Source organism: Solanum dulcamara, chromosome 6, assembly GCF_947179165.1.
Source record: "Solanum dulcamara chromosome 6, daSolDulc1.2, whole genome shotgun sequence".
NCBI classification, from domain to species: domain Eukaryota; kingdom Viridiplantae; phylum Streptophyta; class Magnoliopsida; order Solanales; family Solanaceae; genus Solanum; species Solanum dulcamara.
This window is the reverse complement of record NC_077242.1, coordinates 67,725,169-67,797,257: the sequence shown is the minus strand read 5'-3', so window position 1 is coordinate 67,797,257 and position 72,089 is coordinate 67,725,169. Positions and strand designations below refer to the sequence as shown.

At 32.6% G+C, this 72,089-nt stretch overlaps 2 protein-coding genes and 1 long non-coding RNA gene across 4 annotated transcripts; 1 reads left to right on the top strand and 2 right to left on the bottom strand.

The window, feature by feature from the left end:
* Nucleotides 1-8,810: 8,810 nt before the first annotated feature.
* Nucleotides 8,811-11,403, bottom strand: LOC129893363 (uncharacterized). Its single transcript, XR_008767421.1, has 3 exons — nt 11,296-11,403; nt 9,435-9,521; nt 8,811-8,848 (listed from the first exon to the last, which is right to left on the bottom strand). It is a non-coding gene; the product is annotated as an uncharacterized LOC129893363 (long non-coding RNA).
* Nucleotides 11,404-31,757: 20,354 nt separating this feature from the next.
* On the top strand, nt 31,758-46,591 carry LOC129891296 (oxysterol-binding protein-related protein 4B-like). Of its 2 annotated transcripts, none has more exons than XR_008767164.1 (7): nt 31,758-31,917; nt 36,454-36,609; nt 42,081-42,326; nt 43,486-43,582; nt 44,713-45,001; nt 45,871-45,944; nt 46,207-46,345. XR_008767164.1 is itself a non-coding variant. In XM_055966603.1 (7 exons), exons 1-7 carry the CDS (start codon nt 31,915-31,917, stop codon nt 46,459-46,461), a joined length of 1,149 nt encoding a protein of 382 aa, XP_055822578.1. In that variant the 5' UTR covers nt 31,758-31,914; the 3' UTR covers nt 46,462-46,591. The 2 variants fall into 2 exon arrangements, 1 of the variants encoding a protein (XP_055822578.1); XM_055966603.1 differs by having other exon boundaries at nt 45,842-45,944; nt 46,207-46,591.
* Nucleotides 46,592-48,404: 1,813 nt separating this feature from the next.
* Nucleotides 48,405-48,989, bottom strand: LOC129892927 (uncharacterized). Its single transcript, XM_055968439.1, has one exon. It carries the CDS (start codon nt 48,987-48,989, stop codon nt 48,405-48,407), a length of 585 nt encoding a protein of 194 aa, XP_055824414.1.
* Nucleotides 48,990-72,089: the final 23,100 nt, after the last annotated feature.

The window sequence follows — 72,089 nt, the reverse complement described above, 5'->3', positions numbered from 1 at the left end:
GAAGAAGAAGAAAGAGAGAGAGAGGAGCTCCTAGGGATTTTCTAGAGAGATAGTAGGGGCTGAAAATATGATCTCAAAATAGTCTAGGGTGATACATATATAATTTGGGAAGATTCCCAAATTACCCCTTCTCAAAAGTTCTGAAAAATAGGCAAAAATGCCCCTGGCGCGATAGTGGCGCGTCGCGCCATTGCAGCGCCAGGCTGATTACACCTAAAACCTGCACACCTCGTAGTGGCGCGCCGCGCCAAAGAATAAACTACTAAGGCACATTCTTGGCGCGATAGTGGCGCGTCGCGCCCTTACAACGCCAAGGCCAATATTTTCTGGGTTCTGGAAATTGGCTTGAAAAACCCTGCACACCTTTTAGTGGCGCGCCGCGCCAGAGACAAAACTACTGAGGCATGTTTCTGGCGCGATAATGGCGCATCGCGCCACTGCGGCGCCAAGCCCAGTTTTCCAGCAATTGCAACCCAGGCCTGAAAATCTCTGTTGTGCTAGTTCATCTTAGGATAGTCATATCTTTCGACTCCGAACTCCAAAAATTACATTCTTGGTGGCGTTGGAAAGAAGACTCGACGACCTTTAATTTGATGGGTCGTGGGCCACCCAGATTGTCGTCTTTCAAAATATAGGATCGTTAGAAGTCGACCCCTTATATGAACTCATCCTAAAACTTAGCCATGACGAATCTTTTGGACTTAGCTTGGTCCTAGGGGTCCTTCGTGACCCCACATCACCTCTAACACTTCTCAATTTCTCAAGGACTCGTCTTAACTCATGGAAATGCTCCACAATACTCGAGTTCGACCCTACCCGAATACAAAAAGGGTCCGAATCTTAGGAAAAAATTTTGAGGGGTGTTACAGTTTGGCATCGGTTCTACTGCCAACGTGAACCTACTGGAAATATCATGTTCTTGTAGGGAATATGACTTGGTCAATGTAACGATCCATTAGGTCGTTTTGAGTATTTAAGCTTCTTATTTTATAAAAGAGTCATTCCATAAATTTTTAATGAGTATTTTGAACTATTCGATAACTATGGTTATTTAGTTGAGAGGTAGCTTTAAATAACTAATTTAATTAGTGGGCTAAATTGATAATTTATTTAACATTCGATACTACTTATTCCATTTTTATCAAAATAAGTTAGTAGGGTTTATCAGCTTTGCTACACAATTATTTTAGAAGAAAAATAAAAGAAGAGCAGAAACCCTCTTGCGGCTGAACGTGGAAAAGAAGTTTGTGGAGAAATTGTGCTCCATCAATGTGGGAAGCACAAAGTATTCAGTTAAAAAAAAATAATAAATCAAATAGAATATACCTAACTAAGCTTCCATCTTTGGATATAGATGATTTGGATATAGGATCACTTATTAAGATTGTTGGCAAGGCGGATGGAAAAGTAGGGCAACAAGTTGATTTTCTTTGATTTGAAATTAGGGGTGTACATGGACCGGGTTGGTTCGGATTCTTTACAAATTAAATCAAACCATTTGTGTCGGATTATTAAATCTATAAACCAAATCAAACCAATAAAGTCGGGTTTTTCGATATCAATTTTTCTCGGGTTTTTTCGGGTTTTTCAGATTTTTTAGGGTTTCTCGGGTTTTTCATAGTATCTAATAAAAAGCACAGAGCAGTGTTTCTTAAAAAGAATTCTAGTATAAAATATCAACGTATAAGATGGAGGCAAAACACTGTTTGAAGTTTTAACTTTATAATATAACTTTATAAGATGGGCTTTTTTTGTATATTATTTAGATGAGTTTCTCAAGTCCAAATCTAAATGTAAGAAAGAAAATAAAAATTATGAAAAATTTTAAAAATATATTTATAAATTACATTTTAATAAATATTTTTATGTATAACATAATTTAAAAGTAGTCTATCTATAATCGGGTCGGTTTGGTTTGGTCTGACTTTTTTTAGTTAAAACCAAACCAACCCTATAATGGTCGGGTTTTTTTTCCAAGCACCAAACAAAGTCAAACCAAACCACTAGTCGGGTTTTTTTTCGATTTGGTTTGGTTTGTCGGTTTGGTGCGGTTTATCGATTTGCCCTGTACAGCCCTATTTGGAACATTAAATCTTAAAGATTTAAGGGACAATCTTAGTGGGCAATTATGGCGTAATAATTGGCCAAGTAATTGGGAGCTAATGATTGTATAAAGATGAGAAATTATTAGATAGATTAGATGATAAATGTTTGGGGCCTATAACTTTCTATCCTATTGGATTAAAGGTTCTGTTTTTATATTTATTTTTCTTTCATGGCAGGTTGTGTGTTTAGATTCAGTTTCAGTTGTTTTTCTCTTAGGACAATTAAATTATGATTCAAGTTATGATATATTGATATACCTAATTAAATATTAGGTGTATTGTATTATATAAAATATCATTAGAGTTATATTAATTGGAGGAATTAAGACTTAATTCTACGCTTGAGATTTAAGAAATTAATTATAAATTTGGTAAGTTTTTGGGGTATAAGCTAGACATATAGTAATATGGGTGTCTATGAACTCGTTTACTTATGAATATTATATATTTGATAGATTGAAACGTTCTGAGCCATCGAAGAAAGGAAAGACATTAGTGGATTAGCTTGCTTGACTTCGGTTCTTCGATTGAGGTAGGTTATGATTTATTCTATATCATAGAGAGACTCTTAATAGTGATTGATAGTCGTTGAGTAATGTTGTAAAGTTCCCTATGCATTTAATTATTGTGGTTTGGATGGTTGATATGTTGTTGTGATTGGTCTGCAATCTCAAGATCATGAAATCCATAATCTTGAAATTGTCCTATCAAAAGTGATGTCTTGAATGGAGAAGGTTTGGTGAAATATTGTTAATGAAGTGAAATATGATAATACAGAATGAGATATTCCAGAATTACTACAAGCTACTCAATTCCAAAAACGGGTTTGAACATTCACAATCTTCATACACATTTTTCCTCCAAATTCAAGAACAACAACTCATCAACAACATCAAAACAATATCAACTATTATTATACATCATCACTAAGATAATTCCATCTATTTAATCTACCTAAAACAGCCCTTTAACCCATAACTCTCAACAAATCACCAAACTAGTTTATAACACTATTTTCTCCGTTCTAATCCGTTAAAACTCTAACTAAACTTGTTAACAATGAAAAGGAAACTTTAATATTACCTTAAATTTGCAGCACCACATAAAATCTTCTCCTTATTGGCTGATTTCTAGCTCAAATTGAAGCCAACGCGACATACAACAATTTTCTCTTCATGAGCTTCGGATTTCGGGACTCGAATTTTGGTCGGATTTGGTTTTTCTCTCAAGAACTTCCCCTCTCTCTCTCTCTCTGGAAATTTTTCTGGATATTTCTTAGTCTAAACTATGAAGGAAGACATAGAAATTAGATTAATTTCGTGGGTATTGGGCCTGACCCGAATTAGAATTGGGTTGGCTGAATTCACTATTTAGTTTAGCCTGTCAGACTTAAAACATCTATATCTTATTACTTTGATATCCCATTTCATCCCACGACCTATGGTTGGAAAGATATTTCAATTATCTACAACTTTCATGTTGAGAGTTTTCCCAAATTCTCAAATTATAAAGAGGTTATGGCCTCCCGAAGTCAGCTTACCCGAAACGTGACTTTAAGAAAAACATATTTGATGGCTTCTATTTTGATTTGGCTTAAGGGTCCTTCTTGAGATGTATTTTACTACACATAAATTATTCATATAACTTGGCATCTACAACAAATCATGTCCTTTTAAAATTTAAAATTAAAAGTCCTTGAATTTATAATCGTTAGCTTACGAATAATCCAAAATGCAAAAATACGGAATGTAACATTCTTCCCCCCTTTAGAACATTCGTCCTCGAATGTTAAACCCGCCTCATAAAGTCTTATAAGAGATTTGGGGGAATAGTCTTTTTTTTTGCAACAACAAATAGTTTCATATGTCAATCAATATAATTAATCGAGAGGTTTAGATTACCTGTAGGCGTAGAAAACAAGTGAGGATACTTATCCTTCATCTCTTCCTCGGCTTCCTAGGTCATCTCTTCTCTATTGTTATTTCGCCATAATACTTTGACGGAAGCCACATCCTTAGTACGTAACCTTCTGACTTGGCGATCAAGTATAGCTATAGGGTTTTCCTCGTAAGAAAGCTCCTCCATCACCTGGATATCATCCATGGGGAATACTTTAGAAGGATCACCAATGCATTTGCGAAGCATCGACACGTGAAAAATAGGGTGCACTGCTTCCAAATCAGATAGTAGGTCCAACTCATATGCAACTTTGCCTATTCTACGAGTAACCTGATAAGGGCCAATGTAGCGCGGGCTAAGCTTTCCTTTCTTACCGAATCTCATTACCCCCTTCATGGGTGACACCTTCAAAAACACCCAATCACTAACCTGAAACTCTAAGGGTCGACGTCGATTATCTGCATATGATTTCTGTCGACTCTGGGCTGCTAATAACCTTTCCCGAATAAGCTTGACCTTATCAACAGCTTGTTGAATCATATCGGGTCCGATTAACTTAGCCTCACCAACATCAAACCAACCAATAGGTGACCTGCACTTCCTGCCATATAAAGCCTCATACGGTGCCATCTGAATGCTAGAATGGTAGCTGTTATTATAGGCAAACTCAATAAGTGGCAGATGGTCATCCCAACTACCTCTAAAGTCAATAATACAGGCCCGTAACATATCTTCTAGCGTCTGAATAGTGCGTTCAGCCTGCCCATCAATCTGAGGGTGAAATGCTGTACTAAGATTTATTTGTGTTCCCAATCCCTTCTGAAATGATCTCCAGAAGCTAGCTGTAAACTGAGCCCCTCTGTCTGAGATAATAGATATGGGAATCCCATGAAGTCTTACTATCTCTTTGATATATAACCTTGCATAGTCCTCCGCTTAATATGTAGTTCTAACCGGAAGAAAGTGGGCTGATTTTGTCAGCCTATCTACAATCACCCATATGGAATCATACTTCTGTGGAGTGCGAGGTAAGCCTGTAATAAAATCCATATTGATTTCTTCTCACTTCCAAGTCGGGATTTCCATCTCTTGTAATAGTCCGCCAGGCTTCTGATGCTCAATTTTAACTTGTTGGCAGTTTGGGCACTGAGCTACAAACTTTGCTATATCCTTCTTCATGCCATTCCACCAGTATAAACATCTAAGGTCATGATACATCTTTGTCGACCCTAGATGCACAGAATACCGGGCATAGTGTGCCTCTCCCAAAACTTGTTGTCGTAGCCCTATAATCTCAGGTACGCATAATCTGCCTCTATATCTTAGCACACCGTCAGGTGTGACCTCGAATGGGGTCCTTTCCTTTTGAAGGGTTTCATCCCGGTACTGTGCCAGAATAGGGTCTTCATACTGGCGTTGCTTTACCGCTTCCATGATAGAGGATTCAGCAACTCCTCGAATAGAAACTCCACCATCACTAGAATCAGCCAAACGGACTCCAAGGTTAGCTAACTGGAAAATATCACGGACTATCTTTTCTCATTCTGGTTGTACATCTGCCAGGCTACCCATGGATTTACGGCTAAGTGCATATGCTACAACATTTGCTTTCCCTGGGTGGTATAGAATATTAACATCATAATCTTTCAGCAACTCAAGCCACCTTCTCTGTCGCAAATTCAGGTCCTTCTGTTTAAAGATGTATTGGAGACTTTTGTGGTCCGTATAGATATCAATATGTACACCATATAAATAATGCCTCCATAGTTTCAAAGTATGAATTACTGCTGCTAATTCCAGATCATGAGTTGGATAATTTCTTTCGTGCTTCCTTAACTGTCGGGAGGCATAAGCTATGACTCTACCATGTTGCATCAATACACAACCTAACCCAACACCAGAAGCATCACAATAAATAACATAGCCATCTGGTCCTTCAGCAAGGGTTAGAACTGGGGCCGTAGTCAACTTGTCTTTCAGCAACTGAAAGCTTTGTTCACAGGCATCGGTCCATTAGAACTTAACGGCCTTCTGAGTTAGCCTTGTTAAAGGTGCTGAAATTGAAGCAAATTTCTCAACGAATCTCCTGTAATATCCTGCTAGCCCAAGAAAACTATGTACCTCAGTAGGTGTCGTAGGTCTAGGCCAAGTCTTTACGGCCTCGATTTTCTGAGTATCTACTCGAATACCATCAGCTCCAATAATGTGCCCCAAGAATGCTACTAAAGTCAACCAGAATTCACATTTAGAAAACTTAGCATACAACTTCTGGTGCTGGAGCACCCCAAGTACCTTCCTCAAATGATCTACGTGCTCCCCTTCCGATCGTGAGTAGACCAGAATATCATCAATAAATACAATCACGAACAGGTCTAGGAATGGCTTGAACACTCGGTTCATAAGATCCATAAACACTGCTGGGGCATTGGTTAGCCCAAAAGACATTACCCGAAACTCATAATGCCCGTATCGGGTCCTAAACGCAGTTTTTGGAATATTTGCCTCCTTTACCCGTACCTGGTGATAGCCTGACCGCAAGTCTATTTTTGAAAAACACTTAGCACCCTGCAATTGGTCAAATAAATCATCAATCCTGGGGAGAGGATATCTATTCTTTATTGTCACCTTGTTCAACTGCCTATAATCAATACACATTCGTAGTGACCCATCTTTCTTTCTCACGAATAATACCGGTGCTCCCCAAGGTGATATACTGGGCCTAATGAAGCCTTTTTCTAATAGGTCTCGCAGTTGCTCCTTCAACTCCTTCAGTTCTGCGGGTGCCATTCTGTAGGGAGGAATAGATATAGGCTGGATATCTGGCAATATATCTATATTGAACTCTATCTCCCGCTCAGGAGGAAGACCTGGAAGTTCATCTGGGAATACATCTGTAAATTCGTTAACTACCGGAACTGACTGAAGAGTCGATTCCTCTGCTTCCAAGTTATGGACACGAACCAGATGATAAATATAACCCTTTCTAACAATTTTTCTTGCCTTGAGGTATGAAATAAACTTACCCCTCGGTGATGCTGTATTGCCCATCCATTCTATGACTGGTTCTCCTGGGAATTGGAATCGAACTACTTTTTCTTTATAATCAACATTAGCATAACAAGAAGCTAGCCAATCCATGCCTATAATAACATCAAATTCTGTCATAGCTAACTCTACCAAATCTGCCTTGGTGTGTCGACTATATATAATCACCGAACAATCTCTATATACTTGGTTGGCTATAACAGAATCTCCTACCGGTGTAGCTACCTCAAATGGTTCTATTGATTCAAATTTTATTCCAATTCTACTAGCAACAAAGGGAGATATATATGATAAGGTGGAACCTGGATCTATCAATGTATATACATCCTGCGAGAAAATCGATAATATACCTGTAACCACATTTGGCGACGCCTCCTGGTCCTGTCTACTAGCCAAGGCATATATGCGGTTCGAAGGACCACTAGAACTGAAATATCCACCACGGCCTATACCACGGCCTACTGTTATCTGAATACCCTACCCCACAGAGCGCATAGCTACAGAAGAAGATGAGCCAACAACTGACCCAGTAGGCTGAGCTGCACCACTTAAATTACCCCTAAATGGACACTCCCTCATAATATGGCCTTGACAGCCGCAAGTAAAGCATGCACCTGTAGCAAAACGACATTCTCCAAAATATGACCTACCACAACGAGGACACCGAGGCAAAGGTGGTCTCGACTGACGCGAACCCCTGTTTATCTGTGAACTTGAAACCCTGGAGCTCTGACCGGATCCTGAATACCCTGTGCTATCGAATCTACTACCTTTGAATTGTGGGGGTGCACTCCGGGCTGGCTGAGAAGGATATCTACTGTACTGCTGAGGCTGCCCGCCTTGAAATTCCCCAGAATAACTAGCCGATCTAGCTCTTTTACGCTGGCCTCTATCATGATCTTTATCGGGCTGACGCCCTCTGTGCCGATCTTCTACCCCCTGTGCATATGCCTGTACCCGAGCAATATCCATACCTGGCTGAGAAGCCATTGCCATACAGCTATCAATCAAATAACGATCCAGCCCCATCACATACCGATGCACTCTATCAGCCATGTCAGCTACAATAGTTGGCGCATGTCTCGCCAACGAGTCAAACTCAAGTCTATAATCTCTGATGCTCCTGCTATTCTGCCTCAATTGTAAAAACCTGTCTACTCTGGCTCGTCTCATCTCTGGAGGTAGAAAGTGGCCAAGGAAGGCCTCCACAAATTCACCCCACACCGCTGGAGGAGCACCCTCGCCCCTAGATAACTCCCATGACTCATACCAATTAACAGCTATATCACGCAGCCGATAGGAAGCTAACTCAACAGACTCTGTCTCAGAAGCCTTAATTATCCTCAACGTACGCTGCACCTGTCGGATAAACTCCTGCGGGTCATCCCCGGGCCTTGACCCATAGAACTCTGGGGGATTACAAGTCAAGAAATCACGAGCCCTTAAAGTATCATGTCTATCAGCATAGTCAACCCCTAACCCATGCCTGCGAGCCTGCCCTGTCGCTATTCTGGTCAGCAACTGAACTGCATCTCTCATAGCCCTATCCTCTGTCCCTGGCTGAGGAGCTGTAGGCTCAGGTACTAGAGTCTCTAGAGCTGGCGGTGAAGCAATCCCCCGATCCATAGTTGCAGTTGTTGCTGCTCTTTCCTCATATGGCGGCGTAGTAGAGCTCGCCGACTGGAGCACAACCTCAAGCATAGACTGGGCACGGGCCCTAGTAATCCTCGGGGTCCAGCTAGTCTCTCCTGCTACTGATTTTCCCTTTTGGGCAGCTGTCGCTTTTCTTGGAGGCATCGCTGTAAATATAATAGTATGTTAGGGAGAAATTATCCTGATAATACAGCTCTATCGCACGATTTAAAGTAAAAGAAATGATAACATCATAAATGTCCTGTAGCCTCCTATTTATAGATGTGGTGCACAACACACCGATAAACAAGACTCTACTAGACACGGTTTGTAGACACTCCGAGGATGAACTGCTCTGATACCACTTTTGTCACGACCTAGCCCCGTGGGCCGTGAATAGTGTCCGAATTGGACACTCATATACACACATATTATCTATTGTCAATCGACAATTAAACACGATATAGAATTTATATGGGTAGCACGTCGTCTCAAACGGTCACTTATATATATACCAAAATCAACTATTTCTTGCGGAGTCTTAATTATCAAAAATAAGATAACAGAATATGTTGCTTTCACTCCGAATGTAAACGTCCAAAAACATAAGTCATACTAGTACATCAGACAACATCTACATACAACCCACTCATGTGTCTACAGACCTCTAAGAGGATTAACAATAGCATATGACGGGATAGGGCCCCGCCGTACCCCTAAATACACAAATATATACATTATAAGGATTAGTACCAAAAGTTTAGGCTCCGAGACAATGGAGCACTTCAACCCGTTGAGTAGAATCCTAAGGTGGCGGCTCTCCAAAATGAGTATCTGTACCTGCGGGCACGAAACGCAGCCCCCCGAAGAAGGGGGTCAGTACGAAATATGTACCGAGTATATAAAGCATAAAATATCGTAAAGGAGATCACATCTGAAATAAAGATTCAGGAGTCAAGTATCATAATCAATAAATCACTGCACCTGTGTCTTATAAAATAAAGACATGTATATCATCATCATAAATCGTACTTGGCCCGTTATGGGACTCGGTGTCACAATTATATTAATATATCATCATATGTATATATATACCATACCCGGCCCTCTAGCAAGGGACTCGGTGAATAGAGTAGTGTACACTGATACCGTACCCGGCCCATTATGGGACTCGGTGCCATAATCATATCGTCATATCATCATAATATCATATTATCATATCATGTACCCGGCCCTCTAGTAAGGGACTCGGTGAATAATGTAGTGGAATCCATACATGATAACATACCCGGCCTATCGTAGGACTCGGTGAATAATACCATAACAATATGCACGAATAAGGTATCATTAGCAACCTTGTGAAATTTGATCATTATCGGAGACTTAATAGAATAAGCAAAACAGTCCATCATTTGAAAACCAAGACAATAGTCATTATGAATCACACTAATTATGGATTATACTAAAATATGAATTATACCACAACATGAGTTATACCAACTAGGATGGCTGGAATCATACACATGATTCAAGACATAACAATATAAATTTTGAAAATCAAGAACGGTAGCCATCCGAGTATATCTACGAATAAGAGTTTCTTTGGAATTTAAGCATACGCCATTCGTTCGTTTCATATGGATCATGCCAAAAGAAGAAAATGTTAACTTTACATACCTTTAGCATTTATACATATATGTTGTCCGATATTGTCTCAACCTATATTAAAACGTTAAGCACTATGGTTAAGCTATGGACAAGAATAAAACATAGTCTATCGTTAGTAGATTATTTCTAAAAAAAATTGGACAGCACCTCCCCTATATCGCTCACTTTTCCCACTTTCAAACCAGCCATATAATCATCAATAAACATCAACAATCCAAAATATTGACACAAAATAAGATTTATTATTGACCATAAGCCTAGAATATTTCCACCCGACTCATGTTACCAAAGCAGTAAATTCGGAAAGTCAAGTACCTCACATTGTATCTAAATTTTGAAAATAAAAACGGCACAACTGGACTTTATGCCCTTCATGAAACACTTAGATCTCTGTCTTAAGTTTCCAATGCAAAAGAAATCAACTCAAAAATCATTTTCTACAAAGAGATATCATCAAAATACGAACAGCTATACATGAAGGATTTTTCAATCCAGAATCTGGACAGAATTTGTCTTATGATTCATGCTCAGTTTTCGATATAATAACAGCAGATATAGGCTAAGACATAAACATAAGAGTTGTAGGTACGTGTATTATATTTTCAAAACATGTTTAATATCTAAATTCGAAGGTCTACATAATGAGATATTCCAGAATTACTACCAGCTACTCAATTCCAAAAACGGGTTTGAACATTCACAATCTTCATACACATTTTCCCTCCAAATTCAAGAACAACAACTCATCAACAACATCAAAACAATATCAACCATTATTATACATCATCACTAAGATAATTCCATCTATTTAATCTACCTAAAACAACCCTTTAACCCATAACTCTCAACAAATCACCAAACTAGTTTATAACACTATTTTCTCCGTTCTAATCCGTTAAAACTCTAACTAAACTTGTTAACAATGAAAAGGAAACTTTAATATTACCTTAAATTTGCAGCACCACATAAAATCTTCTCCTTATTGGCTGATTTCTAGCTCAAATTGAAGCCAACGCGACGTACAACAATTTTCTCTTCATGAGCTTCGGATTTCGGGACTCGAATTTTAGTCGGATTTGGTTTTTCTCTCAAGAACTTCCCCTCTCTCTCTCTGGAAATTTTTTTGGATATTTCTTAGTCTAAACTATGAAGAAAGACATATAAATTAGATTAATTTCGTGGGTATTGGGCCTGACCCGAATTAGAATTGGGTTGGGCCGAATTCACTATTTAGTTTGGCCTGTCAGACTTAAAACATCTATATCTTATTACTTCGATATCAAATTTCGTCCCACGACCTATGGTTGGAAAGATATTTCAATTATCTACAACCTTCATGTTGAGAGTTTTCCCAAATTCTCAAATTATAAAGAGGTTATGGCCTCCCGAAGTCAGCTTACCCGAAATATGACTTTAAGAAAAACATATTTGATGGCTTCTATTTTGATTTGGCTTAAGGGTCCTTCTTGAGATGTATTTTACTACACATAAATTATTCATATAACTTGGCATCTATAACAAATCATGTCCTTTTAAAATTCAAAATTAAAAGTCCTTGAATTTATAATCGTTAGCTTACGAATAATCCAAAATACAAAAATACGGAATGTAACAGACACGATATATTCGGATCAGGTGTTACGAGCCGACACGATATTATTAAATCAGGTGTCACGTTCCAGCACGATAATATTAAAGGAAAATAAATTAAATGACTTAATAATACTCAATCTCAAATAACTAATTTCCCAAAAATCCGTGGTGTGGAGGTCTGAGTCCTTATGTATACTCTTGATATTGTTGACTGATTACGTAATTGTTTCATTGTGTTATCACTTGATCTTGATCTTGTTGTTTGCCACATGTTAAGTGCTATAGTTGATTTCCTACTATTACTTTATGCATATTGATTTCTATTTTGAGTCGAACAATGATACGTACTCGGTACATGTTGCCCTGTACTAACCCCTACTTGTATTTTTCTTTATTTTATTTTATGGAGTGCAGCCCGTGTACCATCGACTTACACTCGCCCTCAGCTCTAGCCAGTATTCAGCACATCAGGTTCCTGGGTGAGCTATTCCTTCTTGCTCCTGTTGTATTCTCTCAGTCATGACATGATGTCCTTAGTTTTCAGACACAAACTATCTTATTTCTCTTATTCTAGTGTTTGATACTTTCAAACTTAGTATATTGGGATTAGATGTCCTTAATATGATGACTTTTAGCTTTTCGTAAATGTTATGCAGTAGACTCTAGCGGATTTTTATTTGTTACTTTAATAAGATCTGAGCTTCTGCATTATTATTGTATTTGATAAGTTGAATAGCTAATATAAGTTGAGGTTTGTATCGTTGATTCACCCACCTAGGAGGTTAAGTGTGGGTGCCACTCATGGCTCATTTTGGATCGTCACAGTCAAGATACCATACGCTCACGCGATGGTCGCTTTATGATCGAAGCATGGAGACAACTATGGTATGAGCATCTATGAGTATTCTTCTCTTTATATAAAGTTGAAGTGTACCTCCTTGCATACTCTGAATCTATTAATGTTGTCCCTTTTGACTTAGGGTGGTGTGTTCCACAAGAATTGCTAAACGTGTAGATTCTTCCAACCCTTGTCGATATCAAGCTTGAAAGGAAGAAAAGAAAGCGTGTCAAGGGTGTTGATGAGAATTTCAAGAGCAAGAGGAGGAACATATGTTCAATTTGCAAGAGATCGGACACAAGAGATTTTTAATGCATCAAATCAAATAATGCAAAAGAAATAATCTATATATAACTAATCCAAACATAAAAGGAGGTACACGAGCTCAAACTAAACATCTTTATATATATATATATATATATATATATATATATATATATTGACTAAAAAAATTAATTCAAACATAATGAATAAAAGCATTACTTGAATATACACTCTACCAACGATCCCTTAAGGATTTGTCAAAAAATCAAATGTTATCGCTGAAAAAGTAGGAATTTGTAGTTTATTACCATTGGAGAACTTGGATATTAAATATTCACTATAGATCATTATATATAGACCTATCATATAATTGATAATTTTTGAAGTGCATGGTTTATGTTAGACCAATGAGATATACACCCCATCATTAGTAAAATATATGTGGGTTGATAGAATAGTCCATATATAATCTATACTGAACCTACTAGAATATGATACTTATATATAGATCATAACTATTATAATTTAAAAAAGGAGATAATTAATTAATAATAAATTATATTGTTGAAATTTATTCAATTAAACGAGTTTAAATAAGTCATGTGATCATGTAAGGTTTCACGTAAATGGGGGTGGTGATCAATGATGTACGATAAAAAGTTGTGGTTATACAATCAACATATTCAGAGTAATGTTTGAGAAAGTATAGGTATGTTGTGAGGATTTCACTTGTTCAATCATAACTCTACATCACTCACCCCCATTTACGTGGATCCTTACATTATCAATGATGTATAAGGAAGAGTTGTGGTTAAATAAGTGAAATCCTCATAGCATGCCTATGATTGATACAATCCTAACTCTGAAAATGTTGATAGTATAACCACAACTTTTCCTCGTACATCGTTGATCACCACCCCTAATTTATGTGGAACCTTACATGATCACATGACTTGTTTAAACTCGTTTAGTTGAATAAATTTCAATAATATAATTTTTTATTAATTAATTATCTCCTTTTAAATTCTAATAGTTATGATCTATATATAAGTATCGTATTCTAGTAGGTTCAGTATCGATCATATATGGACTATCCTATCAACCCACATATATCTTGTTGATAATGGAGTGTAGATCTCGTTATTCCAACATAAATCGTGCATTTCAAAAAGTATTGATTATATGATAGGTCTATATATTATGATCAACAATGAATATTTAAATATTCAAGTTTTTCAACGGTAACAAAGTACAAATTGCTATTTTTTTCAATGGTAATATTCATTTTTTATATAAAAAGAAGGCAATCTCTCATCTTTTTTTGCCTAATTAGCTCTTCCTTGTTATTTTAAACAGCTCAAACGTCTCTTTTTTTTACAATGTATCAAACATCTAATACAAAAAAAATCTTAGATTTGTCATTGGGTTATCCAGTTACGTTGAGGACACCACGCACCGATACAAATTCAGGTCGATATTTTCTAACTGTGCAGTTGGCATAGATTTTTTTTAAGTGGCTTGAAAATGATTTATCAATGAGCAACCCATCAAAGTTGAGTCCGAAATCCGAGACATCAAATTTTTAAGGCGTTGTCAAATTTCAATTATTAGAAAGGCTTCATAACTCCAAAGAAAATAGAGATCTGCTAATGACTTTATTCAAAGAAGCTGAAAAGCGAAGGACTCACTTGAAAGGGTTCCTAAAAACACCAAAAATGATAGGGATCAACTAAAACAAAGATTGACTTTGGCGGAAGAAAAAGAGAAAGGTCTAAAAATTATACTGTATGAGTTATTGTTGGTGTTTGCTTTTTGAAAAATTATAACAGGAATGTAGTAGTACTGAATAAATAAAAGTATTTCTCTGAAATTGTTAACCGATAATATTATAAATCAACAGTGATAGCAGTCTACTAATAAAAGCAAAGTCCTTCTATGATGGTAAGACAATGCAGTCTAAAATATTAAACATACAATTTAAAGTCGATGATTGACAACAATATAATTCTATAATAAAGTTAAGCAAAAATCACATACTATAAAGAAACAGATTCTTCTTCTTTCTTCTCTTCCTTTTTTGCTACCTTCTCAATTTCTTTTTCTTGTTTTTTCTTCTCTGCTTCATCTGTTATCTTCTCCTTTTCTTCTTCCTCTTCCTTTTTCCTTTCCTTTTTCTCTTCCACCACTTTATCAACTGATTCTGCAAAGTATTTATCAACTAATGCAAGGTCTTCATCGCCTACTGTAACTTCTTCATCAACTGCTGCTGCTGCTAGGTCTTTACCAATTGGTGCAATATTCAATTGGCCATCCACATAAGGAGCGTTGTCCACATGCACTATATTGTTTTGAAAAAAATAGCAAATTATACAAATAAATTATTTAACAACAACAATGTATAAACTAGTTTATCTGGTTTGTGTTGCTTTCTTTTGTTTTTTTCAATTCTCCTTAATTTTCCATTCCGTTAATAAGTAACAACTTTCATCATTGATTGCTCTAGTATGGCAAACTCTCACGCAGATTTCCATTATTAGAAGTACTCGGCATATTTTTTTGTCCACTCAAAACAGAAATGTCACAAGACTGGACAGGATTGCGATCACCCAAATATTCATCGTCTACTTTCTCTATGGCTGATGTGAGGACGGTCACACCTTTCAATTTGTCCTTCAAGTCATCGATGACTGCGTCCTTCAATTCATTCGTTAATGGTTTAAATATTATCATATATTTTTGTTTCATCTCACGAACTGTAGCAGTAAGTATGAGTGCACAATTTACAAAAAAATATAAATATTACACAATATTCACTAGATTTAAAATATTGCTAGTTAATAACAAATAAATTTATACCTTTGTACTTAAATAGATCGCCTTCGATTATGTTATTGTTTTTTTATGTCTGCCATCTAAGTAAACGAGGAATGTGCAGAGGAGAATCCAAAAGCTTTCTAACATACTTTTTAAGATGAGGAAAAACTTCATTTATCAAAACCTGGAATCAATAGAGAAACAAATAAAAATACAGTGTCTATGAAGTACCACACAAATAAATAATAGTCTATCATAAATCGACTATATAATTAATAATAAGTACCAGAAATGCTCAGAAAAAGCTGTTCATAGCATTTGATCCATTCTTCTTTTATTATACATTTCACTCTGCTTCAAATTAACTTTCTTCTTAAGATAGGTCAATGTTAAATGAATAGACTCTTTCCCTGATAAATATTTTTTAGAAATCTAAATCATTCGTATCTTAATGTGGTTTGAATCCACAATCTTAGACGGATCATGGGTAAGAAACATCGCGTGGACGAATCAAGTTAAAGAACACTTCAATTTCTTCTCCTTATTCAATCGGTACCCTTGATTAAACTCATCAACTTTTTAGTTGTAATGTTCTTATTCTGTGTCACCTTGAAATAAAAATTTTATTCTTTTTGAAAGACTTTGTTCAATTTTGATTGACTGGGGTATGCTGAGCAATTCAGCCCCATAATCAATGCAAATTCTTTTGAGCCAAAATATGCAGGCTTATCATTCACACAAAATCACATTTCATGTAATTTTTTGTCATTCTTAACACGTCGCAATAACATATGATGGACCATCTGCCTATTGAACTTGAAAAGATCTAGAATATACCTCAAGTGTCTAAAGAAACTACTTTTAAAGTCTTGATAAAGTTTTTCATCAATTAGAAGTTTTTCAAAGTCACGATAAACCACCATCCTTGCTTACAGAAATCTTCGATGGAAACGACTCTACCTCATCCATCCAAGTCGATAGATCATACAGCTTACCATAGATATCTCTAGCACAAATTGATAAGGATAGGGGATCATCCTCCTCATCTCGACTATGGTTATTTCTACTACTTTTCTCATCCATGCTATCACTTTTCCTTTCACTAGACTCAATATCATCACTAGCCTGGACACTATTGTCCTGTAGTTGTCAATTTTCGCCATTGTTCTTGTTTCTGAGTTAGACTTGGATTCTTCGACTACCAATAGAAATCGACAATGTAGAAACAAGAAACACAATTAAAGTCGACCAAAATTAAGCAAATATTTCAAAATCTATAGGCGGGATTCAAAAAATGAACAAAAGGGGTCATATTTTCATTAATTTAAGTAAAAATTCAAGCTTCACTTTACTACCGCAATTAAAAAGAACAACTAAATAGGGATGAGAGTTACCGAAAAACTTACCTGAGAAGAAGATTGAAGAAGATTTAACTTATCAAAGATGAGAGCTTTGAACTTGGGAAAGAAGATTCTGTTTTTTTCTCTAGTAACGTTAGGGAACATATAGAAAGGTAGTTGGCTTGTGGAAAGAGTTATGGTTCCAACAATGGAAGAAGAAAAGGTTGGAGAAGATCAAAGGTCGGAAAAAGGTTCGAGAAAGAACAAAAAATATTTTTAAAAAAAACAGAAAAAGAGTTGGAATAATATTTGTTTAAATGTATTGGGATTTTAATATACTTCTATAAACTTATATTTAATCCCCAAGTTTTCAAAATGTTAAACAGCCACATGATCCCACAAACCTTTTTATTTCCAAATTTAAAAAATGTTAAAGAGACCCATGACCCCACAATCCTACCCCACTTTTTGCTTTTCTTATACCCTAACCCTAAAAAATAAATTAAGTTGCTATAGACTACATTAAGTTTTCCAAATTGCTACTTATCCAAATATTCCCAAGTTTGTTCGATACATCATTGTCCATAAGCCATAGGAGATGTAAGAATTTAATGAAGAAGTGGCCTACCTATAAATGAAAAATAAATTAAGTTGCTATAGACTACATTAAGTTTTCCAAATTGCTACTTACCCAAATATTCCCAAGTTTGTTCGATACATCATTGTCCATAAGCCATTTAAGATTAAGAATTTAATGAAGAAGTGACCTACCTATTCACTAAATAAATTATGGTAAAACTTGGCAAAAAAAATAGGAGGAAGTAATAGCTATATTATCTCCATCTCAAATTATTTATTGTCTTTTTTTACACACTTTTTAAAAAAAGATATTAATCATGAGGGGTTTAATTATTTATTTTTATTTGTATTTTAAAATATATTTTTTCTTCAGTAAATATTTACACTATTGAGGTGTTTGTAGTTCAAGAATAATTACTATTAAAAATAAAATAAATAATTAATTTTATCTTGAATCTTTAAAATATTAAATAATTTAAGATAAATGATTTTAAAAATAAAAACAAATAATTGAAGTTGGAGGAAATATTGGTTTTGAAAATTATTTTGAAAAAAATTAAAGAAAGGAAAGAGGCCCATTGCTTTAATATATAGAAATAATTTTAAAGATCTTCTCTAGATTTGGTTTTTTTTGTGTTTTATAATATTATTCTTATATTTCTTATTTTTGATAGATTTTTACATATTTTCTATTGTAACTCTGTTGACCACACACCAAAAGAAAAATCTGTTTGAAAGGTGCGTAGCAGTGAAGTCAAGAGATTCCGGAATTTATTTTTAACTTTTGTAGTTTTATTGTTGTATCACATTGGAGTGTGCCCTAAACCACCTTTAACAGTCAATTTTGAATAAGTAATTAGACATCCACAGATCAATTTTGGATATATCTATCATAAAGCAATCAAATTTTTAAATCGTGTAAACTTTAACCAAATGAAGAAGAAAATTTTCTACTATTTCTCATGTTTTTTAATAGGCCTTAAATATTGCACCACAAGTGAAATATGTAAAAATAATGTGAAACTTTTGAATATATAGTTATTGTGGCATTCAAAATGTCTTCATGTCTATTTGAAACGATATATATCTCATTCCAAATCTTGAAAATACCTTTTCATTGCATACATAAGTGGCAGAATTTTTCCTGGTTACCCTATTTGAATATTTCCCTAATAAGAATTACATGAGTTTTCTCTTATCATTTATTTTTATTTTTTTAGCTTTACACATTTTGATACAACTCAATTCAATCTCGTGTCTTTTTAATGTATCTTATAATATCATTAGGGATGTAATTATTTTTGGATCAACATATTTATTTATGATTATACTAATAATTACATTAGAAGTACCTTGACTTTTTCCAAATTATATATATACCATCCTTGAGCATTTTGGACCATTATTTTCAGCTTCTCTCTCTCTCTAAAAAGCCCTGAATATTTTCCCTCACTTTGAATATTTTTGCTTCTTAATTAATGACAAAAAATTTACATAATCAGACATAATTTTATTCACACAAAAAAGACGATACCTATCATTAAAGATTAATATTTAACTACTAAATACAAATTTGTATACAATTAAAAAAAAAAAATCAGAAAACACATTATGTTATGCACAATTACCCAAAACAACATACATTGATATACAAGTTTTTACACATATCCAGAAAATATATACACACAATAGATGAGCCACTTAGTCAATATGTATATATTACTTTATCTTGATTTTGTTGATCTTTTTATCATAAATTGAAAATCATTTCACACATTGTAGTTATGTATCACATTAATAACAATTTTCTTGTTCTTATAAGCCTGATTTCTAATGCATTCAACTGACTATCAATTTTGATATTTTTTTGAAATTGCTTCAACTAATTTTTTTGAGTTAAAGGTAGACCCAATATCAACACAATCAACAAAAAAAAATTGACAAATTTATTATCATTATCCCATTGAACACAATGAAAAAAAAATATACTAGATAAATCTCCATTGAACAAATAGACACATGTGTCCTACGTGACATAGTACATGTAGGATGCCACGTAGGACACAAAATTATCATGTAGGATGTCAGGTAGGACGAATGTGTCTATTTGTTCTATTTTATATAAGTTTAAGTGTCTACTTATATACACCCAAAAATAGAAGACATAGATATCAATTGAGGCCAAATTAAAAAGTACGTTCATGTATTATGTCTTAAATTTATTTATCCGTATTTATGTATCAAGATATAATCTCTCTTCGTTAAATATTTACTCTATTGAGTTGTTTGTAGTCTTCAAAAATAATTACTTTCATGGGTAAACTAAATAATAATGATAATAATTACATTTATTTTGAACTTCTAAAATAACAAATAGCTTAAGATAATTGTTTTTAAAAATTATAATAAATAATTTGAGACACGATAAATATTTCTTTTGAAAATTATAGTGAAAAAACAAAAAAATTAAAAAATTAAGAAAGGGATTCTTGCGTGTTCCTTTAATCCTTAAGTTTCGAATCAAAATGTATTCCTAATTCCTAATGTAGAAGAATAAAGTTGTGTCCAAATATGAAAATCAAGAATCCAGTGTATTCTGGTGTGGGACAAAGATTGAGGTTGAAAAAATTGAATATTTAAATGAAAGATCTTTTATACCCCTCACTCACTGAAGACCCCTAATTCATATCCATTAAAATATGTAAATTTATTTTAATTAAGTAATAAATGAGATGATAATATATAGAAATAATTTTAGAGACATTCTTTTAGATTTGACTACATAATACTAATATTTTGTGTGGTTTATGATACCACGCTTATTTTAATTTATCTTTTATGTTCCCAAATTATTCTTAAAAAAATGATATCTTTGTGGACTTTTTATCAAATAAGAAAAATTCAATATAGATAAAATATTAACAATGTCATTAAATGTTTGTCAAATAAGAAAATTGATCATTATTTTTGAGATTGACTAAAAACAAAAGGGCATGTTATATAAATTGAGTTATAGAAAGTGTTAGTTTTTGGCTAATAAATTCAATTTGTTTGACCAAAATTCTAAAATTAGTTTATCTTAAAAAGTGTTCATTTTAAAAATGTTTTTTTAAAAAAATATTGTTGGTAAGAAGTTGTTTGTCTTTGACCAATAAATTTTAACAGTATTTATGAGTAGCAATTAGTGTTTAGCAAAAATTTTAAGAGTGCTTTTAAGTTAAGTGTCACTTTTCTCAAAATTGTTTTTCAAACAAATACTTTGAGGTAAAAACTATTTTTTTTATCTTCTAAAAAATAACTTTGTTACTTCACTAAAGCGCTTCTTTTCTTCCAAAATTTGGTCGATCACCTCTTTTTTTAAAATAAAATAAAATAAATAAGCACTTCTTGAAACTTTAAGTATGAAACTCAAACAATTGATAGTTCAAATGTGTTTCAATAAACATCTGATGATAGTTCAGCTAAGAAACTCAAACACCTGATATTTTGAATATGAAACACAAAAATTAGGGATACAAGTGTGTTTAATTAGGACCCTTCACTCATTTATAAAAGTAGAAACGATTTTTTTTTTCAAAAAGAAATTTCAACATTAAATTGATTTCTTGAAATTTTTTAATTGAAAATGAGTTTCAAATTTGAAATTAATTTTGACCAATTTTTCAAGTTAAATTTTTTTCACTCATACAACTTCTACCTTTTTTTCAAGATATAATTTATCTTCTTCAAATATTTACTCTATTGAGGTGTTTGTATGGCACGATCCAAAATTAGGTGTGATGGCACTTGTCCTATCCACAAGGACAAGTCAGCTTAAACCCTAACATATGCAGAAAAATAATGCATAAGAAATCAATAGATTACATAAACAAAAGAGGAAGTATTTAGTAATCTCAAATAACCCCCAAAACCTGATTGTTACGTGCACAAGCTACTATAACTACGAAATGAAAGATAAGTACAGGTCTCAAATGTCTTTGTATCTCAAATAGAATAAATCATAAATGAAAAGGGACAAGAGAGATCGTCGGGCGTCAATCAAGTACCTCTCAAAGTCTCCTCGAAGCCTCGGAGGATAAGGGATAACTCAAACTCACTATCTGGGCTCAGAACCTACACAAGTGTAAGCAAGGAGTGAGTACCAAACAACACGATACTCAAAAAGTCAACTAATAAAACTAGGCAAATCTCATAAAATTCGAGAACTCCCTTCATTCTAACTGAACCTCCATAACTACAACTTGCATAGAAAATCAGTCTAACCTAGAGTTCACAATACATAATTCATATAAATTCCACAATTGTAGTTAAGTCATCACAAATACAATCACAAGTATCATACGGATCATACACAAAAGTCAATACATCACACACATAAATATGCAAGGAAGCTCATACACAAATAATAATTGAGTATCAGTCATATTCGTCGGTAATGATATCGGCATCACACTCATCGGGAATGACCTCGTCAACACATTAGCACCAAAAATGACCTTGGCAACACACTCGCGCCGTCAATGACCTCGGCATCACACTCTCACCGGAAAAAACTTCTGCATCACAATCTCATCGAAATTGACCTCGGCAACACAGTCTCACCGATAATGACCTCGGCAACACACTCTTGCTGGCAATAAGCTCGGCATCACACTCTCACCGGCAATGACATCGGCATCACATTCTCACCAGAAATGACCTCGGCATCACACTCTTGCCAGAAATGACATTGGCATCACAATCTCGCTAGAAAAGACCTCGGCATCACAACATGTCCATCTCATCACACTGTTCAAGAACAAAATGCAATCGACATGTTCACACAATATTGAAGAATGAAAAATTGAAGAAGTTCACAATCACAATAAAACTATCAAAGCATTTCATCAAATACACATCCATATTGAAATCAAGGCATTTCACACCTTCACATCAAAAAATTACACACATTGCCTTTTTGTTAACCCCATCTTTCAACTTAGATTAATGTCACGCCCCGGGAGGGTACCCTAGACGTAACCGGCACTCAGAAACCATTTTTGGCTCCCAAGCGAACCACATAGCCTGATCACACATCCGTTCATTCATTCAATCAGCGGAAGATTTAAAAATAAAGAAATAATTTGGCGGGCAATCCAAATTAACGCTCTAACTCAAGAAAGAAAGGCCATGAGCCAACAGATCAAACTCCGATCTTTGTCATTAAAATAGTTTGACAAAAATAATTCAAGAAAAGGAAATACTCAATCGACCCATCACTATCTAGTCTATGAAGCCTCTATCACTACTATCTATTTGGTGCCAATGACATATTCATGGCTACCTCAAACCAAAATGAAAAGGGCTAACTCGATGCAAGAATGATATAATCGGTGTCCTCCGAATGTAGGGGAGGACTCACCAATACGCTGAGTGCAAATAGATCCCCAATGATGCGCCTAGTGACGATCTCTTAAACCTGTCTCTGAATCATGAAATGATGCAAGTCCAAATGGACGTCAGTACATGGAATGTACGAGTATGTAATATGGCAGAATGAAACATACCTCGAGGAAGAATAACATCGGTCCACATATCTCAAATCAGAAAGATAAGAGAGACTCAAATAAAGCGTCGTAAATCTAAAGTAAGGATACAGTTTAGACAGAGACCAATCATATACCATACAATCCAATCCAATTATGTATAATACAGTTCAATCAAATCATTTACAATTCGATCCCTTTCAATCATGTACAATCCGATTATATACACTCAACTCAATAATCAACTCAATAATCAGCTTAAAGGACTCAACTCAGTAAATATGCAAATTAAATTATGCAACATTTTACAATTCAACTCAAAGGACTCAACTCAATAAATATGTAACAATTCACTCAAGTGTCCTAAGTCTAACAAGAAATAGTTTAGACGGGACTAACTCATAAGCATATAGCAACTCACTCAACTGCCCTAAGTCTAACAAGAAATAGTTTAGACAGGACAAACTCGTAAACCACTTAACTCAACTGACTCAAAGCACTATCAAGATCTAAATGGGAGTTTTTCTTATCTGACAACCATCACTTATGAGCCAGTGATAGTACAACAATCAGACGTTGTTGCCACGTCCGTTCATACCTTGCCAGGGCATGAACGTCTCCCTAATTATGGATACAATCGATTAGTCAAGTCCTATCATTTCAGGACAATAAAAATGGGAAACATCCGACTTTAACGGTTCGATCCCACGGGAAGCATCCGACTTTAACGGTTCCATCCCTACCTACGTTGGCGGCGTAGTTTTTGGAGTTTGAGTATGGACTATACTCTCACCCTCTTTGGTGCTCGATACTCCTCCCATGACTCCATGCTCATAAGACTCCATCCAATCATCTCAAACAAGCCCTCACGGCTAGTTTCATTTAGAACCTTGCCAACTCATCAACTCTCTCCTCAATTCAAATCAATCGAGTCATAATGGCAAGTCTCATTGGACTCTTTTCAAAACTCAACTCAAATCATCAAACTCTTTTCTTTAAAACTTGTACAATCTCAACTCGACGAATGCAGAAAATATTATGTACATTAAAACATAATTTCAACCCCTCAACTCAAAATCAAAATAGATACTTTAATGTAAAAATACTCAACTCATTTAAAGGATCCTCATACTCAACTCATACTTAAACTCCTTTCTAAATTAAAGATGAAACTAATAATTCCTTAGACTCAAAATAGCGTGTAAATGGTTTATGCAAAAAGGTTCACAAATAATTTATTTAAAGCTCCTCCTCAAAAGATAATTTATTTTCAAAATATTCTTAAGACTCCAATCAACTCAAATTATGCACATCACATACCACAAAATCACATTAGACTACAATCCACTTCATTACATAACATCCTCATCAATATACCTCTTCATCAATCATTCTACGTATATTAAATAAGCACCATTCACGTCATCACTCACATCGTCATCAAAACATCATCATCACATCATCATCATATATTATCATTTACATCATCATCAAACATTATCATCACATCATTGTCAAGTATCATCATCACATCAATCATCAAACATCTACTCCAAAATCCTTATTTTTGTCCTATGTTCATTTTATAGAAGCAAAGGGACATTCTTAACTAACCAATTCATTCTTTTCATTCCAATCCATACATATATACACACAACTATCCATCTCAACCTCAAGACATTTATGACAAGAAATCTCATCTTGGGTTCATGTGAATGAAACATGAACCCATACTCTCAACAAAACTCAACTCAAGAATATCGTCAATATCTATAAATCTATATACAAAGATACATTTGTAGTCAATAATTATGAAAGATAACTATTTAGTAACTCAAGTCATTAAAAACATCAATCAACCAATAGTAGCTAAAAATATTCTATAGTTTAGGAAAACTTTCAAGAAAGCCTTCTTAGAAGGTTCAACTCTTTCACAACTCTTATCCAACACATCTATGGGCATATGGAAGAACTCAATCCATATTTTAGGTTAGCCTTACATACCTTGTTTGAAGACTTTGAAGAAACCTTGATGTTAGGTCTCCAATGGAAGGCTTGAATCCTTTAAACTCTTGAAGGCACCCTTTATTGGAGAAGAATTTGGAGAAGAAGAAGAAGAAGAGAGGGAAAATATTTAGGGCTTTTTAGAGAGAGAGAGAAGCTGAAAATAATGGTCCAAAATGCTCAAGGATGATATATATATAATTTGGAAAAAGTCCAAGTTGCCCCTCTTCCAAAAATCTGGAAAATTGGGCAAAAGTCTTGCTGGCTCTATAGTGGCGCGTCGCGCCACGGCAGCGCCAAGCCAAAATAGGCTTAAAACCCTGCACATCTAATAGTGGCGCGTCGCGCCAAGCCCCAAACTACTGAGGCTGTTTTCTGGCGCTACAGTGGCGTGGGGCGCCACTGGAGCGCCAAGCCTAAATCTCGCCTAGGCCTGAAATTCCTGCAGTGCTAGTATGTAGTAAAATGACCATAAAGTTTGACTCCGAACTCCAAAAATTACAATCTTGGTGGCGTTGGAAAGAAGACTCAAAGACCTTTAATTTGGTAGGTCGTGGGCCACCCAGTTCTTTATATTCTAGGAGATATGGTCGTTTAAAGTTGACTCTAATACTAACTCATCCGAGAACTTAATCGATTGGAGTTCTTTGGACTCGACTTGGTGTTAGAGATCTCTTATAACCCCTAAACACATCTAACACACTTCAATTACTTAGGAATTAATCCTAACTCATGTGTAGAATTACAAGTCCTCCGGTCCGAGTCTACCCACACGTGAAGAAATGTTCGAGTCTTTGCGAAAACAATTTCCGGGGTGTCACAATTAATTCATGTAAGAAACATTCCACAACCTCTTTTCCATTACCCCCAACAAACACACACAAAAAGAAAATTCAAAAATTCTATAAGATTTTACAGAGTTTTAAAAGTTTACTTGCCTCAATTAATCGAATAATCACTTTGAAATTTGAACCTTTCATAACGCTTTCGAACGATCAAAATTTGTTCAAATACATAATCTTCATAAGAATACGAATCCAATTTTATTTTTGGCTTTAAAATCGGGTTAAAAAGTCACCCCGATTCCCCGAATTCGAATTTGAAATTTTCTTTCAGATTATGTTCACTCATAATAAAATAATTTCACATGCCAAATTTCAACTAAAACGGATCATTATTCGATCCACAAATCAAGATTTTATGATAAGAACCCTAGTGCCATATTTTCTTATATCAACATTATTTCACCACGAATCAACCCTAAAAATATGTTCAGAATCGCATAAAAATTTAATAGAAAGGACAAAATAATTACCTTTAAGCTTTGGAATGAAAATCCTATTTTTTCTCTTTTCTTTTCCTTTTATTTCTTCCTCCATATCTTTTTTTGTTCCATTCCTGCTTTTGCCCTTTTTTTTAGTTTTGAAGTGCAGCGTCTGCTGACTCCGTTTTTTTTTTTTTGTAAATTGGGCATTTGCCCTAATTTATTTTTTCTTTATTTTTTCCGTTTCTCTTTTTTCAAAAAAAAACTTAATTTCTTCATTTTTTTTCTCATTAATATTAGCAACAAAATAATTTTTTATTTAATTTTAAAATCCTGTCATTCATTTCAACATGTCATAAATTATTTATAAAAGCTACTAAAACAAATTAAAATAGAAAAATCAAATAAAATTCACAAAACAATTAGAATGGTCATTATATTGTAGCCTTTAAAAATAATTACTTTCAAGGGTAAAGTAAATAATAATGATAATAATTAAATTTATTTTAAACTTCTAAAATAATAAATAGTTCAAAATTTTTTTAAAAAAAATTGAAATAAATAATTTGAGACACGAGAAATGTTTCTTTTGAAAAAAAAATAATTTAAAAATTAAGGAAAGGAATAGGCTCTTGCGTGTAAGTCCCTATAATTTAATATAACACCTCGTACTTTTGAGCTATAGTTTGAATCAAAATGTATTCCTAATGTAGAAGAATAAAGTTGTCCAAATATGAAAATCAAGAATCCACTGTATTCTAGTGTTTTGGACAAAGGTTGAGGTTGAAAAAATTGAATATTTAAAGGAAAGTTCTTTTATTCCCCTCACTCACTTTTCACCCCTAATTCATATACATTAAGTAAATTTATTACTTCCGCCATTTTTTTTTTAGTTGTCATATGTATTAAAAATATTTATTCTAAAATAGTTATCAATTTAAACAATTAAGAGAGAATTAATTATCTTTTTTCCAATTTTGTTCTTATCATTAATTATTCTAGAATTAAGAGGCACATATATAGATAAAAGTTAAATAATTAATAAAGAATATATTAGTCAAACAATATTTCTAATTAATTTTTCTTAAGGATTGTGTGAAACTTTATCATGATAACTTAAAAGGGACGGAGGAAATATAATTAAGTAATAAATGAGATAATAATATATAGAAATAATTTCAGAGATGCTCTTTTTTATTTGACTACATAATATTAACATTTTTTGTGGTTCATGATATCATGTTTATTTTAATTTATATTTTATGTTCCAAAACTATTATTAGAATTAAAGATTTTTTGCCAAGTGGGATCTAATATAGGTAAAATATTGATAGTGTCGTTAAATATTTGCCAAATAAAAAAGTTGATCATTCTTTCTAAAATTGACTAAAAAGTGTGTTATATAAATTGGGACATCAAAATTGCTTGTTTTTTTCCTAATAAATTCAGTAGTAATAGTTTGTTTAACCAAACTTCTAAAATAAGCTATCTTGAAAAGTGTTCATTTTAAAAAAAAAAAATTTTAAAAAAAATATTATTGGTAAGAAGCTATTTATGTTTGATCAATAAATTTTAAAATTATTCATGAGTAGGAATTAGTGTTTGTTACCAGAACAGATAATTGAGAGAATTCTCAGTTGTTTCTATTGAGTAGAATTATTGATAATATAGCTAACAACACTTAGCCATGTATACTAAAATATAGCTAACAAAACTTATCTATGCTAACTAATAGATATCATTATCCTAATTTATAGCAATTAAACTCTATCTCTAACAATATTTAACAAAACTTTAAAAAGTGCTTCTAAGTGTTTCTTTTCTCAAAATTGTTTTTCAAACAAATATGTTGAGGTAAAAACTATTTCTTTATCTTTTGAAAAATAGCTTTGCTACTCCACAAAATCGCTTATTTTCTCCCAAAATTTGGTCGAACATCTCTTCTTCTTCTTTTTATTTTTTTAAATAAGCACTCCTTGAATTTCTGGTATGAAACTCAAATAATTGATGATTCAAGTGTGTTTCAATAAATATTTGGTGATAGTTCAGATAGAAAACTCACACACCTAATATTTTGGATATGAAACACAAAATTAGGGATACTTTAAGTGTGTTTAATTTGGACCCTTCACTCATTTATAAAAGTGGAAATGATTATTTTTTTTTGGAAAAGAAATTTCAACATTAAATTGATTTTTTGAAATTGTTTTAATTAAAAATGAGTTTCAAATTTGAAAAACAATTTTGACCAATTTTTCAAGTCAATTTTTTTCACTCATATAACTTATACCTTTTTTCAAATTAAATTCATATCTAAGTGTGACTTCAACTTTGGAATATCTTTTTTTTTCAACTTCTTTTTTAAGTACACTTTTTTTTTGTGTGTGTTCAAATGTCTACTAAATAATTTAGTGCAAAAAGCAAATATAAAACAAATCTGAAAAAAGTAAAAGAAAAGCATGTTCGTTTCCAAAGAAAAAAGAAATATCAATAAAAATTATAGTGGGATGGATACGATTCTTTCATTCTTAATTAGAAGTTTTGGTGCGAGTCTTGATTATAATTTTATTTTTAATTAGGAAGCACTTCTTCCTTAAATGAATTTTAAATAATATTAATTTAAATTAATCAAGATTCTAATATAAACACCAAATATCAGATGAGAATTTTTTTTAAAAAAAAAAAGGAAAGAAAAGAAAACCTGGTAGGCGTTTAGAAATGAGATTTGGGACCCCAATTCAAAAGTTTTAAGAATTTGAAATCAATGCTTATTTATGAAATATGCCCAAAATCTCAATTTCGATTTCAAATTTCAAGTTGTGATTAAAAATATTTTAAAATATAAAAATTGAATCATAGTTTTGTATTTTACAAAAAAAAAAAGATTTATGCTCGATATGAAAAAATTATTTTTACCACGTGAGAGAATTATATAAAAAAAATAGTTAGTTACTATAGCTGTCTATTTATTGAATCAATGAATCTTTGTAACATTATGTATATTTAAAAATTTGTAACAACATATAATCACAAATATTTATTTATAAAAATAAAAATATAAATATGCGATGTATTAATTCAGCTCCTTAGAATATTTTGATACCTTATGTTGGTCTTTTAAGCATTTTAATGTTATATTTTATATTATTAAAATTGTCTCATACATTAATAGGCTTAATTGCCTATTCTTAGTAGTGGTCATATGTTCACAGAATGTTGTGAGTTTGAATGCTTGTAAGTAATGACTTGAGTGCATTTGGTAAGGAAAACATTTTTCAAAAATATTTTCCAATTTTTTCATGTTTCAGCTTAAATATTTTGAAAAATATTTTTCAAATCAATTTTTTTTCTTCAAATTTAAAAAAAATAACTTCCTTTTAAAAACTAAAAAAAACATTTTCAAAAACTCTCCTCCAACTTCAAATTACAATGTTTTCTTCTTACTTCATCCCTACCACGAATCCCTCCCCCCCCCACCCCCCAAAAAAAAAAAAAAAAAAAAATTAAAAAAAAAATTAAAAGTTTATTTTTTTTAAAAAATCACATTTTAAAAATTTTATTTTTTTAATCCTTTCCTATCCCGGCCACTCTAACCCCCTCAAAAAAAATAAAAATAAATTAAAATTTTATTTTTTTGAAAAATATTTTAAAATTTTAAAATTTTATTTTTTTACCCCACCTCCGCCCCTCCCCCTACCAGCCCCCGCCCCCCCTTCCCCCGCCCCAAAAAAATTAAAAAAATTATTTTTGAAAAATATTTCAAATTTTAAAAATTTTGTTTTTTACCTCACGCCCTACCTTGATCCCCTACCCCCCCCCCCCCACAAAAAAAATGAAAATATATTTTTGAAAATATTTCAAATTTTGAAATTTTTTTATCCACCCCTACCCCGACCTCCACTCCACTAGCCCCCCCCCCTCGCGCGCACACACATAAAAAAATTAAATTTGTTTTTGAAAAATATTTCAAGTTTTAAAAATTTAATTTTTGCACCCCACATCTAACCCCCCCCCCCCCCACTCACCAAAAAAATTAAAAAATTAGTTTTTTAAAAAATCAAATTATTTGAAAGTTAGGTTAGAGTTGGTGTGGTCGGATTTCAATTCGAAAGTTGGGATCTAGTCTAAATTTAAAAGTCGAGTTGGATCCCACATCAGATTTTGGATCGGATTCCGAATCAATTACTAGGGTTGATTTTCATGTCAGAAACTATTTTTTCTTTAAAAATATTTTCTACTCTCTAGCCAAAAATAAAAAAATATTTTCTAAAAAATATTTTCATTTACTAATCAAATAATAATAAAAAAATTTCGAAAAATATTTGTCACTCACCAACTAAACATAAAAAAATAAATTAAAAACCAACTTATTTTCCAAGAAAATATTTTATAGAAAAACATTTTCCTTCATACACAAACACACCCTTAATGTCATTCATGTGGAGTATTTCTTTGGTGACGTTAGGCAATTTACTCCAAGGCGTTTTGCTTCTGACTGGAGGTGGTCAGCCATGGCCTTTATTTCTCCTCCATTCAATCTCCATTAATTCACTCTAACTTTTATCCAATATCTTTTCTATTTACTTCACGATTATCTTTATATTCATTATTAGAAAAATTTCTTTACCTATAAATAAAGATGGTCTTCTTTTATTTTTTAGTACATGAAAATATAGATTGCATAAAAGTTAGTTAAAAGAGAGTTTTTATTAGTTGAATAAAGGTGTTTTTTTTATGGAGCTTTGGACTCAATTCTTGTCCAGAGTTTGTTGAGTTATACGTTGTGATTAGGCTGTTGTATTTTGGAGGAGACAAGTTAAGATAACTATTATTAGACCGGTGAAAAGATTTGTTGTAGTAGGCTTGAATCTCTTTAAAGAGAGCGAGATATCCGCGCCTCATCCTAAAAAAAAAAAAAATCTTCATTTTATTTTTCAATTATAAATTATAATCTTGTAATTTCATCAATACCTTATTTATGTTTACTCATTGATAAAATCGTATAAGAGTTGAAATTTTTTAAATAATTTTTATAAATTATGAAGTTTTTGCATTTTAAAAAATAATATAAATATTTAAATAAAATTTCAATTTCAAATCATAATTAAAAAGGGGCCCACCCTAAGAAGAAGGAACAAGTCATGATATATTTAAAACGTTTTAAAAGGCAAAAAGAGAGTTGGGGAAAGAACATGTTTGAGCCTGCAGTCCAAAACCCATTGTATATATAAACCTCCTCCTTTTGCTTTGTTATTCACTCCACCATTTCCTCTCATACTTTTCTTCCTTCTTTAATTTGTCTCTCTACACAAGAATTTCTTAGCCAACTTCCTATCATCCTTCAATGGTAAATTCTTCTTCTTTTATCTCTTTATTTATATCATATTGTTTAAATGACACAAGGTGGGAGGGAGGAGGGTGGGTAAGATTACATACACATCACCCTCCTCACATCTCATTTATGTGATTATATGTATATGTTGTTGTTGTATTTTTTCATACACATCATCCTTCACAAATTTTATTTGTGATGTTGTTGTTGTATTTTTAAAATTTCACGAGGTGTAAGGTGTGTGTGTTTTAGCATATTCCTGCTCAGATCTCATTTATGCAATCACATTGCATATGTTATTGTTGTTGTATTTTTTTTTATTGAGTTTTAAAGGTGTGAATAGAAAATAAAAGATTGTGACCTTTATGAAAGATTGTGTCTTTTTCAAATGGTTGTGATCGTTTCACCTTTAAAGAGTTGTGACCGTTCCGAAAGGTTGTGATTTTTCGAAGATTATGACTTTTTTGAAGAGTTCCGACTTTTTTGAAAGGTTGTGACTTTTGCGAAGGATTGTTACTTTTTAGATAAACCATAATAAGCACCTGTTCACATTATCTTTTGTCCTCCATAAATAAAGGATTTTTCTCTCATTTTTAAAAGATCGAATTTCTCCCTCTTCTGCATATATTTTTTCTTACAAACAAAGTTGAGTCTTTGTGTGAATCTTGGAATGAAATAATCCATAACCTTGGGTACAGTGAAGGGATTAAATTCTTTTAAGGACACACGGTGAATTTGTGGACACAAATACTATTTTTTTAATTTCATATTTAATATTTCTGGTTTGCTAACTTTAATATATGAGATAACACTTTTAAATTTGATAAGATAGAAATAAAAATATTGTACACGCCATTCTTTTTGGATTTTATTTTCTGAAATTGCACTGGATACATTATTATTGTATGTTTTGAATATCAGATTTTAATTTCTTTCTTCAATTATACCATTTAAAATGAAAAAAACTACTATATGTTATTGAAAATGAAGTAAGTTTTCCAGCGAATATATACTCCCGGCAGACACAATTTTTGGTGTATATTTATATTTTATTCTTTTTTTCTTTTTTGGACTAGTCATTCTAGAAAAGGAATATTAATAAAGTGATATTTAAAATTAGTACTAAAAGTTGGTATATCATAAATATCTTTCTTTTTTTGTTTTCTATTTCTTTGCTATTAAGATATACATGTTTAGGAGGAATCATGACTAAAACAAAGAGTTTATTTTTTCTAAAATATTTATTAATATTGAGTATTGTCACAAAATTGTTTGCATCATATATTACAGGCTGACTTGGCTTATAAGTATTCAATATTGAGGTCTGAACCTAATAATATTATATATTGACTTAAAATTATTATATAATTCATAAATTTTAAATTTTAATATTATTTGAGCGAGTTTTCATAAACTAACATACTCACTATTAAAAAATTAAAATTTAGTTATACTATTAAAAAATTAAAATTTAGTTATTGATAAATTCTATAATTAAATAGAAAAAATTCATCATTAATTTTATTTAGCAACGATTAATGATATATCATCAATTTTTTTTATTGACGAAATTCATAGCTAATATTTGTTTTTGATAGTGACTCTTCCTAGCTATCTATACGACATTATCAATTAATGTTTGAAATTAAATTAAAATATTAATTTAGTGATTCATAGTCAATGATTTCTTTTTTCAACTAAGAGTGAATGTTTTTTTTTCTTTTTTTTTTCCTTTCTCCTCTTTTGATGATTTCTTTTTCGTGCACGTCTTAGTTCCCCTTTTTAGTTTCTAACTTTTTCTTGTTTTGCTTTTTATCATTTTTTTTTATGGAGAAAAAAGTTTGATACACTTTTTGATATCTCAAAAAGTTTGGTAATCCTTTTTCATTTTTTTTTCATTTTTTTCTTCCCTTTATTTGGTGGTGATCCAATGGTTTAAAATATCTAAACTATTAGGATATTTGTCAATCAAATTCAGGGTTTATTTGGTAGGGAATGACATGTTTTGAAAAATATCCTTTATAGAAAAAAATATTTTTTTTAAAAAAAGGAAATAACTTTTTTCTAATAGAGGAAAAATAAATGATATTTTAGATTTATTGTCTTTTCCCTTCCCACCCAACGTCCTCAATCCCCAATTCTCTCCACCCCGAACCCCCATTCTCCACTCCATCCTATCACCATAATATTTTGCCAAAATAACACATTAAATACTTTTGAAATAATATTTTTTAATTATTTACCGAATATTAAAAAATAAATAAAATACCTATTTATTTTTAAAAAACATTTCCCCCCGTACCAAACACACCCTTAAAGAAATGTTCACAATGCTTAAGTAGGGTACAATTACTACAGGTCAGTATAGACTATGCTTAAATAATAAATTATTCAATTGGAATAATTTATGCTTGGATAACAACACTAATATTAAGTAGAGTACTAATTAATTAATGTTTTGCTTAATTTCTACTGGAAGTTAGTGATATGTTTTTTTAATTTAGGTTTTGCTTCTTTTGAGGGTATTTTTCTCCAGCAAATTTTGTCTTCTGCTAATCACTTTTTAGACATGATTCATCATATTTAGGCAGAGTTGGCACGGTAACCTTGGAGTAGTATTATTCAGCTTAGATAGTTTGAAACTTGAATTTGAAAAAAGCAAAAAATAATAATAATAAAAACTAATGTGTGAAGTATATATTCTTATGTTATCATTATATTTCAACATGTTATAATAAGTAATTATTTTATCTTATTTATCAGGTTATTACTCGATTTTTTCCTTATCAATGTACAAGATGTAAATATCATTTAGATGATCTAATTTCTACATTTGTTACCGAAAAAGAAAAGAAAAGGAAAATTTACCTAAATACACTGCTTATTTTATCATTTTTTTAATTTTTTTTATTATTTTAAAAAATTATAAAAATCTCTATTCTCTCTTATTCTAGAATAAATCAGTCGAATACATTACTTTATGCGATATATATTCGATCGATGTATCAGTCAGATATATCTCTTCTATTAATTTTATTGTTTTATACTCCTTTATTATTTCTTTTTTAGTAACCATCAATACATAGAATTTTAACATTGAGATTCCTTCTTGTCGCTACAAGAAAGTCTGTCGTTTTCATCCCTTTGATCTTCATTGCTAGATACCATAGTAATTATATTTGTACTGAATTTAGATGAGTTAAAATAATCTGAAGCTTAAAAATTATTTGGGCTAAAATGGATTAAAAAACAGGTCGTAATTCAATTCATTCAATTTTCAATAAGTTTTAATTGTTTTATTTTGTTCCTTTATAGATTTTTAGTATCTAATAGTTTTATTATTATTATTATTATTATGGCTATAAATAATATATCAAATTAAATAATTTTTTTATAAAATATTTTGATAAGATATCTCATGAGTCTATTTGAGCTATATGTCAGCCTAATTTTTAATGGGTTGAACTAAGTTAATTGAAATGAATTAAACTAATAAATAGACGGATCAATAATCGCTCCAAACTTAAACAGATTTGACGAGTTGGATTTGATTTTGCGATTCCTATTTATGACCTAATTAATTTGACTTTAATTAAGTTTAGGTTAGGCATTAGTATCCTTTTATGTGGTGGAGTTGGTAAATTATAGTAATTGAGATGCAAACAAAGTAGGAAGATCCTGTTACTTTCTCTTGTGTTTCCTATTTTGGCTTTTTATCTATGGAGAGTACTTGCACTAATGTCCTTTTTTTGAAATGATAGAGAACATAGTTTTCAATTGGGAAAAACAATTGTATTGTTCTAGAATATGCTTTTAGTAAGCATATATACACTTTATTACACTTTTTTTTCTTATCTAACTTTTAATTATGGACTTTCTTCGTACACACGTAACAATCTCCCCACTCAAATTAAGTTGACATGATCCCTCATAACGAATTTTGAGCTTATCTGAAGATTTGCTATGTGTCAATCACATTAATTGAGTATATTATGAGCCCGTTTGGATGAGCTTAAAAAAAGTAATTTTTATGTATGAAGTGTTTTTAGAACTTTGAAGTGCTGAAAGTTATTTTTATAAATAAGCAGTTGAGTGTTTGGATAAAAGTGCTTATGATGTGAATTTTAGGGTTAAAAGAATAAAAAAAATAGTTTGGAAATTTAGTTAAAATATAAGGGATATAAAAATAATTTTCATGGTCAAAGAAAATGAGTTTAAGCACTTTAGAAAAAAAAAGTTAGGAATCCTAACTTTTCATTTTTGACTGACTTTAAGAACTTTATGGCTTAAAGTCAACATTAGACAAACACGTCCAAAAGCTAAAAAAGGATTTTAAGTTGGTTTGACCAACTTAAAGCCAATCCAAACGGGCCAAAGCCTACCTTCTGTTTTTTGCTTATATATCTCTAAGATACAACGTAAAGGTAAAATTAACAAATCGGTTCATAGACGGACAATGACATTAAATCGATCGAATCCCAACCATCACTTTGATGTCTCTATACTCGTCTTATCAAATTATAAATTTTAATTGTGTGTGTTTGGATATAGGTTATAGAAGCAGAGGTGGGGCCTAGGGTTGTTCTAACAACACCCTTATCGTTGGAGGAGGAATCAGATGCTGATTACAGAGCACCTAATCTGCTCCATCGAATTTTAAGCCTTTTCACAAGTGTACGGCCAGGATCTGATCTCACTCGTATACAGGCAAGTTTTTTTTAAAATAAAATTATTTATTTATATTATATGTATTATGTCAGTCGTAGGAGTGTTTATCGATTGGTTCAGTCTAATTTTGGGAAGATGTTGTTTGTTCAACATTTGTCAAACTTCCTCTTTTTTCTCTTCAATGCACCACCTTCATCTTTCACTTTCAAAGAATGATAAGGCTTTTTCGGTCAGAGCCAACGACCATTAGGCTTCATCATATTGATATTAGCTATTAACTAAATTCTTAAAATTAAAAAGCGTATTGATAATCCGATAAAAAATTTACAAAATTGATTAAAAATCATTAACCTATTAACTCGATATTATTAAATTAGTAATATTTTTTTATTCGATTTATCAGTTATATCAATTTTGTTACTGCTTTTATATTTGTTGGCGAAGGTAATTCCCAATTTGTCTATTTCAAATCTTGAATGATGGCAGGACAGAATCTTTTTAGTTGTTTTAATTCACTAAATAGTACTAAAAGATATATAATTAATTATCAATTAGGACACATTATCTTTTTAGTTTGGCCCCAACTTATTTTTCTTCAATTGTTTAGGTTGAGAATCATTTGTTGGTAAGGAAAGAGGAACAACAAAATTTAAAAAGTTATAATGTATATCTACCTAATCCATAACAATCAATGTCATTAAAGTTTGTTGAAATTGCAAATCAAGAAAAAAAAAAGAACAGTATATTCTCAAATTTTAATTACCAGAAAACAAAAAATAAAATAAAATAAAATAAAAATGATAACCATAGTGACTAAATTAATTTTGATTCGGTTGTTAACATGCATGGGAGATATTTAATGTTGGTATAAAAAAATAATAAAAGAGATGTATAATACATTGATCACTATTCAATTAAAAAGATCACTAGTTTTTAGTTGAAATTATTCGGAGAAAAATATTCAGTGACTAGTCTCATATATATTTTGATTGAGTCAATACAACAACAACAACAATTCAGTGAAATCCCACGACGTGGGTCTGGAGAGGGTAAAGTGTACGCAGACCTTACTCTTACCAAGGTAGGACGGCTGTTTCCAAAAGACCCTCGGCTCAGAAAAAGCATAAAAAGAGGTTAGATAAGGCTAAGAAGTTCAAAGCGATATGAGAAAGAAAATAACGAGAGCGACACATATAGAGTAATCAAAGTACAGAAAGTAATAGATAACAAGAGAAATCAGAGCTCAAGAAATTATAGTGCGCTAATGCACCTACTAATAAGGAAGAATAATGTGGGTCCTCCACACCCTCATATCTAAGGTTATGTCCTCGGTAAGCTGTAACTGCGACATGTCCTGTCTAATCACCTCTCCCCAATATTTCTTCGGCCTACCCCTACCTCTTCTGAAACCATCCATGTGTAACCTCTCACACCTTCGTACTGGGGCATCTGTGTCTCTCCTCTTCACATACCCAAACCATCTCAGTCGCATTTTCCGCATCTTGTCTTCCACCGAGGCCACTCCTACCTTGTCCCGAATAGCCTTGTTTCTAATCTTGTCGCTCCTGGTTTGCTGACACATCCATCTCAACATTCTCATCTCGGAAACTTTCATCTTTTGAACGTGAGAAACTTAACTGGCCAACACTCCGCCCCATATAACATAGCCGGTCTAACCACCACTTTGTAGAACTTTCCCTTAAGTTGTGGTGGCACCTTCTTGTCACATAGCATACCGAAAGCAAGCCTCCATTTCATCCACCCTGCCCCAATACGGCGTGTGACCTCATCGTCAATCTCTCCGCTGCTTTGCACGATAGACCCAAGGTACTTGAAACTACTTTTTTTTGGATGGCCTGGTCACCAAGCCTAACTTCCGCGCCAACCTCCTGAGGTGTCTTACTGAACTTGCACTCTAAGTACTCTGTCTAGGTCCTACTCAGCTTAAACCCTTTAGACTCCAAGGTATGTCTCCAAATCTCAAGCGTAGCGTTAACTCCACTACAAGTCTCATCGATCAGGACTATGTCGTCCGCAAAAAGCATACACCATGACACCTCACCTTAAATTTGTCGCATCAATCCATCCATCACCAAGGCAAATAAAAAAGGACTGAGAGCTGATCCTTGATTCAACCCCATCATAACTGGAAAGTGCTCTGAGTCCCCTCCTACTGTCCTTACCATGGTTTTGGCACCCTCGTACATGTCCTTGATCATCCTAATGTACACCACAGGTACACCTTTAGCCTCTAGACATCTCCATAGTATCTCTCGCGGAACTTTATTGTAAGCCTTTTCTAGGTCAATGAATACCATATGCAAGTCTCTCTTCCTCTCCCTATACTGCTCCACCAGTCTCCTCATAAGATGGATGGCTTTTGTAGTTGAGCATTCCGGTATAAATCCGAACTGGTTCTCTGAAATAGACATGCCTCTCCTCACCCTCATCTCCACCACTCTTTCCCACATTTTCATAGTATGGCTTAGAAGCTTGATATCTCTATAGTTGTACCAGCTCTGGATATCCCCCTTGTTTTTGTATAGGGGGATCATTACGCTCGACCTCCATTCTTCGGACATCTTTGTCATCTTAAAGATGACATTGAATAACCTAGTCAGCCACTCCAAATCTACCGAGCTCACGCTCTTCCAAAATTCCCAGGAATCTCGTCAGTTCCGATCGCTCTTTCCTAGCGCATCTGACGAATAACACCCTTAACCTCCTCGACCGTAATACTCCTGCAACACCTAAAATCGTGACGCCTCCCTGTATGTTCCAAATCTCCCAACATAATCTCTCTGTCCCCTTCTTCATTTAAGAGTTTATGGAAGTATGACTATCATCTCTGTTTAATGAGGTTCTTCTCTACTAATACTTTTTCATGCTCGTCCTTAATTCGGTCCACATTGTGTGCCCTTCTCTCCCGCACCCTGGCTAGCTTGAACAATTTCCTATCCCCTCCTTTCTCTTCTAGTTCAGCATAAAGGCGTTCAAAAGCTGTCGTTTTTGCCGTCGAAACTGCCGACTTCGTCTTCTTTCTCGCTATCTTATAAAGTTCCCTATTCGTCCATACAAAAAAAATTAGGAAGTTTTTAAATATTTCAGTGAGAATTTATTTTTCATCATGTATTTTTTCAGTGAGCTAATTCAGTAAAAAATGAGTCAAATCATGTTTTGTAACACAAATTTTCCATCAGTTTTTTTTGGTAACCATGTAAACATTACCATTACGAGAACAAAAACATACACCTAAAGAGCCCTTGAGTACATCAATGCATCTCAAGTCTCCAACAAAACACAAACTAGTTACACTTTCAGCCTTTGTAAAAAGTCACTACATCTACAAACTTTTCTTGATGAACTAAGTATGTCTATTCTATCTAAAATCTCCCTCTTGATTTTTGTGTGTATCTCATCTGTCTGTACATGTACCCCTTTGAAAATTTTACAGTTCCGAACTCTCCATGTATGGTAGATCATTGCTCCCCAAGTCGCAGCTACCACTTGTTTCTGAAAATGCATCCATTTCTTTCTTTTGACTTTCAGCATGATGTCTTTCACCTCCCCTAGCTATAAAGGCAAGCATGTCCACTGTTCAACACCCTTCTTAACCTCAATGAACCATGAGCATTCACTGAACATATGTTTGGAAGTCTCTAGCTTCTGTGCATCACACAAACAACAATTAACTTCCTCCACTGAGATGTTTATCTTCACCATTCTTTCCTTAGTTAGCAATCTATCTTGGACAGCTAGCCATAGGATAACTCTATGTTTAGGTTGAGTCACTGCACTCCAAATACATTCAACAATGATTGATCTGCAGTGATACCCTTTGAGATCTATATAGCTTCTGGTAATTGAGTATTCACCTCCTCTAGTCAGTTTGTATCTGTCTTGCACATACCAGTGTTGCATCTTTGTTTTCACGGAATGGATCTTTCTCCAGTATCAACTACTATCTACAGGGGCCTTATGTGTCCAGATATCGAGTCCTTCTTTCATATACACACCATGAACCCACTTAACCCATAGGGGATCCTTATTAACAATTAATTGCCAAAACAACTTACCAACAGATGCAAGATTCCATAAGCTGCATTCCTTGATATTCAGCCCTCCAAATTTCTTAGGTAGACACACTGTACTCCATGATACTAATGACCCTTTCTTCTTAACCTCAGACCTACCCCGTAAGTACTCTCTACATCTCTTATCTACCATTTTTGCTATATATTGTGGGAGAACAAAAACTGATCCCCAAAAGCTGTTTAGTATGACTTGAATCCTCCCAGCATAGGATAGTTGTTTAGTATAAGTCAATCTAATTTTGTCTGTGATTTTTTCCACTAGATGTTGGCACTCTAACTTACTCCATCTTTTTGATGATAATGGCAGTCCCAGATATCTGATAGAGAATTCTCCAAGTGTGAACCCAGTCCTTAACAGTAATTGGTTTTTCACCTGATCTGTCACTCCGGCTACAAAAATACTCGATTTCTCCATGTTGGCAACTAATTCAGATACATTACTAAAGTGTGAAAGAACCTCCATTACTCTATTCACAGCCTCACCATTAGTTCATGGTGGAAAATTCGATGTTTCTAGTGGTGGGTAGCCTGTTAAACTTACCAAGTATCTTTCACTTAGATACTTGAATTATGATTTGTTCCAATTAAGCATTTGAACACATGATAAAGTGTTTTATTAGACATTTTTAATTCAAATTTTAAAAATAAGTTTATGCAAATGTATTCTCAAGCACCCATCATATGATAAATTAACCGCATAACATATGTCACATATTTTAACTATATACATACTATTAAAAAGTCATTATTTTTTCATTGAAATTTCCCACTAAAAATTATTCCCATAGATGTTTTGATTGAATTATTGTGGAAAGAAAAAATAGTAGTGTTTTCACATGAAAAAAATTAGGAAGCTTATTTCAGTGAAAATCTATATCCCACCATATATTTTCTTAGTGAATTGGTTCGATAGGAAATGAGTGAGAAAATTATGTTTTATAACACAAAATTCTCATTGATATACAATGGAAAAAACCTCTACTTTTAGGAGTGAAATTAACCTCAATTAGAACATACCCAAAGTTTTACGGCTTATGTTTATTGATATAATTGAACTACCATTTGCTTTTTTTGCGATGTAATTTTAGCTACATCCACTATTCAACTTCCCAAAATCACAATTATGATAGAGTACGTCGATAGTCTCTTAAACTTGTTCATATACTTAATTTAAACACTTAAATTACGATATGTTTTAATTGATAACCTGAACACACAATAAAGTGTTTATTAGATACTTTCGATTCAAATTCTGGAAATTCTTTGCACATGTTCTTAAGCATTTACTATGCAGATAAGTTGACCATATGTCATCTCCTTTAGTTATACATATCAGCCTCAATTTGATCATGTTTGAAATTTTACGGCTTATTTTTGTTGATAATTAAACCCTTTTTTTTGGTAATGTAATTCCAGCTACCTCCACTATTCAACCTCCCAAAATCACAGCTGCAATGCTATGGGGAATCAGTGTATTGTATCAACAATGACATGTTAAGCAAGTGTGGGAAAGGGGAGAATTCACTTGAAAGGTTGACAGCAGTGGTGGGTTGGAGCATATCCACTTTGAGGCCTTTAATATTTGGTGTGGCTCCTTATAATCCTATTCTTGGTGAGACTCATCATGTCTCTAGAGCCTCTCTCAATGTCCTTTTGGAACAGGTATAGAAATATTCTCTTTTAATTGATTTATAATAGGTAAAGTAATGCTTTAAAATATATTTTTTTTGAGTCGAGGGTCTTTAAAAAATAACTTTTATATCATAAGATATGGTTAAAATATGTGCTTATGAAGTCATATTTGATATGTTATTGTTGATCAATGCAAGGGGAATGAAATGAAATTTCACCAAAAGTAATCATAATATTTTAACTGTTTGAACTGCAATCTATAATAGATTTAGTAGTACTCTTCACATAGTGAAACACACAAAGTGATTTGTCAAATTTTTGGAATTTGAGAAATTCCTTAATCCACCTTGGCTTCAAATGTTTGAAGTTCAATACTACTAGTAATTTTATTCTTTCTATTAGAGGGAGGCTAGTGAAATGGTTAAATTTTAATTAAGAGAAGTTTGGATATATTATAAAAAAAAATTGAATATTAAAAAGGAACAATTTCAAATATATACAATAAACAAAGTAGTTTACAACAAATATAATCATGTTTTATTTACATAAAAAATAGTCAAAATCATAGGAAATATACAGTGGCTATACAATATAGCTTGCCAAAAGTCATAGAAAGTATACATTGACTATACAATATAAATTACTTATACATGAGTTATACATTGAATATACATTATGATACACTCAAAAACTGAATATAACTTGACTATACATGAAATATACACTGACTATACATGCTTATATAATGAATGGCCATTTTTTTGATAATTACTTTGATCGAATGGTCTTCAATTATCCCTATTAAAAAAATCTAGGGAGTAGGGGGTATTGGAAAAGTTTCATTACCCATTAGATGGTGGGCCTTGTTGCAGCTGGGCTTAGTATTTGATGATACCTTCATTCTTCAAAAGAGATGACCAATGGGCTGATCGCGAACCCAAATCAATTAGGCCAGTTTTTCTGTTAGGGTTTGAGTCTCTTTGAATACGACATTGCCTTTGCCCGCGGCAAGAAACCTAGAGAAAAAAATTCATAATAGTTTGAAGTTTAAAGATTTTTTTTTTATAAAAGGATTTCACATTTGGTACTTACGAAAAGTACTATGTCTCATTATTGAAAGAAAAAAGACACATTTTTATGACAAATTGATTGTTGAAAAAAATCTAAATTTGGTGTTTTATTATTTTAGGTCTCCCACCATCCACCAGTGACTGCTCTTCATGCAACTGATGAGAAAGAGAATATTGAAATGATATGGTGCCATAATCCTGTCCCAAAGTTCTATGGTATTATTAATTGTTTTAGCCAATTTTTATTCTTTTCTTTCATTTTTATTTATGAATTAGTTACTAATAAAGTAGAGTAACAGATAATTATTCATTTTAAAACTTTTTATTTTCTCTTTTTTTAATTAACAAAATGAAAGAGAATAAATTAAATTTTCTTAGGTCAGACTTTTCTCCCAAGCGTATTGGTATTAAATCCCTTCTTCTTTTAACATGAACATGAATTAGATTCTATTTTAGGAGAAACCTCCGCTTGAACTATTCATAAGATCGTCAAGCTCTCTCAATTTTTTTACTTAGTTCCGCTTTTGAGCTATATCGTGGTGTGGGGAGGGGGGTTATTTCTCCACTAAAACGTGTATCTTTATGGCTATATCATCTAAAGATTAGTATGAGCCTTAGTATTCATCTGCAAATACTGTAGTGAAATTGAGACTACTCAACCTTAAAAGTTAATTCACATGTAGACAAGGTCATACGCTTGTTTGGCTCCTCGTGGAGTGTAGCTCATATTCAAATATCTTATTGGGGAGCAAGACTATGCTCATGAAGCTCCGGCAAAAAGGAAAGTCTAGCTATATCGTATGCCCATTAGTGTAGGATTCTTCTAAAAAGCGCAAGTTGACTATGAGACCTAGAACCTTTACTTAATGATGAATAAAGGGAAGCTCTTGGAGAGAATTAGAGCTTAGTTTTTTTTTTTCTGATCTCTAATTAGGGAATGAAAACAATGCAATTTTTTTTAAATAAAGAGTGTATAATCTTTAAGTGCAAAAAGAAGATTTTTCTTTCTTTACAAGTTAACATGCAAATAAGGAACCCAATTAGTTAGACTACTCAATAATTTAGGGAAAAGAATTAATAGAAATCATCTTTAAAAATTGTACTTTGGTCATTCAAATAAAATTCTTTCATTTAGCAACTATATATTAAAATTTTATTTAGCAACTATATATTAATTCTTTGTCCCCTATTGGATCACAATCATCCCAAGTTAACTTAAACAATTTATTTATTTTTGATTTTTTTGTGATAACAATCGAATTGCTTATACACTAAACAGGTACACTAAACAGGTACTTATATATATTTACTAAAAGACTGACGATTTTTCAATATATATGTCACAGGTACAAAAATAGAAACTGAGGTACATGGAAAAAAGGAGTTGAAGCTTCTAAATAGGCAAGAAAACTATGTAATGAACTCACCAAAATTGGTGATTAGACTTCTTCCATTTCCTGGTGTTGATTGGGTTGGAAATGTAACAATTAAGTGTGAAGAAACTGATCTTCAAGCTGATTTATATTACAAAGGAGCTTCTTTCTTAAGCAATAGAGGAAATAGATCAATTAAAGGCAGGATTTTTGTGACTTCAACTTCAAAGACAATTTGTGAGATCAATGGCCATTGGGATAGGTAAACATGCACTTTAAATTATAAATTCCTTCCTCCTTCCCATCAATATATTTTCAAAAGAAAGATGTGTATAGTAATAGGATTTAGGGTGTTTTTAGTAGGAAGGAAAGTGTTTTCCACGAAAACTATGTGGTGTTTTTTTTTTTAATTATTATTTTTATGTTTGCAAGTAAGCAGAAAATATTATCTTAAAAAATATCTGTATAAAATTTAGGAAAATACTATGGAGTTGGGGTAGGGGTGTCACGGGGGCTACAGGAATGAGGTTACAGAGATGGATTCAAAATTTTAATTTTATGGATTCAACTTTTAAGGTTTGCACATTGAACCTATTATATATTTAAAGTTATATGAGTCCATATCTACTCATTATTACAATTTTACTAAATTCTTATACATAAATTTAAACTATTGAGTTCATATGAACTCGATACAAACAAGCTAAATTCGACTTTGTGGGGTTGAGGGTGGGGGAGGAGACAATTAGTATGAATGTCATTTAATTTATTGAACTTGTTTTCTTACTAAAGTCATTTTCTTCAGTTTTAAAGACTTACTTTTTCTAGAGAAAATATATTTTAAAAATCGCTACTATCATGAGAAAATTAGAGAAAATGTTTTCCCACATACCAAACACACCCTTAAGTATGAATTTTAGAAAAACAAGGTGCTTAAAAAAGATTTTTGTGAATCTAATAGATATTTTGGAGTACCAACAATCTTTATACCATTCTTTTAAGTACATATCCTTCTTGTCTATTTACAGTTTTGAGTTTCTGATTTTCGTATCTTTTTATTAAATGTTTCATTTTTTATTTTCTTTTTGGTTTGTTACCACAGAACTGTGACAACTAAGGATATAACTACAGGAAAAGTAAATGAGATTTACAATGCAAAGGAAGCACTATCTGGGATGAAGACTCCTATTGTGAAAGATCCAAAGGTATATTTCTTCAAATATATTTTCTCCGTCTCAAATTATCTGTCGTAATTTTCTTTTACATATTCATTAAAAAAAAGTACTCTCATCTCACTTAATTAACACTCCATCTAAGCGATTCATCATATTTGAACGTTAATCTACCACGACTCTCTTCCTTTTCTTAGTGTTATAAGTGATTTGGAAATCATTTAAATAATGCAACCTCACAAGATTACATATTTTGCTCTTCTAATATACTTATTTTCTTGTGCTTATTTATTAGGTTGTTATGACAAGTGAATCAACAGTTGTATGGGCAGAAGTAAGTCAATCAATCCTAAGTAGAAATTGGGATAAAGCAAAGGAAGCAAAGACAATAGTAGAAGAAAAGGAAAGAGAATTTGCAAAAGAAAGAAAATTCAAATCTGAAATTTGGATTCCAAAACATTTTAGAATATCATATAGCAAGGAGTTTGGGTGGGAGCCCACACCAAATGATAGGTGGGTCCCACCAGCTCCTATTATTGTTCCTACTTGATCAAATTTTAATAATAATTTTAGGTCATTTTCCTTCATTAAATTCATATGTTCTAATATTTGTATTGATGTAAGATGCAGTTGTGTACCTAGAGATATTGTTAATTAATGGCTACTTGTCTCACTCTTAATTATGCCTACCTAATCAAAAAGTTAAATTTTGACATGGAAAGTGTCGACTTTAAATGGCTGGTTCAATTGGTCAAACTTAAAGTTTATCACTATTCATTATTAGATAAAGTAGCCTTCTTCTATATTGACATTTTCTCAGAACTTGTTTTCAATAATTATTAAATAAATAGTTGAGATGTGATTCAAATCCCATCAATAGGTCTAATTAATTAATATTGTATCTACTCTATCAATTTGTAATAGGAAATTACAGATTTTTAGATCATTTACTTCTTTAAATTCATATGTAAAATTATTGGTGGTGGCTTGTCTTCATTCTTACTTCCTCTATTTGATTTGATTCATTCTTCAGAAAAAAATATATAATAATTTTATTATATAATCCCTAATTATTATAAATCGTTTCATTCATTGAAAAATGAATTTTAAATAATTAGTACTTAGTAATAAAGATAAAATAAGTATAAGATCATAAATTATTTTCTTAATTTTTTTTAATTAAATAAATAAAAATAAATACTTATTTTTATTATAATGTCAAACCGCTGACTTTAACAACCTGGTGTGCCAGCTGCTTATATCTTTTTTGGTTGACAAAATCTAGGGAATTTGTACAAACTCTCCATTTTCCTTTTCTTTTCTTATTTTATTATTCCTGATGTAACCAAACAATCAGTTTTATAAAGTTGTAGTAAGAGTTTGTGAACAAACAAGCTCATGGTATTTCTTTTTAGCATCTTGATTTATGTTATTTGACGTAAGTCGATATTGAATTGATATGTTAAAGTGTGTGACTATCTTTCTTATAAAAGTGTGTGACTATCATTTAAATGCATTAAGTTATTAAAAACACTTTAAGCCTAATTTGAATTAGGCATATGCTAGATTGCCAAGGGAACATGACAAAGGTTCAAGAAGAACTACAATTTGCAATGTGAATTTTGCAAATTGAAGGGCAATGAGAATTGCTGTATAGAATTCACTGTAACAAATAAAGGATTTTGCTATAATTATTTAATAACAATAATATAATTGTCGTTATATTATATTTAGTGGCAATAATATAATCTAAGTATTTATAACCAATACTTTCTAGAAATGTCGCTAAAGATTTTAGCGATTTGGATGCAATGACATTAACTCAATTATTGCTAATATTTTTGCAATAATAAAATACTACTGCTAAAAAATATCTATTACCATGAAATGTCTCATTTTGCTGTAGTGATAGTTTGTTACCCTTTAGATTTCAAGAGTATAGAATGATGTTTAGCTTATTTCATTATAAACTCCACGAACAGAAATATTTATATATTAATAACAATATATTCAGCGGAATTTTTCTAAATAGCATATGAATAGGGCAAGGTGTACACACATATTTTTTTGAATGAAACCTTTTTTACACACAAAATTTCAACTATTTTTCAAGTTAAATACACATCCAAACATAACTAATTTCCAAATATTTTCATTATTTTTCTTCTAAATATCACATTTTTTATGTCCTAATGCACCCCATAAATTTAAAGTAGTTAAGATGCAGTAATGCCAATTTTGTCTTCATGCATCACCATTGACTTTCAACAGTATGCATTAACAAAACACCCAATTTTCGTTCATAAACACATGTAACTCAAGAAACACCAATTGTTTTTTCATATATTTACAAAAAGGAAACCATTGAAAGAGCTAGAAATTTGCAGAAATCAAAATACTAACCTTCTTCTTCTAAAGAGACTTGAGAAGCCAACTAGAATAGTTCAAAAGAAAAATTGTTGAGAATACAAGAGTAACAATTTTCTTCATGATCTATATATACTTCACACCTTCAATTTTTTTCTCTTGTAGATCAGACTCACTCCTCCGATTAAACGATCTTTCTCGAATAGTATCCAGAAGTGGTTCCCATTTTGGTGACTTTTTCGATATTCGTAGTCCCATAGTACCATAGGTTATAAGTCGTTCTTTCTCTTTCTCTGGATCAACCCTAATACTCTCATCTGAAAACCGGTTAGGGCTACTAGTAGTACTACCATTCCATGACTTTTTCTTCCTTGACTTGTCCTTATTATATACCATGGGATTTTTGGCTATCCTATTAAGTTTTCTAGCAATTGGAGCCAATTCAATAGGAGATATATTAGATTGAAAAGTTGAATGAGGTAATAAAAAGTAAATATGGCCTTGTTGCAACATGTAATCAAGCTTGAGAGGTTGTAAACAAGTGGATAAAAGTTGGGATTGAGTGAACATAAAGTGCTTTTGGGGTTTTCCAATGACTTCACTAACACTAATAGGATGATCAAAATCTTCTACATAGCCATTTAAATGCACCACTCTAATAGTCTTGAGTTTATTAGAGTGTCCAATTTTGAAAGAGAAGCACCAATACATTTTTTTTCTTCTTCTTGGTTTTGAGATTGATGATAATTGGACAAATATATATATACACATATGTTAGACTTTGAAAATCTTGGGTTTATCTATTTAATACCAATCAGCCAAGTAGGCTAGTTGCCCAATTGTAGAATAGAAATACACCCAACTGTACCTACTTTTGAATATGTCATAACCGTGGGGATAGGGGGGAATCAAGAAAGCATAAATAACACGCTGCAACAAACAAATAAAGAATTTTAGGGCAATAATAAATATAAATATTTATAATCAACACTTTATATAAATATCGTTAAAAGTTTTAGCGATTTTGAATATTTATAATCAATACTTATATAAATATAGTTAAAGACTTTAGCGACTTTGGATATTTATAATCAATATTTTATATAAATATCGTTAAAGGCATTAGCGACTTTGGATATAATGACATTAACTAAATTGTGCTAAATGTTTTTACAGTACTATTAAATATTGCCGCTAAAAGAAAAATCAATTGTTATTATATGCCTCTTTTGTTGTAGTGATAAAAATTTCGATGTTCAATATTTATATTGGGGATTGATAAAATTTGGATCCGCACCAACAACAAGAAGTCATAAAATTACACGTTTCTCCTTTTAAATGAGTTAGTTTTAAAAAAAAAAAATTGTCCTTCAAATTGGGTGATATTTAATTTTTGTCCTTTACTAATCGAACTTATGTCTAGTGGAACATAAGTTCTTTAGAAACTATAAATATGAATATTTATAATCAACACTTTATATAAATGTCGTTAAAGACTTTAGCGACTTTGAATATAATGACATTAACTCAATTTCGCTAAATATTTTTATAGTAATATTAAATATTGCCACTAAAAGAAAAAACAATTGTTATTAAATGCCTCTTTTATTGTAGTGACAATGTGATCGTAATTTTTATAAAAAAAAAATCTCGTTCGATGTTTGATATTTATATTGGAATTAACAAAATTTGAATCCGCACTAGCAACGAGAAGTCATAAAATTGCATGCTTCTTCTTTTTAAATGAGTTAGTTTTTAAATTTTTATCCTTCAAATTGGGTGAGATCTAATTTTTGTCCTTTACTAATCGAACTTATGTCTAATGAAACATAAGTTCTTTAGAAACTATGCTCGAAAATAACTTATAAAATATTATGATACAGAAATATAAACTTATGCCACACAAAAAAATTATTTCTTACTAGAGACATAAATTAAAGACTAACACCAAATAGAGACAAAAGTTTGAATAACCCATAGAAAGTCCAACATTAGGAGAAAAAAGGCTCCCGACAAAGATAATTTTGTACCCAATCTAGTTCAAACCTAAAATCTCAACTTAAAAAGAGAAAATACTTTCCACAAAGATAATTTTTAATAGTTTCTTTGAATGTTTTGATGATATACTAATCAATTTTTTATTTACATAAAAAAATAATCTTTTAGGAGTATTTGTACGTAATTCAACAACGTAACTTTCACATACCAGTAAAGTTTGTGTTAATGTGCACTTTATTATCAGAAATCCTTATAGCCGCCTCGTCCCGTTTGTCATCCCTGTTAATTATGATCATTATAACACTAAATTTAATCTTTTCCATAATCAGAGTGTTATAGTTTTCGAGTTTGACCCAAGCCTAATCGTAAAAAAGCCAAATAAGAAATATAATACTTATTTGAATTGAGTATTTATATCAAAACGTGTAATTTACTATAATTATAGGGTCAGATTTTTTTTACTGAGTGAGTGCAAGTGAACACCCTTCCATCCTCTTAGATCTCCCCTTATCAAAGTTTGCTTATGTTAATATATATAAATGGCCAATAGATTAACATTTTATGCTTATTTACTGAATAAAAAAAAAATCACTTATTTTTCAAACAAAAAAATATTCCTTCATGCCAAACACACCTTTAACGAGGTAAGAATTTAATCATGATGAAGTGCTAAAACTTTATGAACAGACACATATCATATATTTATTAATTTTTAATATATCTAAACATTGGACGCAAATAAGTTGTTTACCTGAGAGATTCTAACATCATTTGACATCATTTACAATGAAGTTGACAAAAAAAACGTTTTGTAGGTGATTTATACATGGTCCATTCCATCCAATGGAAGCTAATATTCAAATATATATAACTCTGCCCTCATATTGTCAAACTCTGGGCAGAATATGAAGAAAAAGACATGTGAGCTTGACAACTAAGGACACTTATTTACAGTGACGGAGTCAGGATCTTCACTAAGAAAATTTAAAATTTGAAGAAGTAGATACATGAACTAGTCAAACAGGGTTCGATATCTAATATATATAAATCATTTTAACCATGTATAAATAGTAAAAATTTTGGCCGAAAGAGGTTCAGATGAACGACCACATGGTGGCTCCACCCCTGCTTATTCATATTGGTGTTTATATTAAGATAATAAATGTATGGCATATGTTGAAATTTATATATTTATCACTTAATTGTGATAAATTAATATATAATTTTTACTATATTAAATTATTAACTATAATAAATTACTGATCTGATGTAAACATTCGATGCAAATACGTATTTATTGTTATTTTCTTGCCTTTAGTTTATTTATAGATGATGACAAAATTAAAAAGAATGTAACCAATTTACTCCAAAATATGGAATAACTATACTTGAATAATTCGCTCACGGGAATTAATGGTAATTATGATAACCTTATACATATATTTATTACTGTCACGATCCTGACCCACCGTAATTGGCACCCACACTAATTCTTTAGTAGAAAAACCACTATTACAACCCAAATTAACAATAATCACCAGAGAATAAGCAATTCCATGTACTAAACAGATTAAATATAAGAAAAGGGTGTTGAATCCCCATAAACTCAGTCCGTTCAACTAATCATGCGGAAATACCCTTAGAATCTAAAAATCGATATACCAAAACTCTAAGAAAAAACAAGTCTAAAGGAAGGGGGATGCAACCCCAAAAGTCATAACATAACAAGTCTGAAAGTCTAAGTCCTGAGAGAAGGACTAAGATAAAGAAGAGCCCATGGTAGCCAGAAAGAAATGGCTCACCCTTGAACTCTTGGCACTAGTGATCTTCTCAACAGCCGCCAAAAAATACCATGTGCTCAACAAAAATAGAGCAAGTGCAGTATCAGTATACAAAGACAACGGTGTATTGATAGGATCACGCGGCTAGCCAATAAGTAAAAAATGAGCAAGTAATTACAGCACAGTAAACATATATATATACAGAACATCTTATCACTTATCACCTATAACCCTATAATTAGTGTTTAAACATACTCACAGATTAACAACCCCAATTACTCTACAAATTCAATAAAGGGTCCCCTCATGGGACCTACACACCTATTAGTGTGTCAAAATGTGACACCCGATTCAAGATTGTATTGGAACGTGACAACCGGTTTAAATATGTATCGAAACGTGACACTCGATCCAGGTATGTGTTGGAACATGACACCATATTCCAACAAACACATTCAACCACAAATACAGTGAATAATTCGACAGTCATATCTACTAAGAATGGCTTATTGGGAGTCATAGACAATAATTAGTCATTTCACATGGTCCAATATATGTCCCCTATTCATATACATACATGAACACATTGTAGCAATTAGCAAGAATATGTAACACATACGGGAAGACAAAACCATCACCTACCTCGAAATCAAGCTTTGACAACTCTAAAGTGCTGGAGCTTTTCTTTTTTGGGTTCGTTCAGCTTGTTCTTAGTCTAAAAACACTCACATATGTATAGAGGATCAATACAATGACCTAACTCACATTAATTATAACATAATTCACCTCTTAGGCCAAACCCATGATCCTAACCCTCATCTAGGACTAATTTTCACCATTAGTTTCAGGCCAATATCCTCCCCAATGATTACCAACCATAATTTCAAGGTTCTAGGAATCAAAATACAAATTTAAGGAGTGATTCACTTAGATTTAGCATAAAATATGGTGAAAATCTGTAAGAATTCTCCCTAGGTCGATTCTAGTCTTTTATGAACGAAGTGGAATGACTAAAAACCATTTTGGAACTTTTCCCTCGTCTTTATTCGCTATTGTCCCGCTAAACTGGGACCATTTAGCTCTAGAGGACCCGCCCTAGCGAGATTATTCCTTCTCTAGCAGGATATGTGGAGACAGAGCTCGTAAAGAGTCTCCAATATCTCATATCACAACAGACCCCCATCCCATGATATCTTAACATATACCCTTTACTTCAGGTTCAATTTTGGGAGTTTTACTCGCCCAAATACTATTTCGTAAAGTTGTACAGGCTCCGTATCGTCTTGGCTTTCAAAATCAATCCATCTATAGGTTATATCCCCCATCCATTTATGAATCACCCGACACCTCACCTGACTCAGAATTCGGCCAAGTCTGACCTAGGCTCAAAATTTTCCAAGTATACCTAAAATTTTCTAGCCTAGATTTCTTTCCCATTGGCTTATCCGTAACGACGGGGACAAGTCATTATAATTACTTACTAGTTAAATCATAAATGTATGTAACTGATTTGCATATATGTTTCGCATTAATTAATAATAAAAGTATATAAAAATTATTATGTGTGCTTATATCATTAACTACAAAACTTATGAACAAAAATTACACAAAAATTTTAAGATAAAAAGAGTACTTAAAAAGGAACGTAATAATTCACCATCGTACTAACAATTAAGGAGCAAAATTAATTAAATATAGTGAACAAAATTTCACCATTGATATCAAAAGTCAAAATTATATGGATATTGATACACAAAAATACACTCTAAACAATAAGGTAAAGGAAAAAAAATTATATTATAGATATAAGGAAAATAATATAATACAACTACATGTAATAAATTAACTATAATAGAAATATTATGAAAAATCAGAAGATGAAAACTACTCAATTAAGAAATCATAGCCTACTTGGGCGCCAAACAGTTGTAGAAGGATTATAGCACGATCCTCGACTTTCGAAAGTAGAAACAATGGAGACACGCATGAAATCTGTGGGGGGTTGTAGCCTTCCTTATGCTAGAATTCCTTTCATTCCCTCTCTCCGAGCCAAGAGCAGTTTTTTGAGGATTTCTAAGGTGACCGTCGTCTATTTTGGCACTTAAGAGAAGAAAAAAAAACTAAGAATTTGCGTTTTTTAATTTTGTCCCTCCGATTCCGCTATGGCAGGTCCTATCTCGTCATGGTGACGCCGTTGTGGCGGGGTTTTTCCATTTCCTCATTATGGCAGGATGGTACAGGACCAGGTCAACTTAGTTCCCAAAATTTTCACCCCTTCTAAATAATGACTCAGATCATTATAATAGATCCATCGCTCGTCTCCCAATAATATACAGAGAGATGGGCATGAGTTGATTGGGGAATTTTTCAAAACCAATAATGAGATACCTATGTCAAATTCTCTATAATTTTGCTATATCCTTTCCAAAATTACTATTAGCCAATGATCATTCTCATAAAATAAGCTCATGGGCAATGTCCAACACTACTCAGTTAATTATGAGTTATTTTTCCAAATACTGAGTGAGTGACTATTCCCACTAATGAACAATCATAATTTCACTAATATCCAAAGACTTGGTCCTAACACTATCTCCCGGTTTCTCATTAACTACACATTATCACTACAACGTAAGTCGTTACTCAATCAAGGATAAAAATCACAAAATCGAATAAGGTCTGATGTTCGATTATACATAAAGGTTACCTTAATCAGGCAATATTACCCCTATAAAATCAGTAGCCTATATGTCCATTATCAAATAGATTCTAAAAAAACTAGACAACCATGATCAGTTACAACAGTTAATCATACACCAGACCCCCTAGTTAACTGTCTAACTTAACAACCACCAGTTTTCTATTACTACGCATTGATCTGAAAACGAGAATTAACCATTACTTGTTCTGGAATCAGATGGTGAAACATGAAAAAAATAGGGGAGACAGGATTAAGATTCTGACTCTACCTGTCCCGCCATGGAGGAACAACTCTTACTATGGCAGGGATCATTCTACTATGGCGGCCCTTATGGGGTCAATCTCCAAGAAACAATTCTCTGAAGGTTTTCCCCTTCTTCCCCACTTTTTGAGATTACTATTGACTTCCAAGGTCAAAATTAAGCCAAATATTAACTCTCCTAATTAGACTAGATGGATTCACCCCAAGATCGAGCCCAACAGTTTACACATAAGAATTTCTCCCCATTATCTTAACATAAACAAACATGCACACCATAAGGATATGTTTATCACCCCTATTAAACCAATATCATCATGATAAATAAAAACACAGTTTAGAAACAACTAAAGCATTGAGTCCCTATAAATTCAATCCAATAGTTAAAATAATTATAATCGCAATTATAATATAGCCCGGACTCTCAATCTCAAGTTTTGACTTAATAAGCACATGAAATCATATTATGACCTTTAACATAATTTCAAGACCAAACCAAGCAACACATAGACAAGAACTCAGCATCACATTATTTTAAATCAATTATAAAGCATGTTAAGAAAATCTCTCATAACAATAATTTAACACCCCGTGTTATTCTAGCCTAGACTATGTTCGGGAACCATGAGAAAGATTGATGAATTGAGCTGAACAATAGACTATGAGGGATCCTTATGATTCGTAGGTTGTTCTACAAGTCATAGGAACGGTTCGTAGACCTCCCCAACACTTAGTGAAATTTTTATTTGGAAAAGCCTCCCTATGAGCTATCATTACCAGCCATAATCATTCCTACAAGTCGTAGAAATGAGTCATAGAGCCTTTGCCTAAATTCTGAAAATACAAGCCTCAGTACCTTGACTACGAGTTGACAGGATGACCCATAGAGATGACTACAAGCCATAAAAATAACTCTTAGAAGCACCTAACACTTCATCAAATTTTTGAATTGGAAAGTCACATCTACGAGGGAAGTTGATGATCCATCAAAGTTCCTATGAGTCATAGAAATAACACGTAAAGAAACTTTAGAGACTCATTATTGCAGGCTTCTGAGAAACTTACAAGACGAGGGGAGTTCACGACTCGTAGACACGAGTCATAGACCCCAACATTTTCCATCCCAATTTCACAATGAAAGATGACGCCCCATAGACGTTTCTACTAGTCATAATGATGACTTGTAGGCGACTAATTTTAAGTTTTTATGATGATAGAGTGGTCTTTTTCCACCTCTCTTAGACTAAAACTCTGACATTTTTGAACTAAATTAAGTTCCTTATCAGTACCTAGTACGCCTAATACTCTCAATAACACTTGGATTATTTGAAAGCGATGATTTGAGAAAAGGAAAAAGGCTAGGGTTCAAGTTCTTTAAGCGAGGTCTCTGAGTTCTTGATTGTTCTTCGAGTCCAGGTATGTAAGGCTGAACTAAAATATGCATTTTGTTCCTACATGTGCCCATGATTGTGATAGATGGAATGTGCATGGATTGAGCCTCCATGATTGTATTCCTTGAAAAGTTATTGTCTTAAAAATATACATGTTTTTACTGATTATTGATGGAATATTGTTTTCCTACGAATTAATTCCTAGAACACATGAATTGAACTACTTGTTTACTTAAACCCTAGAAGTATGTTGATTGATATTGAATTGTATACATCTTAAGATTGAGTCTAGAGCCTTGAATTGTGGATATACGATTGTGATTGGAACGTGAGTGTAAAGATAATAATGATAGTATCAACAAATTGATAGTCCTGAATGTTGTCATAAATGATTCTCAAAAATATTTTTTAATTACAAGATTAAAACAATTGGGAAATTGATTGGTTGAAGGGATTGATTTGATAAAATGAATAAATTGAAAGAGTCCAAAAGAGACTTATTCATTTTGTTTGATTTGGATTGATTGTCTTATGAGCTTGAGTCTTGAGAGGAGTATCGAGCACAAAATTGGTTAAGAGTAAGTAATAACTCGAACCCAAAAACTACATCGCCAAACTAGGAGAAGATTGAACCGTTAAAGTTATTTTTTTCTAAATTAATTTCCTGACATGATAGGACTTGATTGGTTATTGATCCATGATTGTTGATTCGTTACTACCCTGTCAAGGTATGAACGGACGTGGAAATAACATCGTCTTGTTGTATTGTCACTGGCTCATAAGTGATAGTTGTCAGATAAGAAAAACTCTCATATAGGTCTTGATAGTACTTTGAGTCGGATTGGAATGGATTGGATTGGATTTTATATGATTGGTCTTGTCTAAATCATATTTTTATTTAGACTTAAGACATCTTGATTGAGTTGTTCCTTCTTTTGAGTTGATTTGATTCTGATCTGTTGCATATTTCATTCTACCATTTTGCATACTCGTACATTCCACGTAATGACACCCATTTGGGCCTGCATCATTTCATAATGTAGAGACATGTACTAGAGATCATCAACAGACACATCATTGAGGATCTATTCGCTTTCATCTAGTTGGTTAATCCTCCTTATTTTCGAAGGATACTGCAGTTATCTTTTCAGCTTTGAATTAGCTTTCTTTTATTTGCTTTGTGGTAGCCATGAACTTGTCATTGGTACCTCTTAGATTGTTAATAGAGGCTTCATAGACTAGAGTGTTGATGATGTTGATTTATTTTATTTTGACTAGTTTCATTCTTACTAGTTGTTGATTGGATAAATGGTTGATCTTTGGCCTTATTTATAAGTAGTATTCTTGTGAGTTGAGTCTTCCGCTGATAGAATGCGATTGAATGAAGGTGTGATTGGACCAAATGGTTCGCTTGAAGACTATTAATGGTCTTCGAGTATCGTCTACGTCTAGGGTACCTTCCCAAAGCATGATAAACTTAATATCAGAGCACAGAGTTCAAGAGTTCTAGGGTGTCTATGAAGCCGTATCTAGTAGAGTCTTGCTTATGGGTATATCGTGCACCATATTTATAATAAGAAGGCTATAAGACATTAGGAATTATTTCTCTTCTTCATATTTTGAGTTCGTACGAAAGAGTTTAACTCTAAAAGTTCTTTCTTAATTCGTGCTTTACGCATTCGCAGATAATGCCTCTTAAATGCACCGATAGCTAGAGGAACGCCACCAATACTAGAGTTCCACAATCTGATATGCCCCCACCATTAGGAGTGAGAACTAGGGGCCGACCTGCAAGGTCTACTGAGGCATCCCAAGAGCCTACTACTCAACCAGCTCTTACTTCAGAAGCTGAGTTTAGAGGTGCCATCACTATGCTCACACAACTGATAACTGGACAGAGGGGTAACCAGACCATTATATTCTCTCACATAAGTATATCATTTAACACGTCAAAAATTCATTCATTAATAACATTATAGTTTATCACTAGACTATTGCGCATAACTAAGTTATGACTATCTTTCTGACCACAACTTTATAGAAACTCAAGCAATCATATCTCACATAATTTCAAGCATTCAGGCAAGTACACTTCACACACTAGAAGGTATTTCAGGCAATACTATGCACATAATCACATCATATCATTCAGGCAAGTACACTTCACACACCATCAGTTAATCAAGCAACATTATGCACATAATCACAATTTCAAGCTACATCACACAAATAAGTCAAAATTATGAACTTAATTTGCTTTATGGATGACCATTAATTGATCATTCATGCATTTACACAGCCTCTAAGGCTAGATATCAATTAGATCCTTCTCGATTCTAATTTTCCTTGCTTGTGTTCATTCAGCTACGACTACGACATCCAGTTTACTTTATTGAGATACCAATTAGAATCTAGAGATACCAATTACACCCAATCCATACCACAAGCGACAACCCATACGAAAGGAGAGAACAACTGGAAGGACTTCCTAGAATGCTTCGTAGCTTCCCAAATATTAGACTTGGAGACCAGTAATATGCTCTAATTTTGGGAGACCAGTAATTTGGTCTCTAGTACCAACTTGTCATGATCCAACCCATAGATTCATGTATGAACCTACTCTAATACCTAAGTAGGAGAACCCTTGATCCCCCAAAACTTATAACATAGCATACAAACTAATAGTCTAAAAAGTTAAAGAAGTCTTCATACATTACTTTAAAACTCTAAGGTTAATTACAAGAAACGTTCTAACGCCCCAAGGATACTATTGTAAACAAGTACAATAGCTTTTAAGAATACAACTTATAAGGAAATTGAGACACAACTCCCACCATAAGAAAGAAAGTAGAAGTTGTCGGAGATCATCATCACCCTCTCCTATGAAACATCACTGACCCTATAACTAGACTATACCAAGTGGCATAGCAATAATAGAATCAGTACAAACAACACGTACTGATAGGCATCATTGGTCAATCTGAATCCCACCGCATAATATAAAGTAATCAATAAGAAGAAAACATACAATTGAGGGAATGCACCCTCCAAACCTTTATCCAAAAACTCTTACCATCCCCATTAACCTTTTGATGTTCTTCAAATGCTAGTACTTATCCAATCATAGACTATCCCTTCTATCACATAGAGAAATTTTCGAACTACAAGACACCACTAACTCTGTCTAACCAATCTACTTTCCTTAAGCTTTCCCACCAACACCTAGAATATTTAGAATCTCACTTGCAAGAGAGAAACATAAATGTGGTCCAAGACTCCTCTCCTAACTATACTGACCCACTATAGCGGAACCTAACCCGCTATGACTGCCTCGCCATAGCATGATTTTTCCCGCCAGGCTGACCTCTTCAGAGATAGAACCACTTAATTCTTTTCCAATCCCCCATTAACACACGCACCAACAAAACACCACAATATTTGACTATAAGTTACTAATCTCACTTAATAACACAACAATTCCTCTCCACTTGCTTACTCATGACCTCATACCTACGGTACCGACATATTGAGCAACCAAAACATAATAACATAATTGACACCACTAAATTATGAAACTTCGTAACACTTGGACATTCGGTCCTTTCAGATCAATTATTACACTAGACAGGCATGCTCAATTATAATTATATCAGTTTCACTATTATCACACATATAATCAGAATACACAATTACATCATATTATAGCATCACTCGAATTTCCAGTCCTTAACTTGAATTATTTTACATAATGGGCATGATTAATCACAGTTACAAAAATCAATTGGTTATCTCAAGGAACCATAATACATACTTGTTCCTCTTATAGAACCCACACCTAAATTGTTAGTATGTTAGTGTGACACTGGATTCAAAAGTTAGTGTGTGTCGGTGTATCCGTTCCAATATGTATCAGCGTGGTATCCGATCCAATATGTACCAGCGTGATATTCGATCTAATATATGTTGGCATGACACCCAATCCAATACGTACTGGTGTAGTATCTGATCCAACAATCACAATTAACAATGAATAGTTCACACACTTGCATAATCAAGTAACGGGTTTATTACATACAATTGCTCGCAATAGTCATTCCATTAGGTTCATTCCATATTTTCCTATCCACATACGTGCATACAATACAATCAATGCACTTAATAGGCACATATAACACAAACGAAAATATAAACCATCATCTATAGCCACATGTAGTCAATAGGTTCATGGCGTGAGATTTATCAGCACGAAGTCATTCACATTCACCCTTTATTTCATGATACGCATTACTCAAGTTACTCACAGGGAATAGTCAACATGAATACATATAATTATTTGTATAAGCATATTCCTCTATGTACACCAATGACCCATAACCCACAATTCGTAAGATCTCATTACGATCCATCCATTTCCTACAATAAATCTCACAAGAGTCAACAATCCTCTTAACATGGATTATCAAGATTGACATTCAAGACTGGACAACTACCACTAGTCACAGAAATCATGATCCACATCATACCTTCCTACCGTAAACAACAATAATAATCATTTATCCATCCAAACTCCTTACCAAAAGGCCTAAGCATGAAATCTTCCATCAATCTACAATATAATATGCGTTGGGAAAAGGTTTTCAACTACTCAATTAAGAAAATCTAGCCTATCTGGGCGCCAATCAAGTGTAGAAGGATTATAGCACGATCCCCAACTTTCGAAAGGAGAAACAATGGAGACATACCTGAAATTTGTGGGTTGTAGCTTTCCTTATGCTAGAATTTCCCTCCTCTCTTCTCTCTAAGCCTAGAGCAACTTTTGGAGGGTTTCTAGAGTAATCCTAGTCTACTTTGGCATTATGAAAAGAAGGAGAAAATAAGAATTCGCTTATTTTAATTTTGTCTAGCTGATCCCGTTATGGCGTGTCCCATCCCTCCATGGAAGCGCCACTAAGGCGGGGTCATTCCCTTTATGGCGGGATGGTACAGGCCTACTTCAACTTAGTTCCCAAAATTTTCTCCCTTTCTAAATAACGATGGTTCGGGTTGTTTCATTTAAATACAAGATAAAGAAAATAAGAAGATTTAAAAAGAATTAAAAACATAAAAAAAAACTTTAAAAAATTAAAATATATATATTTAGTGATGTGGCAAGTATGTGTATACAAATACAACCAACTTACTTGGTTGAATGTGTCACGTCAGAACAAAAGGTGCATGAAAATGCGAAAAAAATGAGTTCGAGAAGTAATAAGACCCTAGGTAAATTAATGTGTGTCACTTAAATTTTGGTCATAGTTCAGGATAGCACATATGCATTATATCTAATTTATATCATAATTAACATTAAACATGCAAAAAGTGAAGGGGGAAAAGCAATATACTACGCCCTAAATACTTTTATTGAAAATGTCTATTAGAAGCCGCTAAATAACCAATACAAAGATGTGATTTTAAAATTTTAGTTTTCATACACTCAAATTTTAGTTATTCATACAATCATACATATTGACCTTCACATTTTAATATACGCATGTATGAAAGTGCAAAGAACCTACAATTAAGGTCGATTGTAATATCTTATAAATCTTATCATATATTTAAGGACTCATTAATTATTAATTCTCCTAATACTTCTTACCATATATTAAAGGACCTTTTAATTATTAGTTCTTCTAATACTTCTTACCATATATTTTTCTCTTACCAAATTTTTTAGGAATCTTTTTTAAAAAACTTATCATATATTTTAAAACTCTTTAATTTAAAATATTATAAAGTTAATTAAATAATAATTTGAGGAAGAGAGTAATTGACAATTTTGTCTATTGTAGAGTATTTTAATGAAAAGTAAAAAAGTTAAATCAACATTTCTAAGGACCTTTGACCTTTTAATATAACTAGCTTAGTGTACATGATTTGCATATGTGTCTCACGTTAATCAATAAAACTATATACATAGAAGAATAACATTATTAAAAAATAAAAATTGACGTTAAAATATATGTTATATCAATTTAAATGATTTAAATAAATGTTACATCTAAATGTGTTATTATTTGTTGTGTCTCAGTTGATCTTTTTTTACAGAAGAAAAACAACTTAATTTGTTGAAATTTCAATTGTGCCACAAAATTGAGACAAAGAGAAAAAAAAATTAAATCTCTGTACATGTGAAACTCTAAAAAAAAATTATCAGAAATGACTGTGATCTATACATTCTTGAACTCCTTAGGAAAGTTCAACGACCATGTACAAATATCAAGTGAACACTTTTGATCTTTACTAAAGTTATATACAACATACCAAAATGTCATTTAGAAAGTGTTTGGATTGACTTATTTTAAGAAATTTTTGGCTTTTAAACTCTTTTTTAATTTTGGAGGTGTTTGAGAAAGACAAAAAGTACTTTAAAATTACTTTTAGGCCAAAAAGTACAAAAATAAGCTAAAAGCTAAAAGTTGGTAAGACCAACTTATGGCTTTTAGCTTATTAGTTATTTTTAAAAAGCTAATCCAAACACCCTCTTAATCTTGTGGTTTTAAGCATGTAGATAGAAAGTTAGAATTAAAGAGTTTTTTAAAAAGTAAAAAGATGTTATTTTCGAAGTGGACTAAAAAAAGTAAGACATACAAAATGAAACAGAGGGAGTAATAAAGAAATTAGAGTTTCAGTAATTAGAAAATATTTTTATTAACTAATTTAGTTTTGATTTGAAGTATGTTTAGTTTGTAGTTTTTTGCGTCTACGTGAAGGCTCGTGAATTTAGATATAGGGATCAATCAACAATTAATCAACTATACAAATTTAGTTATAGAGATCAATCAGCAATTAATCAAATACATGAATTTAGTTATAGAGATTAATCAATTACATCACCGCCAACCTCTTTTTCTTTTATCGTTTATTTTAGAATTTCTTTTCCACGTACATGAAAAAAAACTATCAACATTAATTCTTCATATGTATTTCTTTTACCATATATTTTAGAATTCTTTAATTTTTCAAGATTATAGTTAATATTATAAAAATAGACAATTTGAGAAAAATAATGAATGACATTTTTATCTATTATATCAATCAACATTTCTAAGGAACTTTATGTTCTCAAAGTAATATAGATATACATATAACAAATGAATAAATAGGGGAGATTTATATTTTATGCATATTCATATTTATCACTTAACCATGATGGCCAATCATTTATTAGATTTCAAAATATCTAAAATAAAAGAAAAAGATAGTTGCAAGTGCTCAATTTTGTAGATCGAATATAGCCAACAATTGTTCGGACTTGGTAAAGGTAAATGGAACACATGTAGTGTCCCTCGCCTTCCTCCCTCACCACCTTTCGACTAATAGAATATATTGTCATGATTCAATACCCCATTGCGATGTGTAAGCCGAAAAGTAAGACCATTTGAGACTCCCAAAGGAAAGTCAGGCTACGAATAAACACAAAATAAAGAGCAACACAAAAATTATCCCCAAAACCTAGTGTCATAAGTTTAAGATCATCTAAGTACAAAGCTAAATCTGAATACACCTGAATATAGAAAAGACTATAAATGAAAGATGGACTAGCGGCGATCTGGATTCCAAGAGTTCACCACTGATCCGATGATGAAGTATTTGTTAGGATCAACCATCTTGTTGAATGCCCTGACTAGTATCTGCATCAAAAAGAAACACAGAAGTAGGGGTGAGTATAATACACATGTACTCAGTAGGTTTAACCGACTGAGGATAAGGAATTAATCAAGAACTATGAAATAAACTAAGAAATACTTCCACCTGAACACAGAAAAGTCCCACTCCGGCTAAGCTGCCGCTAATTTATATAGAACAACGCGAATAAAGTAAACACATAATTATATTTTAATATCACAATTAAAAAGATAAAACAAATATCATAGGTATCAATGCAATGCAATGCACTATGATGATGCAATGATATGATGGCACAGTGGGATCAAGGCTGTTGTACAACCTGTCATATACACCTGCCGAGTTGTGCTATCAAGCAGGACCCAGGGGGGTCTCCGGACAATATACCTCGTCACAATCTCAATGTATCAACTATCTCGTCACCCAACTCATGGAGAAGGACTCATGATACTAATGTCTCATTCGCTTGCCACCTATCTCGGGTCAAGGATACAAAAGATGTCACATTTTCTTGCTCAAAAGGGTTTCCACAGTTCTCCACTTCCCAATGATCAATAATAGTATGAATGAGGCTGAATGCAATCACAATGTATAAGGCATGTAGGTAATATTCAACTCAACATGTAGTACAAGATTCAAAGTTCTCAAAACATAACGTAAGCATGATATTCACCCTCAATAGACAGTAATAGGAAGGAAATACATCAAATTAAGTGTTTACCCCTTTCCCAACAATATCGCAATACTTAGGCATGCTCAGAACCCCCAACTCTACCCCTCAGATGGGCGTTACAAGTCAAATAACCTCTTCACAGTTCAACTCACTTAAGTCATAGATTACACAGTCTCAATCACAGATAAAATATCACATAAGGCCACCACACGGCTACACAGGACATATAATCCCCCACACGGGCATCACAATATCAATTATCAGTCTCAAACTACACTATGACCCCATCCCAAAGTATACAACATAGAATTTGACTACTTACCCCAACTCAGCCCCAAGAAGAATAGTCAAACCTACCTCGATAGTTGAAACCGCACCCGAACACCTCCACCGGATGATCAACTCTCGAATTCAATGCTAGGAATGACAACTCACTATAAATAATGAAATACGCATCATAAGGAGTTCAATGACACCCATATTGATAGGTTTCGGAACCGAGGGTAAAATAGTCCAAAAATTAATTAATTTTGAAATGGTCAAATCTGGAATTTTATTGAAAAATCACTTTCTACTCATAATAAGGAACTCATGATTGAAAAACTCATAAAAATAGAGTTCAAAACGAGTTAGAAATCAATGAAATCGAATTACAATTTATGAACTAAACACCCTAACAATTCTCACTTAAAACAAAACTTTTTCAAGCATTTAATTGAGAAAATTCATAGGCAAATGATGGAGAAAAGAAAAAGGAGCTTACCCACACGAAAATCTTCAAGAACTTGACCCAAAATCACCTACTCAAAGCTCAAAATCGATAATAATGGTGGTTTTCAGAAATGGAACTGTTTTCACGACTTAATATTATTCAAGTCATTTTTACACATCGCGATCGTGGAGACCCCCCTCGCTATCGCGAAGCACACTGCAAGAGAAGACCCTTTGCAATCACGTGACCACATGTCGCGATCGCAATGAAGAAAATATGTTGCACTAGAAATCAGAACTTGTAGTTTTTTTGGCCAAGTCTAAAATGCTCTCGGTTTGACCCTCGAAAATCATTTAGAATTCCATATACACAAACTTTATATGCACTCCTACTAAATTCAACTTTCCAGACTCAATGGAACTATCGGATTTCAAATTTGAGGTCTTCTTGATCCGAAATTCGATAAGTCGCAAGTAAACTAGTTTCGGCACTTGAAATACCCAAAATACCCTCGAAACCTCCAAAAATTATAAAAAATACATTTATAGCATTAGAATCACCCCCCCCCCCCCACCCCAAAACGATTAGAATCATTAGAAATCCAATCTGAGTCTCCGAATTGAATTTATTGACCAAAGTCAAACTTCACTCATTTAAAACTTCACTTTTCAACTTAAGACCTCGAATTCACATATCAACCCCAAATCTTTTTCCGATGAATCTCTAGATCAATTTCCACATTTCGGAGCTCATGGAACTGACGAAATCTCGTTTCGAGACACGTAGCTCTGATTGGTACCGAAAATCACTTTTTCACAACTTAACTCTATAGAACTCAAGAATTTTCTCATATCACTATTTATCAAGGCTTTAACACATTCAATCATAAAAACTGAACAAATAATACTTGGGGGCACTAATGATAGGGGTAAAATGGTAATTTTGTATAAATTTTCAAAAATAACTCTCAAGGTCATTACATATACAATGATATTATCGAGGCATGAGTGTCCAATTAAACAAAGTATTATTGAATTTGGAACAACAAAACAACAAGAGAATAAGAATATTAAGGATTAGAACAATATATTATTGAAAGATAGATTGGACATGAATACAAAAATGAGTGGAAGAATTGTTTTTCGGAAAAATAGTGCAATTAAATTTGTTACGAGGTCAAGAAAATAAATCTCTATTTACCTCATTAAGGTCAGACATTAACTGTCAAATATGTTTGTTAAGGAATTGAACGAAAACAGTAAAGAAAGTGAAATGAGTAAATAGAATTGTAGGAAACAATGGAGCTTCGATGATATGTGCTTACACTGGATCTGAAGATTGATGTTATACCGCTGCTGGTGTTACATCTGAAGATGTTTATATTTATTAATAGTTGAAAGCTAAGACTTAGTAAAATAGGAAAAATTGAAGCACAAAAATATCAATATATTGCTTTTGTGTTATTCAAAATCCAACATTTTACAAGTGTGTTAAAATTACTATTTATAAGAAACTCTAACAATCCGGGTCGTTATGGGAAAGCCTATAGTGACATATTTGGGCCAGAAAATTTTTGTGTAGTAACTTGATGTAATTATATTTCATCTGTTTTACTGTGTTGTGGTTGCCTGTTCATATTTCATTTATTGGAACTAGCCATGTAATTCTACCAGTATACTATGTTTTGTGTACTAATTTTGTACTTGTCTCTATTTTTTTTGAGTAAAGACCATATTCAGGCGACAGCTGGAGGACCTCAGTTGTGAGACTTTCACTACTCAAATCAAAGGATGAACTAGTTCTTTCAGGCTGTCATAGATTCTTCTTTATTTCTCGGTCCATCTCTTCGTACTTGGACATTCATAGATAGTAATTCATTATTATTTTTTGGGTTGCATCCCCTTATTTATAAATTTTGATAGAGTTTTTGTACAATGACTTTCAGTTTTTAGGAAATTTAATCCCGCATATTTTGTTAAACTTATTTGAGTTTATGAGAACTCAGTATTTACTTGTTTTAACTATTTCCACTTATTTAAATACATGATTTTGGGGTTATTCAAATGGTGTTGGTAGGTTAGTAATGTTTCTTCCACTAGAGGGTTAGCGTGGGTATCACTCATAACGGGTCAGAATCCTAACAAAGTTGGTATCAGAGCCCTAGATTTATTAGTCTCATTGTACCAAAACAAGTCTAGTAGAGTCTTATGGAATAATATAGAGATGTTTGTACTTTTGTTTGAGAGGCTACATGACTTTAGGAAAACTCTCACTCTTCTTCCTCTTTCGTTCTATGACTTGATTCCAATTGATATCTGGCGATCCAAATTGATATCTAACCCATTCACTCTTCTATCCACAAATGGTAGAAATAAGACGTAGTTGAGGTAGTGGAGCCAGCAACACAAGGATGCGACAGAGGCACATGACGAGGTTTAGGTAGGGGAAAGGGCAGAGGAAGACCAACACCCACCAGGGCCGAAGCTCAGGCTGGGGCAGCACTAAGGCAAGTGACCCCACTCCCTCCATAAGACCATGTCGAGGAAGGGGTTGAGTTTGAGATTGAGGAAGAGGTTGAACTAGATGTAGCTGCACAAGCTAGGGGTACAGGTCTTCCCCCTATGTCCACTGAAGCGTTTTCTTAAATTTTGGCTTTCTTGAGTGAGTTGGCATGTACTGGAGCCACACCCACTGTTTCTATTCCTCAGGCTTAGGTACTCAGCTATTTGTTGCCACAACCCCTAGAATGGAAGAAGCTTTAGGTACTGATGCACTCTTCCACCTTTTATTGGGGTCGGTGGTAACTGGCACAGAAAACAAGATGTTGATCAAATTCTTAAAGTTGAAGCCTCCAATGTTCCACGGATTAGAGAATGAGGATGTTTTTTAGTTCATCTTGTACTGTTATGTGAGGTTGCACAAGTTGGGCATCGTATAACAAGATAGAATTGATTTTGTGACATTTCAATTGCAGAATGAGGCCAAGCAATGATGAAGAGCTTATGTGGAATGTCGTTCATCATCTGCCTTCATTAACTTGGATTCAATTTCATGCTTTGTTCCTTGAAAATTCCTGCACCTTGAGAGATTGAAAGAAAGATGAGTTTCTAACCCTTGAGCAAGGTAGAATGACAGTTAAAGCCTATGAGACGAAGCTTCATGCCTTGTCCCGTTTCGCTAATCAGCTTGTGAACACCGAGCAAGAGATAATCGGTATGTATATGAATGGATTGAACACTGACCTGCAGGTATTATCTGTACATTTAGAGGAATGCTAGTCAATTGACATGTGTCAAAAGCTTTTGAATCGACTTCTTTCCCTTTAAGAAAACAAATATCTTTTACTTCCTAAATATATTTCATTGAGTATTATAAAAGTAGGGGACCATCAACATGGGTTCAAGTCCTCTCAACTTGACACCAATTAGTCTCGAGTCCAATGTCAGATTTCATTCACGTAACACTAGTTGATTATTGTTCTTTGCACAGTTTTTATTGAGTTAGCCGAAAAAGATAGAAGCTTGATCGATCATAGTTCACTTGTCTTTAACTTTACTTTTACAAATTTAACTGTTATTGCAAACAAATAATTTTTCCGATAAACAGCCACAGATTTGGTCCAAGTCCTATATTATTCTTTCAAAGTCTCAATTCATTCAAGTATTACAATGTCTCTTTTGCACATATAGTTTTTCTTTTTTTGCTTTTATGCTATCTTAAATTTTGTGTAGATGATATAAAATGCAGTGTTACCCCATGTCATTAGCTTATAATCATTATTTTGTTGTGTTATGATGATTACTTTGTTACTGATTGTTTAATCGATGTAAATCTGCAATTTTGAAGTATTTATATTGCTTAGGTTGAGAAATGAAATTTAAATTATAAAAAGTTTTAAAAAATTGTTGCTCTATATCATTTGATTAAAATTAGTTGTTTGGTGATGTGTAAATTTGGTCGTGTTTCTTTAGTATCCGTTAAAGTCAAAATCAGATAAGCATTAAAATATAAATGATAGTAATAATCATAACAAAAGAGGTACTTGGCTGAAGTTTTAAACAGTTCAAAAAATTTGGGCAAATGAATTAATTATGTAAAAGTGTGAAAATAAAGATCATTAATTTGTCCAACACCAACGTATTTAATCAAGTTTTGTCCAATATAATTAATGTAAGTGATAATTCACTATTGGCGTAATCACAATATCTCCAAACTCCAAACCCACCAATCCACATTCCTAAACTATGAAATACACATAGGATCTATTTGAAAAGCCAAGTTATGATTTGAATACAAGTTATGATGAGATACGTTATGATGAGATTAGTTATGATGTGATAAGTTATGCTGAGATTATTTTTTATTAATTGTTTGGTTTATTGCATTCAAAATAATATGTATTGCATAAATTTTAAGAACAAGTTGTTTGTTTACAAAAATACCCTTCACTTTATTTAGGTTTTTATATTTTCTTTGCAAGCATTAATTATTCATTCTTAAAAATAAAACTCTCATCTTATTTAACTTGAATATTTTTGTGTGTGCATTTCCATGATAGTTACATATGTATTTAAAAATAAAACTTTCATCTTATTTAGCTTAAAAATAGAACTTCCATCTTAAATTTGTTAAAGTAAAAGAGAATTTATTATTTATATCACTTCATTTTTAAGCATATGTCACTCTTAAATTGTAAAGTTTTAAAGTTTTTATTTTAATTGATATATAAAATACAAGCTTTCAAGTGACTAAAATAATATATAATTAAAAATGTGTAATTTAGTAGTAGAGAAATCAAAACATAAATAAACATAAGAATTAGTCAAATAAATTAATAAATTAAAATTATATTTGTAATGTGTAATAATTTAATAGAAAATATGAAGAATTATCATAAAAATAAGGAGTAGTGAAGGTTGTGAATGTTATTATACATGATATTAATATTATTGAGAATATACATGAACGTGAAAAGTGATGTATAAAAGGGGTTTAAATGATATTTTTGTCATTTTCTCTATTTTACTATACCATTCAAGAAGAAGGATAACTTATCTCGATATTAATTATTAATCTCGAGATAAGTTATTCGGACTTGCCAACCAAACAACAAATCAAGTGACAATATAATTTAATCCCGGAACTATTCGATGATATTCTTCACATCAAACGACCCCTAAGGGTTGCATACATGGTGGCTTTTGGGTGAAACTAGTAAAGCGTTTACTTTAGGCCCTTAAAATTTGAGGCTCCAAAAATTTTTAATAGTAAATTTAGTTTCACTTAAAACAATATTGAAGACTGTAAAATAATAAAAAGTACAACATTTATATAGAAAAGGAAATAAAGAAAAACTATCTACTTCTTACCATAAATATTTTAGAACTTTAAAATACATAACTCAAATCATCACATTAATATATAAAAATTTTACAACAACATCTAAAGTAATGTATTGCAAACAAATGACCAACATCTTATAAACCAAAATTAATCCTTACATTTATAAATAACAATACTACTATGTTTTCATTGAATTTATAATTAAACCCGCTTTTATTCTCAACTTTGTAGGCAGACATCTAGATGGTTAGATCTTGTCTCAAATATCTCCTAATTTAGTGTTATCAATATTTATCATCAAAGAATGTGGTGATATAGTGAATGAAGCTGTTACTTTCTTAATAAGAGATTTTGCTAATTTTTATTCTTGAATTTGAAAATATTTTTGAGAAAAAAGTACATCTCCCCGAATGGAACTAATACAACATAAATTTAAATTAATCACTGTTCAATATATATAGTGTATACCGAATCAAAAAAGAATACAATATTCATGGAGGAAAAACACAATCGGCATGATCTCTAAAGATGCAATTGCTCGGATTAGCATGAAGGTTGCATGTGATTTAACGGTGGAATTTGAATTTTGACCAATGATTGAACTCAAAAAAGAACACAATCTGTGTGGAGGCAAAACACAATCTGTGTGGAGGCAAAACACAATCTGCATGATCTATGCGATTTTTAACTATGGAGTTTGAATTTTGACCAATATCCAACACAAATTAGCAATGTTATTAGAATAGTTGGCTAAGGATATGTTTTAATTTTAAAGTGAGATATAAATTTATGAAACAATTGGTGAAGTTTCGTGGATTTTTTACACATATACAAGCTTTGGCTCCAATCTGTATCGACACTTGTTTGTTACTTTTGTCACGTTAATGCTTATTTATCAATGACCGAAAAGGTCATATTTGTATCCCAAACATATAGAACAATTAATACTAAGCAAAACTAGTAACCTCAAGCAATGGTCTAAAATAGTACCAGGGCTACTTGACGTTCCTTAGCTTTTTTCTCCCTCCATAAACGCAAGATGTTGTGAACTTGTCTTGTTGGTATGATTACAATGATCTAAAATATTCTATTTATTTGATGAGATAAAGAAAATGTCTAGAAAGAGATACTCCTTCTTCTCTCTAGAAAAATAATCTTTTTCTGAAATTGTGTTATATTTTTTGATAGTTAGGCCATTATATTGATCCTTGATATGTATTTAATGTTTCTAGACCAAGAACGAGAAGAACGAACCCGGAAAGGGAAGGCTATTGCGTTGTAAGGTT

What these genes read in the sequence shown, in the direction of transcription:
- LOC129891296 (XM_055966603.1), top strand. An exon ending in CTGATCTCACTCGTATACAG is followed by an intron (nt 36,610 to 42,080) that starts GCAAGTTTTTTT and finishes ATGTAATTCCAG; the next exon opens with CTACCTCCACTATTCAACCT. An exon ending in ATCAATGGCCATTGGGATAG is followed by an intron (nt 45,002 to 45,841) that starts GTAAACATGCAC and finishes TTGTTACCACAG; the next exon opens with AACTGTGACAACTAAGGATA.
- LOC129892927 (XM_055968439.1), bottom strand. Translation starts at nt 48,989, where the DNA reads ATGTATTGGTGCTTCTCTTTCAAAATTGGACACTCTAATAAACTCAAG.